The 72,089-nt window shown below is 40.8% G+C and overlaps 1 pseudogene; it reads left to right on the top strand.

Moving 5' to 3' along the window:
• Positions 1 to 49,411: 49,411 nt before the first annotated feature.
• On the top strand, positions 49,412 to 50,761 carry LOC101606788 (annotated as a pseudogene).
• Positions 50,762 to 72,089: the final 21,328 nt, after the last annotated feature.

The raw sequence follows: 72,089 nt of genomic DNA, 5'->3' as shown, positions 1-72,089 counted from the left end.
CATCTGAAAAGAGAAATTTCTTTAACAAAGAAAAAGAGCAGCAAAAAACAACAAACAACAACAAAACAACAGTAGTAGCTTCTCCACTAGGGCTTATTACGTTCCAGCGATAGGCTTTTGACTGGGTTTTCAGTCCCAGGCATTTACCTCCCATGGTCAATGCCTCAAATCCAAAAGGAGAACAGTTGGTTATACCCATAGCAGACATGCCACCTTAGTCCCAGAGTGCATATTTTGGCTGGCTAGCCAGACATTTAGCTTGCAGGATCCACTGCTGATTAAGCCCATGGATGACTCTTCTCCCCCGGCAGACTGCATAGACCTTTCCAGCACTATGACAGTTTGAGTCTACTTTGAAAGGTCTTCTTTCTGCTTGGGGATGTGCCCATCATATTGTATACATTTCATTTATAAAACAGAAAAGGTTCCAATCTAGTCCAGAATTGTGCTGATACTCAAAGATATTTTGATTTTCATTGTATTGTAAAAGTAGGAGATACAATGGGGCAAAAGCATTGAGTTTATGATCAGACCTGGGTGAATAAGAGTGACACATAGATGCGAGGTGTTAAGAACTTCAGTGTTAAGTGATCAGACAAATGTTGGCCTTTGAACATTGTTGGAAAGAAAGAAGATTAATGAAATATTAGGTACAAGAGTGCTTTTCAAATTAAAGCACTAACCAAATGAAAAGGCCCAGATCAATGCCCCAGCTCCCTGTGTGGATATAACAAATATGATAGCAGGGAAGAAATAATTTTATATTTTTATGCCCAGACTTTGTAAAAATATCAACCATGGACCAGTGTACCAGAATCATGTGAAATATTTCTTAAGGATTTAAATTCCCAGCTGGGTGTGGTAGCATATACCTTTAATCCCAGCACTCGGGAGGTAGAGGTAGGAGGATCACCATGAATTCAAGGCCACCATGAGACTACATAGTGAATTCCAGGTCAGGCTGAGCTAGAGTAAGACCCTACCTCAAAAAAAAAAATCTAAAAAAATGTAAATTTCCTAGCTGAATTTCAGCTGTAACTGAACACTCAACCACTAGTACCTCATGAAAGTAAACTGCTATGGTACAGACAAGCAAACCATAAACAAAATCAATAGACATCCCACAGAATGGGAGAAAATATTCACCAGGTATATCTCCAACAAAGGTCTAATATGTAGAATCTACAAAGAACTCAAAATATGAAACAATAAAAAACTCTAACATCCCAGTAAAAAATGAGGTAGAAAATTCTGAAAGGAATAAATACAAATGTACAATACATACTGAAAGAGGTATTCAACATTTTTAATCATCAGAGAAATGTCAAATCAAAACAACTCTTTAGATTTCCTCACACTCCCTTCAGAATGACAGTCATCAAAAATCCTAATGACAACAAATGCTGGTGAGGCTGTGGAGAAAGAAGAACCCTTACACTGCTGGTGAAAGTGCAAAGTGGTGCAACCACTATGGAAATCACTATGGAGACTCCTAGAAAAGATGAAAATAAATCTACCATTTAATCCAGCTATAGCTCTTGTGGGCATATGCTCTAAAAACTCCATTCTTGACTACAGACATGCTTGTTCAGCCATGTTTGTTGCTGTTCTATTCACAAAAGCTAGGTACTATAATTAGTCCAGGTACCCATCAATTGATGAATAGATAATGAAGATGTAGTACATACACACAATAGAATTCTGTTCAGTGGTAAGGAAAATGAAACAATTAAATTTGTAGGAAAAATGGACAGAGTTGGAAAAAAAAATCATTCTAAATGAGGTCACCCAGGCACAGAAAGACAAATGCCACATGTACTCTCTCATTCATGGTTCCCAACTGGGATCAATTGGAGATTAGTGAAAATAGTAGTAAGCACCAGGAATATGGGCATAAAATCAGTAAATCCCAGGCCCAGAATTGGGGTGCCACCCACAGCACGCTGTTGGCCATGGAGACAAATGTGGTCCCCGAAACAATGTAGGCCATTGCCAAAATACTTAATTACCTGCCAGAACTAAAAGATAAGACCCTATTGCTGAAGACACCACAGGCTGTGGTCACAGGGCATTGGAATACCATGCTGGAACCTAAAGGGAATAAAGCTCCCTTCTGGCTCATCCTCATGGTGCTGGAGAGCCCTGTGGGAGCTGCTGGAGGACAATGGTCACTAAAGCACACATAAGAAGAGGAGCCTGAAGACTATGAAATCAACTAGCAGAACAAGAAGTACACACTTGTGTAATAATAGCATGCACCCTGTGTGGGTAACCAAGTGTTCTCTGATTGGACATGAGGCCCACTTATTGGGAGAGAACTCATATCTGGTACTGGAAATCAAGTCAGAATCCCATGACCAGGTAACTCAAACTTCAGAAAGAAACCCCCACTGCTCCCTGGAGAAGAAGAGTGGGATCTCAAATAACTTTGCACACTCCCTTTAGCCCAAGTTACTCTCATTCTTGGTTGGAGAATCTGCTTTATTTTACAGATAACAGAGAAAATGGAAAAGAACTAAAGTCCATTGATAAGACAAGAAGAGAGCAGACTGCTCACCATGAGATATGCCACCTCTACTACATCTGTTAGGACCCAGGATAAATTGCAGAGGAAGTGGTAACATGAACCATGTTTTTACTGCTAGCCTGGCAACCATTTCCAGGGCTATGGTGCCAGATATGGTGATCAATCAAAACCTCTCAACGCAGAAACTCAGAGGTTTTAGGGAGCTTAGCACTAAATCAGACTGACAACAGGCCTGCCATGGCTCACAAAACATTGCACACCTTGGAGTAGTATGCTTATAAGAGCCACAGAGTGGGTAGAAATATGTTAAGGTATGGTCACCACACTACTCCATAGGGACTGGCTGAGGCCTCCATGACCCAATTCTGAATAGCATAACCCCACTGAGGAGGGATCCCAGGGTAATGCAATCTGGGGATAAAAGAGTATATAATCTGTTCTTACACACACACACACACACACACACACACACACACAGAGAGAGAGAGAGAGAGAGAGAGAGCTTAGGAGGTTTTAAGTCCTAGGGAGAGCTACCACTGTTCTACTGTTGTATGAATAAATGGATATATTATGCACACCAAATGTTCCTCTAAATATTTTTGTTTATGACCATATATTAATACTGACTGGTCTCACTTTTTTGAATTTTTTTAATATTTCATTTATTTTTATTTGAAAACAACAGGCAGAGGGAGGAAGAGGCAGAAAGAGAGACAGAGAGAGAATGGGCACGCCAGGGCCTACAGTCACTGCAAATGAACTCCAGACACGTGCGCCCCCTTGTGCATCTGGCTAACGTTAGTCCTGGGAAATCAAGCCTCAAACCGGGTCCTTAGGCTTCACAGGCAAGTGCTTAACCACTAAGCTATCTCTCCAGCCCAATTTTTTGGGGTTTTTGAGGTAGGGTCTCACTCTAGCCCAGGCCAACCTGGAATTCACTATGTAGTCTCAGGGTAGCCTCAAACTCATGGCAATCCTCCTACCTCTGCCTCCTAACTGCTGGGATCAAAGGCGTGAGCCACCATGCCCACCTTGCTCTCACTTCTGGTTAGAAAGGTTTCACTTTTCAGGTAGTGGTGAACACTGGGGTGACTCAAAACTCACCAAAGTGCTGAGAAGTGACAGTGGACTGTTCAACACTGAGACATCTCTATCACACCCTTCAAGGCTCAGTAACCATTACTGAAGAGGTGGTGGAAAGAGTACAAAAGAAAGGAGAGAAGTGCATAAAACACTGTCTTCCAGACACAATGTAGCCTTGATATTCATGATCTCACAGTGGCTGATACTACCTACACAAGACCTGCATAATCAGAGGGAAAAATGATGACATCATAACAGAAGAGAGATTAGTGGGAAAGAAGATGGGCTTCGGAGGGGGGAGTGAAGGAGGTAAAGAGGGTGGAGGGAGGGGATTTTGATCATGGTGTATTGTTTATCTTTATGAAAGTTGCCAATAAAAGTTTCAAAAAGAAAAATGATTTTCCTGGTTCTGAGCACCAGTCCTAGCTTGATTTCCCAGCCCCACCCATTTGTAAGTAAGTTCCATTCTAGTTTCACTGTGATTGTCTCTTATTTTTTACCTTTTTCCAGGTACCCTTCTTAAAAACCACAGCTTTTAGTCTTCCTCCAGCCTTCATTCGTACTGTGTGCCCTCAGGCTCCCCAGACTAAATTCCCAGGCAATGTTCTGATGCCCCTAGGGAGTGATTACCAACAACTTTTTCTTTTTGAGCTGCCTCTTAGGGTATCATGGGTACAACACATCTCATGAGTCAGCCCTATCATGGGAAAAGAAGGCTTACCAGCAAGTCAAGTCTTGTAAGGATCATCACTTCTTTGAAAGAAGGTGCAGTGTCAACTTGCTCCTGCCCCAGTGCTTGTTGGGAAGCCAACAGGACTTTAGCATTGAGTGCAAATATATTTCATAGAATTTTCCTGATTTGTGTCAGAGGAAAATCTGAACCTAGGAGGTTGACAATTGATCCAGTGCAGAACAGTTCACTGTCCCCTTCATCAACCTGGAACTTAGAACAGTGAAGCATGACCAGAGGGGTTCCATCTACATCCAGCCTCAGTGGTGGTCTCCCTTTACAGAAGAAATCCATGCAATCCAAGTGAAGCTTTGTCTCTCAGATAAATATCAACACAGATTCTACTGGATTTTATAGCAGATGTATATATGCCAAGTTCTAACTCCTCATAGTTATGAATGGTAGCCTTAAGGCAATCCAATTGGCTTATTGTCCTGGAATCATTTTCTCACACATGTATGTGTTCCTAAAGGTATAAGAATACCTGAAGGTGTGGACTTTTCTTCCAAAATGGCACTCATTTCTCTTCTCCTTTCATGGTGGTTCTGTAGAATGCTACTATAGTCCTCTTCTCTCCTTACCAGTCACTTAATGGAGGAACTATATTTCCTTTGTTGGCATTAAAATGCTGGCTCTGGGGTTGTGTTTACATTCGGATTTAGCCACTCGATCTGTATGCCTTGTTTGATAAACGTTTTATTGCAGTGCCTGCTTACCACTGAGTATAAATACCTCAGTCATTGTGATCACATGATAGGAGCCACATAGCCTAAACAATATTTAGCACCTGACTTCTCACAGAAACAGTTTGTCAATTGTAAGCATCTAGACGTCATAGGTCAGGTACAATTTTTTTTTAAGATTTTATTTTTATTTATTTATTAGAGACAGAGAAGGAGAGAGGAGGAAAGAGAGAGACACCGAGAGAGTGAGAATGGGCATGCAGGGTCTTTAGCCACTGCAAACACACTCCAGACACATGCGCCACCATGCGCATCTGGGTTACATGGGACCTAGAGAATTGAGCCTGGGTGCTTAGGCTTCACAAACATGCACCTTAACTGCTAAGTCATCTCTCAAGCCCTGTTTCTTTTAAAGTTTTGTGTGTGTGTGAATTTGTGTATAGCGTGTGTGTGCTCTGGTGTTATGCATGGGTGCATGCAGAGGCCAGAGGAGAACTTCAGATGACCTTCTCTATTGTTCATCACCATATTTCCTACAGACAGGATCTCTCCCTGGGTCCAGAGCTGCCAAGTCCCTTTGTTCACTAGGAATCAGTAATCCTCCTGTGGACAGTACTGGGGTTACAGGTGTGCATGATGAAGCCCCGCTTTTTACGTGAGTTCTCTATGTCAGTACTATTCAGGGTAATCATGGTGAATATTTCTTGTTTCTTTAATTTTGTTCTTTAATAAAACTGGGACAGTCTCAGGCCCTCATAGGTCATTATGAATAAGCCACAAGTGCTCTTGACTGCTGAGTCATCATCCCAGCACTTGTTTGCTTCTATTCTGGACAGGGTCTATGTTGTTGAGGATCACCTTAAATTTCTGATTCTCCTGCCTCCAGTTTCCAAGCAGGATTACAGGCATGCACCACTACACATGTGCCTAATACATACACCGTGTGTTTGATGATTTCTAGAATGTAAATAGTTTATAACCATTATATAGAAAAGAAGGAAAAACAAAAAATGTTAATCTGATTACCCTGAATATTAAGACTATAGACCAGTTTCAGCTTCATCGTTTTTTTCCATCCTGAATTTTCCAAATGTCTTTTCAGTGAATACCATATACAAGAATATTACAGCAGCTCTCCAGACTCCTAGTTTATTTAGTGGCATCTAGTTGGCTAAACAAAAAGCTACCATGCTTGGCATGTGCTCATTATATAGTCCAGATAGATTAAAGAAGTGTGGTGGCTAATATTAACTGCTAAATTGACAGGATTTAGAATCACACAGGAGACAAGCCTCTGGGCATGTCTACGAGGGAGTTTTGTGAGTGGGTTAAGTGAAGTGGGAAAATCCTTCTTAACTGTAGGCAATATCATCCTATGGGCTGGGGCCCTGAACTGAATAAAAGGGAGAAAAGGAGACGGTAAGCTGAGCATTTGTCATCGTCTGCTGCCTAACTGTGGATGCAATGTGACAACTGCCTCATGCTCTAACTTTCCTCACCACAATGATCTTTATACTCTCAAACTGTGAGCCAAAATATACCCTTCCTCCCTTAAGTTGCTTTTGCTAGGCATTTTGTCGCAGCAATGAGAAAAGTAACTAATACAGAAAGCATGGATACACAGGTAGGGAATCAATAGAGTTCATTCCATGAAACCCACATTATTTAAAATCTTTAAAGGCCATTTATCTTACTCCAACAGTTTGCTCTCCACCTTGCCAGTTAGATTACTGATCACTCTCATTTATCCTCAACTCCACTCAAGAGGGAAGGAAAGCTTCAATCTCAGAATCAACCCCAGTGCTCTGTAGACTTCAGTGAGCACCAGAGTCACTGGAGGGCTTGCTCACACACTGCTCCCTGGGCCTTACCTCCCAAAATATGAGTCAGTTGGTGCATTTCTAACAAGCTTCAAGTGTCACTGATGCAGTCCATGCCTTAAAGTCTGTGTTTGCAAAAGAAACTTCAAAACATCAATTGTTTTCACACATGGTATGATCTGGACTCTTACAGAAAACATGCCAATGTCTATAGACACTTTTGATTGCCACTCTTTCAAAGGTGGAGATAGGTGCTGATAGTATCTAGTGGGAAGAAGCCAAGAAAAGGCTTATAATGCCTATGGCAACCCACCCTCCCATCCTGAATAAAAAGTATCTGAAACAAAATGTCATAGAAAAAAGGTGAAAAAACTAACTTTGGTTCTGTTGTGTTTTGAATGTGAAATGTCTCCCATAGGCTAATGTGTTTGAATACTTAGTCCCCAACTGGTGGTGCTATTTTGGAAGGTTCAGAATTATTACAAGATGGAGACCTTCTGTAGGAGGTATAGGTTACTGGATTTTCTAGTTTGGCCTTACTTTCTGTCCAGCATCTGTTTCCTGTTTGGTTAAAATGTGAGGAGTTGAAGGATCTCAGCCACGCTCTCCCACCACCATGCAGCCACTTGCTGCCGTATTTCCCCTCCATGATCATCTGTATCCCCTCAAACTCTGAACCAAGTAAATGTTTCCTCTCTTTAGTTGCTTTTGTATGGTATCTTGCCCCAGTAACAAGTAAAATAACTAATGCAAGGTCTGAGTGTCACAGGTTGGTAATCTAATAGGCCCAAGCTAAACTTTGCAACTATGACTATCCTTTACCTTGCTCTAAAAGGCAAAATAACAAAGCAGATTAAAGTTTAGCCTCCTTTATCACCCTGGTCCCTGGAGACATCTAAGTGTGCAAGCCTGTGATCTCATCTGTTCCTTTATATTATAGATGAGAAAGGAGCTTCCATGTAGGCTAAAAGTATAGGAGACCTAGTGTCTGAAAGTCTGAAACTATGACAGTGATCATAAAGTCAGGGTGAATCAATGCACACATGCCAGTACCCTCTAGTACATTCAGTTATATCTATAAATTTATTCACTAACGTATTACTTTAGCATTTCTTTTCCATATGCAGTGTTCTTACTTGCACACACAAAACTGAAGGTCTTCATATATTACTTACTATTAGCTTTGGACACGTGACATATTTGGCCCATGACTTTGATGTAACATCCCCTCCAAATGGTTAGAGACAGAGCTGTTCCAGCAACAAGTTCTATTTTTAAAATACCAAATTGAAGCTTGGAAATTGTGAAGGAGACCGGATGGTTCTTCCATCTAGCGTTGCAGAGTGAAAACAGCTGGCCCTTTACATTCTGTGTGCTGGGGCCAAAGCATTTCTCTGCCCATCTGAGAAATGTTGCACCATCTAGGACTTTTTAAAACTTCCTTATCACTTTCACATTTAAACAGTCATAAAAAAGAAAAGGGAAAGAAAAAAAAAAAAAAAAACATCGCGACCAAATCCCACAAAGCAAGCAAAAGAACAAACAAAATGTTCAAGAGAACCACACTTGAGTGATGCCTCGATATCAGGGTTGGGAGCCATATCCAACTCTCCACCATCTATGTAAAGGGAGTTTCATTGGAATCCAAGCACACCCATTCATGACATATTTCTATGGCTGGCTAAGTGTAAAGTATTGACTATCTGACCTTTCCAAACTCTGCTTGTTTTTGTAGTGTGTGTGTGTACCTGTGGTGTCCATGCAGGGTCTCCATGAGTTCCCATGTGTGAAGACACAGATGTAGGTGAGGATGCATGTGCATGTATATGTAGATGGTATAGTTGATGTTCGCTGCCATCCTCAGTCACTCTCCACACTATTAATTTACTTATTTAATACAGGGTTTCTCACTGAACCCAGAGCTCATCAATTTGGCTAGACTAGCTAGCCAGTGACCTCAAGGGTTCTCCTGTCTTTGCCATCTCAGCACTGGGATTACAAGCACATCATCATGCCTAGCTTCGTGCCTGGACCATGTGAAATTGCCCTGAGTTTTACCTACATTTAGACTGAAAAAAAATGACAATTTTTTTTTTCTTGCAAACAAAAACTTGCTGTGGCTCTTGGGGCTCAAACAAGAATTCCTTATAGCTCTGCTCATCAATAAAATCACCTTCTCATATGCATAGATGTAAAAATAGGAATCACTCCTCCCTTTAACAGAAAATAAACAAAGACCAGAGTGCTGTGAGAACTTAAAAACAGGGATTTCTATATAAATTTTTATAGCTCTTTGACACAGATCCACCCTGATTCAACCATAGAACCTCACTCAACTGCACCTAGTTGTTCCTGAGGGCATTTAACTAGCTCCATCTACCCAGTCTGTCTTCTGCAAACATTTCAATGTCTATGCTTCATGTAAAAGGTGGCATGAATATGTTTGCAGAACATGGGTCATTACAGGTCAGTGCTAATATAATAAACCTCTGCTCAGGTGGCCTCAAATCGCACCACACCCATACCTGTCCATTTCTATTTTCGTGTAGAAATATAAAATGTAGTAAGAGAGGAAAAACATAGATATGGGATTTAAGCCAACCTACTTTGGATTCCTGCCTCTATTTGCTTTTTTGTGTTTTGTTTTAAGACAGGATCTCATATAGCTCAGGTTTACTTGTAACCAGCAATGTAGCTGAGACTGGCCTTGCATTTCAGATCTCCCTGCCTCCACCTTCAGAGTGCTGAGGTTATAGGTGAGCACCCCCATGCCTGGCTCAGATTACTGTTTCTTACCTACTCTGCGAACTTGGGTGAGTTTTGTAGTTTTTAATGAGCTTCCCTGTTTCAGTCAATTTCTCATTGCTGAAACAAAATGTCTGACCAAAAAAAATCTGTTTTAAAAGAAGCAAGGTTGATTTCAGCTTACATTTCTATATTACAGTCCATCACAGAGGAGAAAGCATGGTAGCAGAAGCTTGAGGTAGCCAGTCCCTTTCTGCCCACAGTGAGGAAGTGAGGAACGCTGCTGCTCAGCAAGCTCTCCTCTTTATAGAGTCCAGGACCCCAGCCTTGGAATGGTGCCATCCACAGTTAAGGTAGGTCATTCCACCTTAATTAACATAACCAGGACAGTCCCTCACAGGGAGGTCTATGCCCTGTCAAGTCAACAATGTAAACCATTACCCTTGTCTTCCTTAGCTGTAAAATGGGGATGATGCTTGTTTTGCAAAGTTTGTTATGAGGAGGATTAGTAGTTACGTGAGCAAAGACTGGAAATTTGGCTCAGTGGGAGAGCACTTGCCTAGCATGTGCAAGGATCCCAAGGTTATATGGGCAAACCACCTGACAATTAGCACATGAGTGAATTATATGAAAGTTAAGCACATGGAATGGCCAAAAAAATGGCAACAGCCTATCACTTAACCCTGTCATTATCCTTGGCATTGTTATCATGACCATATGAACATAGGCCAGGCCTAGGTACAAGGGAAACAGATAGCACTTTGTGCCACCTGGACCATCCAGGAAGGGACAGGATGAGGGTGAGGCAAGTGAGGTATGGAAGGCTCAAAATTTAAGGAGTCACTCTCTCTAAGGTGCCTACCTTGGATGTACATGACTCTGAGGACAAGTGCTTCCTTAAATTTTGCTTCTGAGGTACTTCTCCTGCCTCTCCCCTTTCCCAGCCCTGTTGACAATTCCCCTTATCTGGCTGAGAAATTCCTCATCTCCTTATCAGGTCAGGTACCAGGTGCCAGGTGCCTCTCCCTAACCTGAAAGTCATCTCTTGCATGACCCTTTAATAACTAAAGGGTAAATGACTCATAGCAAATCATACCATTATATGCTCCCAAAGATATTTGCTTCAAGAGAGGATTAAAATCTTAACTTAAAAGGCACTAAAGCAGGATGTCAAGCATGATTTAGTTGAATAGAATACGGCAGGAGACCAGCAACCTCTGGGGATTCTGAAAAATCGCATCAATTGGCAGACAGTGTGTCTTGTCACCGTGCAACTCTAAGCACATAAACATGAAACCACAGAGAGATTAATGCATAAAGACTTGACTTGAGCCTGAAAGAATGGCTAAGTAGTCTGAGAAAGGCACGTCAGCGTGATTGAAGATGATCCTCTTAGCCTTTCCTTTTTGGCCTTCTTCATAAATAACTTGATTGGGCTAGGGAGATGGCTTAGCAATTAAGGCACTTGCCTGCAAATCTTAAGGACCCAAGTTCAATTCCCCAGTACCCACGTAGGCCATATGCATGTGGTGGCACTCTGCAGTGGCTGGAGGCCCTAGTACACCTCTTTCCACCTTCCTCTCTCTCTCTCTCTCAATTAAATAAATGAATAAATAAACTTTATATATCAAAGAATATGTGTGGTAGTGGGCCTCCAATGTGGCTTCCAGATTCTCTGCTAATGGCTGGTATTCATGCTCATGTGTAGTCAATCCTGTTCCACATTGAATAGGAGTTGGTTCTTGTGCAGTGGAGTTTGGTGGAAGTAAGTGCATGTGACTTCCTAGGCTAGTATAAAAAAAGATCACTGGCCTGCTACCTTGCTCTCTTAGATGGCTCACTCTTGGAGAAGCATAACCAGAGCCCAAACAAGCCCAATCATCTGGTCCCAAATCCCCAACTTACAGAAAATATAAGAGAGAAGGAATGCATATTATTGCTCCAAAGTATGAAGTTGTTTGTTCAGTGTTTTGAGACAGTCCCACAATGTAGCTCAGAGTGCCTTTGAGCTATTTCCTTGCTTCAGCCTCCTGAAGGTACTAAGCTTTTAGTGACTTCTTATACCAGTCCAAGTAGAATTCAGGGTGGTGGGGGTAGATCACCTCAAATTCAGCAAGGAAAAAGGAAACACAACACAATAGGAAAATGGAGGAAAGAGCTGAGAATACACTTGACAAAATTAATATCCAAATGGGCAATAAGCACACTGCGAGTTGCCTAGTAGCATTAGCTTCCAGGGCAATGAAAATCCAAATCATAATGAGATATCTGGAGACAAATATAAGTATAAAAAAGGAAAATAATATCTGGATGTGGTGGCTCATGCCTATTATCCTAGCACTCTGGAGTCTCAGGTAGGAGGACTGCAGTGAGTTTGAGGTTAGTCTGGGTTACAGAGTGAGTCATCCTGTGTCAACCTGGGTTAGAGTGCAGCCCTTCCTCAAAAATAAAAATAAGAAAAATGAAAGGAAGGAAGGAAGGGTAGAAGGAAGGAAAATAAAGAGAAGGAAAAGAAAAAAGTCATTTGGCATAGGGATGGAGAAACTAGAACCTTGATGTCCTCAAGTTGGAATGTTGTCATGATGATTGGTTTGTACACAGATAGGCTGGTGCCAAGTGAGATGAAAATATAAAGCATTGTGTCCCACTGAAGCTACCAGCTAGTGTCACGATGATGCCACACTACTTTGGAAAACAGGTTTGGTTCGTTTTGCTTTGTGAAACAGTGGCAGGTATCCCAGGCTAGCTTCAAGCTCACTACATAGTTGAGGATGACATTGAGCTCCCAATTCCCCTGCTTCAACTTTCTGAGTGCTTGGATTATAAGCATGTGCCACCATGAACAATGGGATGGCCAACAGTTTGCATGTGTATCTTTTTTTAAAATATAATTTATTAGTTTTCTTTTCAGTAAATACAGGCAGTTTGGTACCATTATTTAGGTTCATCTGTGATCTACCCCCTCCCATTAGACCCTCCTTGTTAATGAAAATGGGTCGTGCATTGTGAAGTTAGCCCCCAGTTATTGGTATGATAAATGTCTCTGCAAATCATGCCCCACATGTGACTCTGACATTCTTTCCGCCCCCTCTTCCGCAAAATTTCCCTGAGCCATGTTGGGTTCATTTTTGGTCTGCTTCAGTGCTGAGGTGTTGGGGGCCTCTGAGGCTCTGGCTCTCTGATTTGGTAGGGGTTGATTTTTCTCTGCGTTGGTCTCCTTCCCCTTTGTGCTGGTATCCGGTTCACAGGAAAACATCACCCTTGCTTATTTTGCCAGTTGTCCTTAATTTCAGTAGGGCCCTTTTTGAGGTATGTTGGGGCAGCTCTCTTCTTAGGATCTGCATCTATCTGGAAAAGAGAAGCAGATTCTCCAACGGAGAGTAAGTTAGCACCTCGAAAATTGAGATAACACTTACTTTTTTTGATAGACAGTATGATAGGTGTAAGCCCTCTTATAAAGGTAGCCCAGCAAAGCCATTACATTCTTATCTAGAGACCTAACAATATTTGTGTATAGATTCACTAAAATGCATATTAGTTTTATTCACAATAGCAAAACCTACAACCTATCTGATATCCACTACAATAGAATGTATAAACACATTGTGCTAACCTAAACAATGGAGCCCTATCTAGCTATGCAATCAAATGAGCTACAACTACAAAACTACACACAACAATAGGAATGTATCTTACAGATCTATGTTGAGCTTCTGAGAGGCTGCTGATGGTTTTTCAGTACCTTGTCATCAGGTTGTTGGTTTATATAGGTGGGTTCAGTTTGTGCAAATCTGTCCAACTGTAACACAAATATGCAGCAGCAATAAACTTGACTTTAGGGGGCTGGAGAGATCGCACATTGGTCAAGGAGCTTACCTGTAAGGCCCAGGTTCAATTCTCCAGTACCCACACAAGAGCCAGATAAACAAGGTGGTGCATGTGTTTCGAGTTAATTTGTGGTGGCTAGAGTCCCTGGTGTGCCTGTTCTCTCTATCTGCCTCTTTCTCTCTTATAAATAAATAAATGTGTAAATAAAAGTATTTTTTTAAAAAGAAACCTGACCTTTATGTCTTAAGAAGGCAAGAAATCTCAGTTGTTATTCTGATAGCTGCAGTTTTAACGTTCAGGTTCAAGATCAAGTCATGTTGATACGCTTAACTGCTAATTTAGTGCAAGTTGAATTGCACCTTGATACAAAAATCCAACCAACTATCTGTTTTGTAAATAAAGTTGAATTGGAATCCAATTACAATGGTTTATATGTGCATCATTGTCTATAGTTGCTCTTGTGTGACCCCAGTGGCGTCGAACTATAGATAAGCCCACTGAGTCTTTGGATAAAGAAAAAAAGTTGTGTGCTAGAAAGATGACTCAATGTGTAAAGTGCTTGCTGCACAAGCATAAGGACCCCCAGCACCCATGTAAAATCTAGGTGCAGTGATATAAGCCTATAAACCTGGCACTGGGGTGGTGGAGACAGGAGGATCCCTAATGTCTGTTGTCTAGCTAATATAGCCAAATTTGGGAGCTCTGGCTTCAGTGAGAGACCCTGTCTCTATATAAGATAGAGAGTGACTAAGGAAGACACTGATTGTTGAACTCTGGCCTACTCTCATAAGCACACACATGCTCTAGCACATATATGAACATCCATGCAATGCACACACATGTGCACATGCAATAAAAAAGAACAATCTTGGGGCTGGAGAAATAGCAGTTAAGGCACTTGCCTGCAAAGCCTAAGGACCCATGTTTGACTCTCCAAATCCCACGTAAGCCAGACGCATAAAGTGATGCAAGGTTGCACATGCTCACAATATGGCACACTCATCTGGAGTTTGATTGTAGTGGGTATGCCCCTGGAACACCAATTCTCTCTTTCTCTCTCTCTCTCTCTCTCTCTCTCTCATAAAAATTACAAAAATAAACCGGGCTTGGTGGTGCACACCTTTAATTCCAGCACTCGGGAAGCAGAGGTAGCAGGGTTGCCATGAGTTCGAATCCAGCCTGAGATTGCATAGTGAATTCCAAGTCAGAGCAAGACCCTACCTTGAAAAACAAAAAAACAAAAAAACAAACAAACAAAAAAAAAAACAAACTTACAAAAATAATAGAAAAGAACAATTTGGGCTAGCACCATGCTCACCCTTGTCCTGCTTCTGTCATATGTGTAACTCACATGTTGTGACAAAATCCAGGAGATTTTTTGATGTGTGCCATCAGATGATATGAACAGATTGTTCATTTGCTTTCTTCTAAGGAGTTCCTTAGAAGAAAGATGAAGTTGAATCTGACAACATTGGCAATGCCAATCACGCAACACACCTGCATACACTGAAGATACTTGTGTTGAAAGAGACCTGTAAGGGCAGAGGTTGGGGAAAGAACTAGACAAAATCCTTCTGATAATTTATGTCAGTGCCTCTCCAGCACATGATCACAGACCATTTCTGGATTCCCACAGCTTTGCTTTTAGATAAGAGTATGTGACACATGCAAGGTGTTTGACAATTACATCAAACTGAGTATGATCCCTCAAATGGAAAAACAAAGATCATTCATTGACTCAAGAAAATTGTCACTGACAAACATGGCAGAGCTATCTCCCCCCCACCCCCGAGGTGTTTTTTCTCCTTTCCTTAAAATCAGATGCCTTGATGGTATTATTTTTCCTTAAGAAAGGGCATATTACTTATTGAAAAGGAGAAGATAACTTTAGAAGGGATTGTCCTATATTTAAAACTCTTAAGTTTCATGTGAAAGATTTGGCTCCCCTATCTGGATTCTTCCAAGGACTTGCCCTGTGACCTGGTGCTTATCCTTCTGTAAAATCAATACATTTCTGAGTTTATATTTTTTTCTCTTCCTCACCTCATCTGTTGTTTACTGTTGTCCATGCAGTTCTTTTGGATACCATGATGAAATACATGATAAGAATTTTTTTCAATGATGGGGATTTAAAATTAACCCCATGACAAGGGCTAGTACATTTCTACTGCCAGTATTCAGTGATAAAAGGTGAAGATTTATGTTCAGACTTGCTCCTAACTTGCATAGTATTTTGAAGTGTTGCAATCATTGCATAACTTCATGCATCTTTCCTAGTAAGTGGAAAGAGGAGTCTGAGTGAATAAAAGAAGGAACCTCCTACCTAGAAGTAGAAATTACACCAGATCACAAAAAGGAAGATCGATCCATATTACCCAGTTTTGTTTTACCTGTTAGAATTTTAATTACTTCATCATAAATACACATACTCCAGGTAATGTAACATTATTCCCTGTCTGTGAAACACAAAAGTTTTGGAGCATGAAGTCACAACTCAAAGCCTGTCTACACCTTTTACTGGATATGTGACATTGGGAAACATACTTCATCTACCTGAGCCTTAATTTGGAGATAACTATCACATACTCATCCCTTAATATTCCAGTAAGGACGAAATGAGGCAAAGTATGCAAAATAGCCAACAGTAAATACCAGCCATGGGACTGTTTTAAGTATACTTAAAATGATCTCCAAAGGAATATGCTCTTGTTGAGAAAAATTGCTCAACATTTATTTATTTATTTATTTATTTATTTATTTATTTATTTATTTATTTATTTTTCTTGCTCTCCCTGTCTTCCTCCTTTCTCTTTCTCTCTTACTCATTTTATTCTTGTTTGCTTTCTTTGTTTCTATCCATCTCTTCCTTTTCTTTTGAATCTTTTGTGATATTTTTATTTATGTATTTGAAAAGAGAGACAGAAAGAGACAGAGGAAGAGAGAATGGGTGTGCAAGGGCCTCCTGCCTCTGCCAATGAACTACAGACACATGCACCACTTGGTGCATCTGACTTTACATGTGTGCTACAGAATCGAACCCCATTCACTAGGCTTTGCAAGCAGGTGCCTTAACCACTAAATAATCTCTCCAGCCCTTCTTTTTTTTTTTTTTTTTTTTTTTTACACAGGGACTCATTCTGTAGTCTAAGCTGTCTTGAAACCCACTTATATAGCCTAGTTTGGCCTCAACCTCGAGATGTATTTCTGCCTCAGTTTTTCCAGTACCAGGAGTACAGGTGTGTACCACCACTCCTTTTTTTTTTTTTTTGTCTGCTTGTTTGTTTGTTTGTGAGACAGTGTCTCATGTATTCCAGGCTTTCCTGATACTCATTATGAAGCCAAGGATAATCTTGAACTTTGTATCCTTCTGCCTCTGCATACAAAGTGTACCACTGTACCTGGCTTCCATTATGCCCTTTCAATGCCATACTATAACATGAGCCACAAATCTACCTAAGGTGTCAGCTAATGTAGAAAGCTTTGCTTGTGCTTGACACAATAATTACTTGATCTCAACCATGACTTTATAAAATAAAATGATGACATAAAATATTGACAAAGTAAGACACATTCTCCTTGGATCTTGCTATACCATTCTACTATATCTCTCATGTGTGAGTTAAATAAATTTTTTAAAACAGCCCCATTTGCTCTTGGTATAACTACATTTTAATTTTTAGAAAATTAAATTTTGGAGGTTTCCATCATCATCTTCTCTCTTTCCTCTTTGAAGTAATTAGGAGAGGCAGCTTTTGAATCTTCCAGTATGCTCACTGGAGGAGCTGACATTGTCCTGATATTTGTAGCCTAGAATATTTCTTCTCAAAAGAGTTGTAGTAAAAAAAAAGAAACTAAAGATTTTGTGGGTGTAGCTCAGCCGGTAGAGTGTCTTCCTAGCATGCCCAAAGCTCTGAGTTTCATTCCCAGAACCACATAAAACCGGGCATGGTGAAGCTTTCCTGTAATCACAGCACTAAGGAAGAGAACCAGAGCGATTAAAAGTTCAAGGTCATCTTCAGCTACTCAGTGAGGCCATACTGGGCTACAGGATATCCTGCCCCCCCAGCCCTCACCAAAATAAAATAGATTGAAAGCTGTTGTACTTTCAGCACACTGTAGATTAAATGTACTCACCAACATTCAATACATAGCCACATTAATGTTAATCTTTTATCATTTCTTGCTTTCTTCCTTACATTATACCACTTATTTATTTATTTTATGTGTACTGAGGATAGAACCCATGGGCTTGCACAGGCTAGTCAAGCACTGTACTGCTGAGATATATCCCCCAAATCCTCCGTCCTCATACCTTTGTATTTTAATGTTTTTACTACAGGTAGAATGTGTAGTGTTTGTGAGCTATATGACAAGAAGTCTCAACCTCTGATTGAATGATACATTCATGACCCCACAGTGGAAGGGGGTGGGGGAAATGGGACATAAAAGTATAACCCAATGGGAATATGACCATAAGGCAATTTGTTAATATAATAAAGTTCTCAATAAAAGAAGGAGTCCCAATCTCTGTTTTATTTTTTGTGAGATTCTGGAGAGATCACTGTGCCTTCCCTGATCCAGGTCAAGATACTTGTCAATAAACTTAAAACTTCACATCTAAAATAAGCATAGCTGTATGCTAACACAAATATTTCCCTATTACCACTGAATTTCACCCTAAACCTTTTCTCTTATAAAATATTTTTTAATGGAGAAATCAGAGTTCTTTTGTTGGCACTAGATTATTTGGACAAACTTCAAGGGCTTGGATAAGTTGCTGGAAAGTCCTTTTGAGGCAGCAAGCCAAGGGAATGGGTTATGACTCTGCACACTGCTTGACTTGAGCAGTAAACACACCCTTATCCTACGCGATGCACCTAGCAACCCGTTGAGAACTTGGGACCCCTCACCTGTATCCAGCTGCAAGTGCACCCCATTCCAAACAACAAACTACTCTTATCTTTCCTTTAGAGATTATCATTCCTGATCAGTATCTATTCAAAAGGAAGCTTAGCTCTTCTGAACAGCACAGTTCATTCAACCTGAGCTGTTTTGGGGTGTATACACAATAAGGCAAACTGTGTCCTCTGAGTGAGTTTCTAAGAAGAAAGCCCTATCTATTTATCATCGTATGCCTATGTACAATTAGGTGCATCTATAATTAAAATCAGATGTATCATGATAAGCAACATGTGCAGTGGAGAAAACATTATGTAACTCAAGCCGTCAAACCACAGGACCACTCAAATTATGCCCCTAGCAACCAGCCAATTACCCCCTAAAAATCTTATAAAGAGAACCTCCACACCACTTAGTTGGGCCTTTGAGGACTCTCCCCTTGAGTAACCCACTGCCCTTTGGCAGCATATCCAAACCTTTATACCACTTTGCTCTTAATAAAGTGTCTTTCTGCATAACTACTTTTCGGCACCTGTCTTCAGTTCTTTGAGTAAGATACCAAGAATGTGCAAACACTCAGAGACCACCAATAACACCTTGAGTCTTCAACCTTAAATAATTTTCCTAGGAAAAGGAGGAATTGGCTTTTGGAAGCATTCCTTTTGGTCTCTTTTTTTTTCCACTAAGTTTCTGGAAATTTTGATAAGCACTGCTGCTCTATCCATTAGCACACTTTATATTTTATGTTTAACTATTGCTTCTATTTTCACAATACCTAGAAAACACAACCAGCCTAGATGACCATCACCAGATGAATAAATACCAAAAACATGGTACATATACACAGTAGAATTTTATTTAGTCATAAACGAAATTAAAATTTGCAGGAAAATGGATAGAACTTGTAAACACTGTATTAACTGAGACAAGCCAGCTTTAGAAAGAGAACCACCATATGCTCTCACTCATGTGCAGCTCCTGGTTTCTAATCTTTATATGCATGTATTTACATGGGAGTGGGTAGTAGCTGCCTAGAAACTAAGGAGGATCCCATAAAGGGCAAAAGACAATTGAAGGGCGAGGGAGAGAAGGCAACAGAACACATGTGATACAAAATGGGCATACTGGGAGTGGAAGAGCTGTGAGCAGGGAGGCGGGAGAGGGGAAGGTAAGGTTGCAGAGAAGGTCAACCCAAACTAAGTATGAAAATATCATAAGGAAATGTGATGCTTTGAAAGCTAATTTAACATTTTCATTTCTAAGGCGGAAAAGCTGTAGAGATGGCTTAGTGGATGAAGCACTTGCCTATTCCTTGCTCCTGACCATTCAGAGAAGCTTGAGCACTCTGTCCTAATTAATCACATAAAATGTCTCCTTCTAATCGCCCTGCTTCTGTTACCATACCAGCAGCCTCCACAATCCCCTTGGAGCCCTGTTCTTCCCATTATAAAGCTTTCCTTCTTTTTTTTTCTGTCTTGGAGTTTCTGCCAAAAGCAAGTGATGTATCTAAGGCCTTAAATAAAGAGCCTCTGTGTATTCTCTTGTGGGTGGTCTTTGTTTATTTGCACACAATAAAGAAACTAAGAACCAGCCTGTTTTTTTTTTTCTCTTTTTTTATTATCACCATACATCAGCAGTTCTAAGGTAGTTCAGAGATGCAATCCCCTTGCCAAGCCAGGGTTGCTGCATTCCATCACCCTGGACCCTTAACTTCACTGTCTGAGAGACAGTTTTGCAGTGGGTTCTCTTTGCTTTGACTTAAGATGGAGTCTCACATAATGCAAGCTGGCCACAAACTCACTATGTCACTGAAGATAACCTTGAACTCCTGATCCTCCTGGCTTTTCACCTAAATTCTAGGATTTCAGGTATGAGCCACCTCTCCTCTTTTATGTGGTGCTGGAGATGGAATCCAGAACTTTATGTATGCTAGGCAAGCACTCTACCATTTAAGGTATACCCCCAGCCCTTGCAGTTAGTACTTCACACACACCATGGTATCCAAGCTTCCTGGCTCTCTGCAGAGCTCTGGTCCCTCTAAATAACTTGCTCCTCATGGCTCAAATCAAGCCTTCCTCCCCTTCCAGAAGCCTTCCTCCAGAAGTTCTAACTGCTCAAGATCATGGCTCTTCCTTGGAGATTACAACCTCTAACCCACTCCTCTCCCAACCATGCCCCTACCCTAATCCCTGAGACTGGCTCCAAAGCTCAGTTTTTCACTTTCATTTCCTTTGTTCTTTTTCCTCTCAATTGCTTGGTGCCTGTTGAAAATTAACATTTATTACAGAATTGCATAATTCACATGTGATAAACAAAGAGGCTCTTATCTGTGGAAAAAAATGAGTATGTGTATTTCCCTATTATTAGTTTGTTTTTCAAAGTCAAATGCAGTTCATAAACTCTTTTTTCAAACAAAATTATCAGATTCTAAGAGACAGGCATGGTAGTGCATGCATGTAATCCAAGCACAAGAATGCTGAGACAGGAGGATCATACTAAGTTCAAGACCTGCCTGGATTACATAGGGCCAGCCAGAGCTAAAGAGTAAGATTGTCTCAATAAACAAACAAACAAAAAAAAAAAAAAAAACTATGTTTGGCAGCAAGTGTTCATAATTCCAGAATCAGGTATTCAAGGGCTTTCTCAGTTGTATAGCTAGTTCTAAGCCAGCAGAACCACGGCATGACCACACAATTGTCTTTAGAAATATATCTGTGTTTAATTAGCTAGTTACCATTTACTAAAGATTCAAGACTTTGAACTTGTATACTTTTAAAAATATTTTATTTTTTTATTTATTTGAGAGAGAGAGAGAGAGAGAATGGGCATGCTAGGGGTCTCCGGCCACTGCAAATGAACTCCAGACACATGTACCACCTTGTGTATCTGGCTTATGTGGGTCCTGAAGAATCGAACCTGGGTCCTTTGGCTTTGCAGGCAAGTGCCTCAAGCCCTAAGCCATCTCTCTAGCCGTGAACTTGTATATTTTGACTGGCAATAATGCAACTCATTTCTGACAGGTAGGAAAGATAACCCTTTGTTTTTTTTTTAAGTTTTATTTATTTGAGAGAGTCGGGGAGAGAATATGGTCATGCCAGGGCCTCTGGCCACTGCAAACAAACTCCAGACGCATGTGCCAACTTATGCATCTGGCTAATGTGGGTCCTGGGGAATCGAACCAGGGTCCATTGGCTTTGTAGGCAAGTGTCGTAACCACTAAGCAGTCTCTCCAGCCCTGGTTTTGATTTTTGAGACATTGTCTGAGGAAGCCCCAGCTAAACTCAAACTGGTTATGCAGCTGAGAATGACCTTAAATTCTTTATCTTACTGCCTTTACTTCACTAATGCTGAAATTACAGGTGTACACAACCATATCTGGTGTTCTTTATCATTTTGGAAAGGCCAATTTCCTTTTTTAGCTGGTGGTCTGGAAATGGTGGGTCAGTTATGCCTTCTGTCACTTGGATTACTGTCAGAAGCCATAGATGCTATGTACAGTTGCATATTCCTCTTGCCGTCAATGTGGCTGGAGAACTTTTCTGTGGCTTTGTCTCCCAAAGGGAAGTTAACAGTATGGGTTGCAAAGTGAAAACTCTGTGGAAATCTAGGTCAACTTTAAGGTGGCCACACTGGTAAATGCAGACTCATTTGCATGGTCCTTAGTTGCTATGGTTGACTCCCATATGGACTCTCCATGTCTCTTTTCAAAATGCCATTTTTGTGCTGCAGTGATGGCCTAAGGACCCATGTTTGACTCCGTAGGTCCCACATAAGCCAGGTGCACAAGGTGACACATGTGTAGGGCCATGTATGTACACAAAGTGGTGCACACATCTGGAGTTTGATCTTAGCAGCTAGAGTCCTTGGAATGACAATTCTCTCTCTCTCTCTCATAAAAATGCAATTTTCGGGCTGGAGAGATGGCTTAGTGGTTAAGCGCTTGCCTGTGAAGCCTAAGGACCCTGGTTCAAGGCTCGGTTCCCCAGGTCCCACGTTAGCCAGATGCACAAGGGGGCACACGCGTCTGGAGTTTGTTTGCAGAGGCTGGAAGCCCTGGCACGCCCATTCTCTCTCTCTCCCTCTATCTGTCTTTCTCTCTGTGTCTGTCGCTCTCAAATAAATAAATAAAAATAAATTAAAAAATGCAATTTTCAAAAATTTTAAAAATCATAGCTTAGATCCCACATTTTTTTCATGAGTGAAAGAACCAATGAGATGATAAAGAGAGCATTACAGGAACCGTGTGTTAATGAGTATTAAACAAGAAGAATGTTAAGGAATGGGGAGGTGGCTCAGTGGATAAAACTATTGCCACTGAAGCCCAACGACCTGAGTTCAATTCCCAGACCCCATATAAAAGGCCAGGATCCGGGCGTGGTGGAGCACACTTTTAATCCCAGCACTTGGGAGGCAGAGGTAGGAGGATCACCATGAGTTCAAGGCCACCCTGAGACTACATAGTGAATTCCAGGCCAGCCTGGGCTAGAGTGAGAACCTACTTCGAAAAAAAAAAAATCAGGAGCCATGGCAGGCTTCTATATTCCTACAATGCTGACTGTGAGATGGGAAGCATAGACAGGAACATTTTCTAGAAGCCTGTGGCAAGCACAGCAATGGTGGAGGGAGATCCAAAGACAGAAAAACCATGAAGGGTTTCATGCAGTACAGGCTGGCATCAAACTCACTATGTTGCTGAAGCTGGCCTTGAACTCCTGACCTCCTGCCTCTACCACCCAAATGCTGGAATTACAGGCATGAAAATCGATGTTTGGCTTCATCTTACATTTAAATTTCAGAGCCCAGCAGCCTCAAGCAGTGAGTTCCAATGTGAGAACTGGGAGAATATTCCCCTCCATGAAGGATGCAAGGCTGACTTATGAAATCTGTTGGCAATAAAATATTTGAACAGTTGGGGTCCTGAGTAAAATTCTAACATTGGCTAGTGTTGCAGTCAGGTTCACATTGTTGCTGAAATTACCCTACCAAGAGCAGCTTGTGGGAAAAAGAGAAAGTTTATTTTGGCTTACAGACTCAAGGGGGAAGCTCCACGATGGCAGGGGAAAACGATGGCAGTGGATGAACATCACCCCCTGGCCAACATAAAGTGGACAACAGGAACAGGAGAATGTGCCAAACACTGGCAAGGGGACACTGGCTATAATACCCATAAGCCCATCCCAACAGTACACTGCCTCCTGGAGGCATTAATTCCCAAATCTCCATCAGCTGGGAACCTAGCGTTCAGAACACCTAAGTCCATGTGGGACCCCTGAATCAAACAACCACAGCTAGTTTTTACAAATGTGTTTCAATAAAAGGGATATATTTTCATGTTTTTATTTAATAAGTAGACATTAAGTTCTACTTAGTCAGTCACCCTCCATTTGGCTTCTGGCTTGTTGTCTGAGAAAATGCCTTGGTATCAACTGTTTTCAATCACCTAGTGGATTTAAGAAGACTTTTAGAAAATAATTGCAAAGTATTATTTTTTCTTTATGAGACAGGGTTTCATGTATTCCGGGCTAGTGTTGGGCGCTCTGGGTAGCAGTGAATGACCTCAAACGCCACATTCTTTTTTCCCCACATCTTGAGGGCTGAGAGTAAAAGCCACTGCCAACACACCCAATTTAAGTGACACTGGGGATCTAATCCAGTATGTCATGCATGCTAAGCAAGAATTCTATCCACTGAGCCACATCCCCAATCCTGAGTCTCCATTGTAGTATTGACATCCAGCCTGCTGTTTACACTGTCGTCTGCCATTTCACATTTATCTCTCTATTGTTGCTTCATCCTAGGTATGAATAGGTATGGCTGGGACTGGAGGTCAATTACAATGGTAAAGATTGTGCCTAGTATGCACAAGGCCTTGAGTTCAATCCGCAACATGTAGGCGTGAGCATGTGCTCACACACATTTACACAAAATAGTCTGGGGAAAACATAGGTAGAATTGCTCCGAATCACCCAGATCTCAAGCCTTATGAAGGTTTCACGGTATGGTTTGCTTTGGTTTGAAATACCAAGCACAAGCCCAAATAACAACATAAATGAAATTAAATCTTACTTAAAAAATAAGCTTCCTTTGGGGCTGGAGAGATGGCTTAGCAGTTAGGCGCTTGCCTGTGAAGCCTAAGGACCCCGGTTCGAGGCTCAGTTCCCCAGGTCCCACGTTAGCCAGATGCACAAGGGGGCGCACGCGTCTGGAGTTCGTTTGCAGAGGCTGGAGGCCCTGGCGCGCCCATTCTCTCTCTCTCTCTCCCTCTATCTGTCTTTCTCTGTGTGTCTGTCTCTCTCAAATAAATAAAAAAATAAATTAATTAAAAAATTTAAAAAAAAATAAGCTTCCTTCATACAAAATACAGTCATTCCATATGTTGGGAATTCTTTTCTCTGTCTTGTTTTATTTTACTTTTAATTTAATTTTATTTTTTGAGACAAGGTCACACTGCAGTCCAGGGAAGCCTTGAACTCGCTGGACTTTAACACACAATGATCCTCCTGCCTCAGCCTCCCAAGTACTGGGATTAGAAGCATGAGCCACTATGGTCATTTGCATGTTTGGGTAATTCGTTAACAAAGGTATTTTGCAGTTATTAGTTGGAAATGTAAAAGGGTAAATCAGGGCCTAGACCAACAAAGTTCTATTGAGTACATCTTCTCTCTTTTATGTGTGTGCATGCATGTGTATTCATATTGGAGGAGAATAAGAGTGAGATAGTTTTTTGACAGGCAGCCATCTAGGAATAGGAGCCCAAGGAGGTACCACCTTGCCTGCCCTGGCAGGATGAGAACCTACTCTGGCTCAAGATCAACAACACTCCTTGGCAGCAATTTCCTGGCTCTTCAAGCTTAGCATATCTGGGTGGGCTTGTGCATCCTGAATCAGCCTCTTGAGTCTACAAACCCAAGAGGTATCCCCCTTACACACCTGAGTCTCATTCCATATAAAGGAATCTAACCAAGTGTGTAGGTCCCTTGTTCTCCCTTCATTCTCCCAGATCCTGAATCTCCTGGTCCTTGCTTTTTGAAGCTCTTCCATGTCCCAGTGTGGCTTGGAAGTGGGGGAATTTCTTTTTGCCTGAGTGTTTTCCTCCTTGTTTTCCACATGCATTTTGCTTTTGAATGGTTTCCCGTTTTGCAACATGTGCAACCTTTCTTTAAACTCTGAGTCTTTTACTTTCTCTTAATATTCTCACACCCCACATTTGAGGTTTTCTCATGCTTTGACTTCAATGTGTGCTTGCCTTTCCAAGAGACTTCCTCCCAGGAGATGTGAGGGAGATTCTCCTCTGTCTATTGTCCCTCTTCTGGGAAGGGGGAAAATTTCTCTTTGGCTTAGGCCTTTCTGCTAGCTTTACCTCTGGATCCTAACTCCTCCTTATAAGCCTTATAATTCATAATTCACCCTTATCTGAGCCATGTTTTCAATTATATTTTGGGGGGGGGTTCAAGATAGGGTCTCACTCTAGCCCAGGGTGACCTGGAATTCACTTTGTAATCTCAGGCTGGACTTGAACTCACAGCGACCCTCCTACCTCTGCCTCCCAAGTCTCACAAGTTAAAGGCATTGTTTACAATTCTTGTTGACTTAGACAAGGTCCTAAAAGTTGGGGTCCATGGCCTTGGATCTCCTTATGGAATTTAATCCCTTCCTGTATCCCAAATCCAGCATCAATATGTTGAGGGAGCATGTGGGGGGGGTATGCATACATGTGAGTATTTTTGTATATTGAGGCCAGAGGAGACCCTTGGATGACATCCTCAGAAATGCCATCTGCTTTTTCCTGAGATAGGGTTGTTCATTGCCCCAAGGCTCATCAATTCAGCTAGACTGGCTGAACAGAAAGACAGGGAGAGGGCTGGAGAGATGGCTTAGCGGTTAAGCGCTTGCCTGTGAAGCCTAAGGACCCCGGTTTGAGGCTCGGTTCCCCAAGTCCCACGTTAGCCAGATGCACAAGGGGGCGCACGCATCTGGAGATCATTTGCAGAGGCTGGAAGCCCTGGCGTGCCCATTCTCTCTCTCTCTCCCTCTATCTGTCTTTCTCTCTGTGTCTGTCACTCTCAAATAAATTAAAAAAAAAAGAAAAAGAAAAAAAGAAAGACAGGGAGATCTACCTGTCTCCACCTCCCCAGTACTAGGATTATAGGCATGTGCCACCATTTCAGTATTTTTATGTACATACTAGAGAATGAACTCCTCATGCTTGCAAGGCAAGACAAACGTTTTACCAAATGAGGTACCTTCCCAATCCTGTGTTTTCTTTATTCCATTTTATTATTTATTTTATTTATGAGAGAGAGAATAGGCACATCAGGGCCTCTAGCCACTGCAATCTAACTCCAGACACATGTGCCATCTTGTGGGCATGCAAGACATTGTGTGCCTATGCCACCATGTGCATCTGCTTTACTTGAGTCCTGGGGAGATGAACCTAAGTCCTTAAACTTCACAGGCAAGCGCCTTGACCACTAAACCAACTCTCCAGCCCTCCTAAATTTTCTTAAAAAAATAAGTAACCTAAAATGTTCATTTGTCTCCCTTCCTGTGGTGGTTTCATTCAGGTGTCCCCCATAAACTTAGGCATCCTGGGTGATAGGTTCCCAGCTGATGGAGATTTGGGAAATAATGCCTCCTGGAGGCAGAGTATTTTGGGGGGCAGACTTATGAGCATTATAGCCAGTATCCCCTTGCCAGTGTTTGGCACACTTTCCTTTTCCTGTTGTCCATCTTATGTTGGCCAGGAGGTGGTGTCCACCCTCCGCTCATGCCATCATTTTTCCTGCCATCATGGAGCTTCCCCTCATGTCTGTAAACGAAAATAAACCTTTTTGTTCCCCCCACAAGCTGCTTTTGGTTGGGTGACTTCAGCAATGCAAACCTGACTACAACACCTCCTTTCTTTTCTTTCTCTCTCTCCCTCCCTCTTTCTTTCTTTCTTTCTTTCTTTTTTTCCTTCTTTCTTTCTTCCCTCCCTCTTTGTAGTTGTTTAAATAGATGGTTCCCGATATATTCAGGATTGTATTGAAGTTTGTAATTTAGATCTGTAGCCACCTGACTGGAAGAAGTGACAGTGTGAGTGGATCCTAGGGTCCAGTCCTTAAGTGTGGGAGTGGATTTGGAATACCATTCTAAGGATATGTAAGGTGCTAGAGCTTAGTCTGGTGTTCCTGAAGCATGCTTGCTTGCTTGGGGTGGCTTTTGGCTTTTCTTTCTCTGCATGGACCTGTGAAAGCAGTCCAGCTTCTTCTGCCATTATGGACCTTCCCCTTTATTCTCAATAAATTCCTTCCTACATAACTGTGCCTGGTCTGGAAGTTCATCTCAGTGACCTGAAGCTGTCTGTTATATTCCCTTTCCTCTCTGCCTCCCTTCTCCCTTTCTCCCTCCCTCCCTTCTCCCTTCCTTCCTTCCTTTTTTCTCGTCTATTTTTGCCCTAGTCTAAGTATTTATCTATCATTGAATTAATCTGGAAAAAGGAGCTGGGGAATTTATAAGGTAAAAGCTTTTACTGTTAAAGTTCTGTAGAACCAAAGGGTACCTCCTGCTACCCTTTCACCCCACAAAAGATTTCCAGATCAGGGATCTCCTGACCCCTGTTGTCAGGGCCCAGATCAGATATGTTCACCTGACACTCCCTGATGGTTTTCTGAAGGAGTGACACGCTGAATACTCTTTGTTTCCCCTTTGCTTTTCCTGGTCCTCCCTCCTCCCGCACACCTTTCTTCTTTGTTAGGAAAGAACCAAATGGAAGAGTAGGAAAGCCCTAAAAGCATGGTGTTTTCCTTAAATGGCTTTCATGCTGGTTACTGTACAGCAGATTATTTGAGAAAAAAAAAATCTCCCTTAAAAATTGCTGCCTCTTTTAGTTAATATTAGCTCAAAACATTCTTTTGCATTTTCTGGGAATTTCTGTGTTCAAGCACTTCTCTAGCTCCACATAAAATCTGAGGTCTGGATTACTTTCTGCTTTATACACGGCTTGCTCTGGTATGGGAAGCTCTTCCATCGCTACTTCTAATGGAGTTTGCAAGACAACTTGCCTATTTTCCTTTACTCCTTCCATGAGGTGGAGATTAATGGCCCCTGTGAGATGGTTGCTCAGGTCATTCATTTGCAACACCCAAGAATCATTCTTCCATAATAACAGAGATAATAATAAAAGTGAGTGTTCAGCTGGAGGGATGGCTTAGCGGTTAAGGTGTTTGCCTGCAAAGTCAAAGGACCTAGGTTCAATTTCCTAGGACCCACGTGAGCCAGATGCACAAGGGGGCGCAGGCATCTGGAGTTTGTTTGCAGTGGCTGGAGGCCCTGGCACATTCTCTCTCTCAATCTCTTTCTTTGTCAAATAAATAAATAAATAATATTTTAAAAAGTGAGTGCTATAAAATTGACATCCAATGGGGAAGCTCATTAAAGTAGCTGCTTGGCTGAGTTTGTGTGGAATGTGTGCAATCCTTGTTTCCCCTCCCCGCCAAATCAGAGACTGGGCCACATCAGGCCCCTAGTGCATGCTGTTCTATACCTCATGGAGCCACAGATTCCTTACTAAAGGCAGTCCTTTCCTCTGAGAAACCATTTTTATCTGGCTTCCTCTCATCTGCCCTGAGGCCTAGAGGAAAGGGTTGACACTTGGTCCATCACTTCAGCTTTTTAATTATCCTGTCCAATATGGCAGCCATGGGTCACATGTTGGTATTGAGCACTAGAAATCTGGCTAGTCTGAATGGAGATGTGTCGTGAGGATAAAACCAGAATCTCAAGACTTCAGACAACTAGAAAAGGAGTATTTAATATTAGGATGATGACATTTTGATTATATTTTGAGACAAAATGTGCATAGAGTGGATTAAATATATTATTAAAGTGAATGTCATAGTATTCATTTTTGGGTGTGTATGTGTGTATGCATGCATGTAGTCAGAGGACAGCCATGTAGTCATCCTCAAGGACACTGTCCACCTCCTTTGAGACAGAATCTGTTGTTGGCCTAGAGTTGAACAAGTAGGCTAGGCTAGCTGCCTGCTGAGCCCCAAGGATCCTCCTGTCTCTGCATCCCCAGTCTGAGGATTACAGTTGAGCATCATCACATGCAGCATTTCACATGGTTCCTAGGGGTTGAACACGGGTCCTCACACCTGCAAGGCAAACAATTTACCAATTAAATGGCTTCCCCAGCCCTTCGCCAATTTCTTTTTAATTTATTTTTATTTATTTATCTGAGATCAACAGAGAGAAAAAGAGGCAGATAGAGAGAGAGAGTGGAGAGAGAGAATGGCGCACCAGGGCCTCCAGCCTCTGCAAACAAACTCCAGACAAGTGTGCCCCCTTGTGCATCTGGCTAACATGGGTTCTGGGGAATCGAGCCTCAGACCGGGGTTCTTAGGCATCGCAGGGAAGCGCCTAACTGCTAAGCCATCTCTCCAGCCCCTCTTTTTGCTTTTTTGAAATGGGGTCAGTAGAAATTTAAAATCCATTGTAATTTATATTGTATTGATATCAGTGTATATCAGGGGTCAGTGGGCCCCTCTGGAGAAGTGTCAGGCTATTTTGTTCCTGACCAAAGAATTGAGCAGACTCACAGTTGTAGCAGAAGCAGAGTCAGCTTAGCAAGAGATAATATATTTCCAAGGGCAAGGGAATGGGCCAGAACAATGAGAAAGTTCCAGAGCTCAACAGCTCCCTACAAAGAATGGAAGTTTTAATGCCAAAAAGTGTGGGCTTTTTGGCTCATTTGCATAGTGCAAGCATTTGAGTCATTTGCATAGCACAGGATTTCCCAAGCATGCTATGTAACATGAAGTTCTACATTCAACTTCATGTCTTGCGTGCTTCATTAGCATCTTAAATCTCTACCCAAAGGTGTGCAGTTTAGTAACATAATGAACTATGGGGCACCTTTGGGCACTCTGGAGGGCTCTGTTCCTCTGCCAGTGCTAGGTTTTAGTCAGCCTGGTAGGGAGGGTTTCCAGCCTTCTTCTTTGGTAACTGGTTTTCTCATATGCTACTGTTGTATAGCTTGGCACAAGGCCTCCAGACCTAATTCTCTGTGCTCCTTTTCTTTCTCACTATTCTCATAGAGTAGTGTAGCTCTATATAATTATCCATCATGTTTACTCCCACAGCCTTCAGCCACTCATTTTTTTATTATTTATTTATTTATTTATTTATTTATTTATTTATTTGAGAGAGAGAAAGAGGGAGACACAGAGAGAGAATGGGTATGCCAGGGCCTCCAGCCACTGCAAACAAACTAAAGATGCAGGTGCCTCCTTGTGCATCTGGCGTATGTGGGACCTGGGGAATCGAACTGGGATCCTTTGGCTTTGCAAGCAAATGCTTTAGCTGCTAAGCCATCTTCTCCACCCCAGCCACTCAATTTTGATTCATGGTTTGGTCTCACCTCACACTCTTTAGTGGTCCTCTGTATTAGTTTTCATGGCTGGGACAAAATGCCCTTTCAGAAGAAACTTAGGGCAAGTTTGGGAAGGAAAGAGTTTATCAAGTGTTTTTGTGGGTAGAGTCCATCATGGCAGGGAAAGCATGAAAGAATATGGAAGGCAGGGTGCACATTGTCACTTCAGCAGGGGAGAAGGGAGATGGGGGACAGCAAAGCTATAACACTTCGTGTTCCACCTTCTAAATGCTCCACAACCTTCTAAACAGGGCCATCAGCTGTGATTAAGAATTCAAACATATGAGTTTACCAGGTTCATTTCATTTAAACCCCTTCATCCTCTGAGTCAGCCTTTCTGGCTTTCCAGTATATCATTCCAGATTATTTTAGTGTGCATTTATGTCAAGTCACAAACACTATTGTTAGGTACTTTGAGGTTCTGAATCTATCTATCTATGTATATGCACATGTGTGTGTATGTATTCATGTATGTGTGTGTATAGATAACTTTTTTTTGAGACTGAGTCTTGCTATGTTGTCCAGGTTGGCCTTGAAATCCTAGACTCAGGTTCCTGAGTCAGCCTCCTGAATTGCTAGGATATCAGGCAAGCACCACTGTGCCTGACTGGCTTGCTTTCTTAAAAATAGATAAATAACTTGCAAAGAACCTAGTCTGTTGAATGAGAAGGGATTATAAACAGCAGATTATGATAAAATTAAAGAACTTCTAGAGTAGATATATGCATAAAGCATTGTTGGAGCCAGTATGAGCATGATGAATTTGGGTTGTCACAGGGAGACCAAAGACAAGACTTGATGAGGTTTCCTGAGGAAGGAGGTAGAAACTGCCTATTAGAACCTGATTATAGCTGCCCAAGACCATGAAAAGTAATTATTCCCCCCAAAAGTAATTATTGCAGAGGTTGTGTGGTACCAGATGCTGATCCTGGTGGGGATGCTGGGGGTAAGCTGTGCAGGACTAGGTCATGGCAGTCAGTGAGCATACATGGTGGGTACATGGGGTACTACATGGGGTGATAGAAGATAAGGTTTCAGTCTTGCCAACTGCCCAGACAAGAGAGGAGAGTTTAGCTGGTGATTCTGGGGCAGGGGAGGTCAGTCAGTTCCTAAGGAAGGTGGAGTGCTTCCTGGTTTACATCCTGAGGCTATGTTGGTTCTGATTACTGACACTCAGGTTTGTTTTGTTTTTTTTTTTTTTTTTTTTTCACGTGCACCCACTGTGCACAGTCAGGGGAAGAGGCTAGAGAAATTGCTAATGTGTAAGTCAACTTTTTAAAATATATTTTACTTTTATTTATTTAATTGACATAGAAAGAGTGGAGAGAGAGAGAGAGAGAAAATGGGCATGCCAGGGCATCCAGCCACTGCAAATGAACTCCAGACACATGTGCCCCCTTGTGCATCTGGATAATGTGGGACCTGGGGAATCAAACCTGTGTCCTTTGGCTTTACAGGTAAATGCTTTAACCGCTAAGCCATCCCTCCAGCCCAATATGTCAACTTCTGAAATGGTTTGCCAACCAGCACTTTAATGGAGAGCCACATTGGCACTGAAAAGTTTAGCAGGAACAAATGACCTAGTTTACCTGCCTCAAAGCTGATTGGCCTCCCAAGGCAAATTCTTTCAGTAAGTGCCTTCTTTGAGAGAGTTTTCTCTCTACCTCTCTGGGACCAAGGTTCCCCAGGAATGAGCAGTTAAGAATGCATGCATTTCTTTGCTCTTGAGACTCAAATAACAAAATGTGGGCATATTTTCTCTACCTTGGTGTGTTCCAGACTATAGCCAGCAGTTCTCAGGACCTTACCTCAGACAGTACCATGGCTGTGTGCCCAGTACAGACACTTACACCCAGCTCTGCCTTCAGGAACACATGTGGAAAGGGCCCACATGGTCCAGAGTAGAGCTGACAAGACACTGATGTTGGGGTTGTTTCTTATTCAAAGAAAATATAAGGCACAGTCTGTCCACCAACCCATGTCTGGAGCGTTTGTTCTCTACCAGACTGTAGGCCCCAGAGATTATGGGAGGAGCTAAAAATAGCAGCAAACAACTGCACCCCCAGAGACTCAGGTTTAATTGTCCTGAAGTTTTATTTGCTTTTTTTTTTTTTTTTTTTTTTTTAAGAGCTCCTCAAGGATTCCAATCTGCAGCCAAGGTTAAAACTACTAGATTGGAAGAGGTTTTGTTTTCTTTTGTTTTAGTATTTTAATATAGTGTTTCACTATGTAGCCCAAACTGACCTCAAACTCATGGGGATGCTCATACCTCAGCCTTCCAACTATTACGATTACAGAAATATGACACCACGTGGGGCTTTGGATTTTTAACTGGGGTTTTAGGCGTGTGTGTGTGGAAGGGTCCCCTTCCTTCCTTGCTTCTCTTCTTAACTCTCCTCAAGTGTTTTGTTTTCTTAAAGTAGACAGAAGTTATAATGAAGTTACTGAGTCCATGTTTATGAAAGCAAGCCTGAAAACCCATGTGACCCTAGCACTTGGGAGGTAGGGCAGGAGAATCAGGAGTCTAAGGTCATCCTCTAGTTCTCAAATCTCTGTCTCAGAAAAAAAAGAGAGAGAGAGAAGGAGGAAGAAGAGGAGGAGGAGATGGAAAAGGTACTGAATGGGGAAGTGGGAAAGTGCAATGTAGCTGAGAAGTTTAATCTGTGTTCAAGAATGGTTAATCAGACTGGGGTTGCAGCATTTGTCCTAACATGGCAGGGGGAAGTGGCTCCAGGTTTCCTCTTTCTCTGCCAGTGGTTCTGAAGTCAAAGTATCTGAAGTGTTTCTCAAAGTTTCCCTTTGGGGAGATCCCCAATCCAAGAATTTCAGATTCAGCAGATGGGATGAGACCAGAACATTTGCATTTAAGGATTTTTTTTTTCTTTCTTTGACATAGAGTTTCATGTAACCCATGCTAGCCTTGAATTTGCTATGTAGCCAAGAATGACCTTAAGGGCTGGAGAGATGGCTTAGCAGTTAAGTGCTTGTCTGTGAAGCCTAAGGACCCCGGTTCAAGGCTCGGTTCCCCAGGTCCCACGTTAGCCAGATGCACAAGGGGGCGCACACGTCTGGAGTTCGTTTGCAGTGGCTGGAGGCCCTGGCGCCCCATTCTCTCTCTCTCCCTCTATCTGTCTTTCTCTCTCTCTCTCTCCCTCTATCTGTCTTTCTCTCTGTGTCTGTAGCTCTCAAATAAATTAATTAATTAATTAAAAAAAAAAGAATGACCTTAAATGTGTCATCTTGCCTCCGCCTGCTAAGTGCCCAGTTTTGTGAGGTGCTGAGGATGGAACACACAGCTTTGATTAGCTGGAAAGCACTCTGCCAACTGAGCTATATCCCCAGCTTTTTTTTTTTTTTTCAGACAGGGTTCCATGTAGCAGGCAAGTTTTGAACTCCTGAGGGCCCTACCTTTATATCCCAAGCACTGGGATTATTAGCATGTGCCACCATGTCTGACAATCTTTTTAAGTTTTACTTTGTTTTAAATTGACACATACAAGTGGACATACTTACAGGGTGCTGTGTGATGTTTCAATTCATGTACACATTGTATAATTATCAAAGAAGAGCATTTAGCATATCCACTGACTTGAATATTTATCATTCTTTTGTAGTTTATTGTTCAGTGAAGTGATTCTAGTTAACATTACATTATATATTTCAAAATGTGCATTTCTAACAAAGTTCTAGATACTGCTGCTAGCCTCAGAAATGCAAAGGCAAATAGGATTACTAAGAAAAAAAAATATAACAAAAATTTTGGGCCTTTTTCTTTTTATTCAAGGTATGGTCTTGCACTAGCCCAGGCCGACCTGGAATTCACTATGTAGTCTCAGGTTGGCCTCAAACTCACAGTGATCCTCCTACCTCTGCCACCTGAGGGCTGGGATTAAATACGTGCACCACCATGTCAGACCCTAGCATTTTTTAATTGATCACCTGCTATGTGTTTGACATCATGACAGATTGGGTTGGTTCATGCTGTCAACTTGATCAGACCTAGAATCACTTGCGAGGTATTACCATGACAGGTTAATTGAGGTGGGAAGACACACCTTATCTGAGGGTGGCACCATTCCATGGGCTGGGTCCTGTATTACATAAAAAAGGAGAGAGCTGAGCACTAGCATTCATCACTCACTTCTTCCTCCTTGTTGATATGATGATGTGACACTGGCTTCCTACACCTTCCATGCTTTCCCCATCATGGACATAACCTGGAACTGCGAGCTGAAGTAAACTCTTCCTTCCCTAAGCATATTTTTGTTGGTTATTTTGTCCCAGCAACAAGAAGTTGAACAACACAAAGTTCTAGGGATAAAGAGGAGGAGCCACGTTGTAAATTGGCATTCTAGAGGCAGGAATCCAGCGTCAACTTTACTTTGTTTGACTTGGTGGGGAAGACACTCACCCACTAGTTTTATCTCAGATATTTTGGGAGCTATAAAATGCATTCTACCTATGATAAGTAGGTAAGTAGATAGATAGATAGATGACAGATAGATGGTACATAGATAAATAAATAAGCAAGGGACTCAGTGGGTAAAGTACTTGCCATATAAAGTGTGAAGACCAGAATTTGAATCCCCAGAACCCACATAAATGTCAGGTGTGATGGCATGTACCTATGATCTCAGCACTTGTGAGGAGGAGACAGATGGATCTCTGGGGCAAGCTGGCTAGCTACACTAGACAAATCAGTGAGTTCTGGGCTCAGTAGAAGACCCTGTCTCAATAAATAAGATGGAAAGAGATAAAGAGTGACCTTAACCTCTGGCCTCCACATACATATGCCTATATACCTGCTCATACATGAGCATTCACACACATATGAACATGTAGATATACAAATGCAAACCATACACACAAAGGCCAAACAAACACCAAATTTAAACTTTCTTTGATTCCACTGGATAGCTAACATCACACGACAAACATCTAACCTAATAAAGAAAGACAGACACTTGCAAGGACAGATGGAACATAAAGCCCTTGCTTACCCAGGTCAGATGGAGAAAGACATAGGTTTGAAGAATTTACTAGAATTTTGTTGTTGTTTTGAGATGGGGTCTAATGTAGACCAGACTGCCCTCAAATTCACTGAGTATCCCATGGATGACCTTGAACTCCCAATCCTTGTGCTTTCACCTTCTGAGTGCTGGGATTATAGGTATGTGCCACCAATCCTGGTTTATATGTTAGAGAGAATTGAACCCAAAGCTTCACACATGCTGCATAGGCACTATAACAACTGAAATACATCTCCAGCCCCAAGATTTTTATTTTTATTTTTTTTGCTTTTTTGAAGTAGGTTCTTACTCTAGCCCAGGTTGACCTGGAATTCACTCTGTATTCTCAGAGTGGCCTCGAACTCACAGCAATCCTCCTACCTCTGCCTCCCGAGTCCTGGGATGAAAAGTGTGCACCACCATGCCCAGCTAGAATTTTCTATAAATCGTTTTTAAATTATTTATCGAAGTCACATATAAATTTTGGAGGCACAACTTCCTAACTCTTTCACTTCTAGTTCCTCAAAAATGATAGCTAGCCCTTGCTCTTAAAGTAAGGTGGGAATATGAAAAGAATGCAGGCCTTTTATTGTGTCAGGATCATTCAAGCCAGGATTGGGACCAGATACATTTGTAATAATGGGGAAAGATGCTGGGCAGCTCTAAGTTGACAAATGGACCAGTGGGATGAATCCCAGAGAACAGTGCCCACACTAATTAATTTTTATTATTATTTTATTTTATTATTTTAAAAAGTTTTCATCATATTCTCACCCCCATTCCACTGAAGACCCTCCTCAGTGTGATTATTCCACTGTAGGATCAAGAAGGCCTCAGTCAGTCTGTGTGTGTATGTGCAGGTGAGGGGAGTGTCTTGAAATATTCCTACCCACGCAGTGGATCTTCCAATCTTTCCACCCCCTCTCCCACAATGTTCCTTGAGCCTTGCCAGGCATGTTAGCAGTCTTATTTAGTGTTGAGCTCTCTGTGCTGCCTCTGGATTTCTGCTTTGATGAGCTTTGAGTTACCACAGCATCTGTGACCATCTCCCTGGACCTGGTCATCAGGCTAGCAGTGAGAACAGTATTTGTGTTGCCATTTTCTCTGCAATATCTCCTTGGCCAAGGAAGATATGATAGAGATGACACATCTCATTGTAGGTGGCTGAATATCTTTTCTTATTGTATTAATGGATCTTGGATGTCCTCAGTATTCTCTGCCATCTGTAAAATAAAGCAGATTCTCCTATCACAAGTGAGAGCAGCTTAGATTAAAGGGGATAAACAGTCATTAGAGAGACTTTTTGTCCTGTGCACCCACTCCTCTTAGACAAAGTTCAGCGGAGGTTCTCTCTAGACTCTATGAGTTCCCTATCCATGGGATTCTGACATGGTTCCCAGTACCTGGTATGACCTCTCCCACTGAACAGGCCTTACACCCAGACTGAGAACAGTTGGTTACCTTCAGAAACTATGTGCCACTATTGCACAGGTGTGTACTTGCCCAGATGGTTGATTTTATACCTTTCAGGATTCTTTGCTTATTCATGTTGCTGGTGTCTGTTATTTCCCAGCAGCTCCCATAGCACTTTTCAGCATGATGAATGTTAGCCAGGAGGGAACTGGCCTCCTTCTCAGTTCCAGAGTGGTCTCTAGATGTCCTGTGACCACAGCCTGTGGTGTCTCAGCAATAGAGCCTAACCTTTGAGCTCTGACAGATAACTAAGTGCATTGGCAATGTCTTGTATTATTTTGAGAACCTCGTAGGTCTCTCTGATGAAGATCTCACTAATTCTGTCCCAGAGATTTATCATTCAGAGCCCATGGTTTTAGGATTAAGCTAAATCTATTTTCTACAGGACATTTCTGACTGAACCATTCTCCCTTCCCACCTCATTGACGGTTATATCGTGTAGAATGCTATCCAGGAAGAAGTTTTCTATGGTACTGATGCACGTTATCTTTGGTTTTGTGTAATTTTTCTCCACATTCCCTTCCTCTTACCCTCTGCAGCATGCTTGAACCCACAATGCTCTGTCCCTCGCCTAGACTGTCAAGTGTCTCCAACTCTCATCCCTCCCTAGTTCCATTTTCTCTTAGACTCATTCTACTTCCATGCCCATATTCCTAATGCTTATTATTGTTTACACTCAAATCCAGATGATCTAAGTTTGGAATTGCATATGAGAGAGAATAGGTGATATCTGTCTTTCTGATCCCATGTGATCTATCTTAAAATGATTTTTTTCCAAGTCTATCCATTTTTCTGCAAATGTCATTATTTCATTTTTCCTTACACGTAGCATTTGTGCCAACAAGATGTTTGAAGTTAATGACATGGGTCAATAAGAATTCTCTATGCTAGCAATGTCTGCCACTTATGTGCATGACATTTTATTCTTCTGACAGTGTTTCTGTTCTAGGGCCACCCCATGTACAGCGTCACAACAAACCGTACCTCGAAAAGCCACAAAAAAATCCATGCAATAAAAGAGACTGAGCATATGCAGCATCTTACAAAATTCTATACATTGGGCAACTTGTATAACCTTTTCTACACATAAAAACTCGAGCCCTTTATGTCTGATATAAAACTGGAATGACATTGGAAGATCTAAGACCTCAAAATTTGTTGCTAGACTTTTTGAATCCCAAAACTGTATATCATTTTTCTTCTCTGGGGACTTTGGATGGCATAAAAATATAATGAAAAAAATGTTCATCTTCCAAGAAATTGTTAATAATAAGGTGTGCTTCATTTTACATGGGAAATAAAAGGCTAAGACCAACTATAGAAGAGAAAGGTGATACACACACACACACACACGTGTGTGTGTGTGTGTGTGTGTGTGTGTGTGTGTTATGGTTATTTGTATCTTTTTCTTCACAGCTTTTGTGATCCATGTCTGGCCTCAAACTTGCGATCATCCTGCCTCATCCTCTTCAGAGTTTCCCTTCCTGTATGTATCACCATGACCTGTCCAAAGGGTTAGGATATATTCAGTCCTTCTTTACAGAAACTGTGAACAATTTTTTACTGCCAGTGATCCCTTTACTATTCAAACCATCTCTACTCTGCTTTGCCTACATACTGGAACCCAGGGAGGGATGGAGGCCCTGAATTAAGGAATGTTCTTTTCTTCATTGTCAAGATAAAGTAAGACTTCTAGAATTTCCAGTGATTTATCAGATGTCTCTCATTTCCCAAAGTCCCTTTTGTTGATGAATTCTTGGTAATTGAGTCATTCACTTTTAATCGTCTTCCCTTCAAACTAATTTTACCATTCAGAGTGGAATCAAATTTATTTTCTACTTCCATTCCAAAACTGCACTACTAGTTAGTTGCCCCTAGATTGTCTGTGCTAAAATAAGGTCTCTCACATTTGCTATCTCTCTTTTTTAAAAAATGTATGTGGATGCATGTGCACAAACAAGTGTGTATGTGTCGGGGGAGGCAGAGAACAACCTCAGACGTTGTTCCTCAGGAACGCCATCCACCTATTGGAGACAGTGTTTGTCTTGGGACTGGCCTAGAGCTCACCAATAAGGCCAAAGTGGTTAGCCAGCAAGCTCCAGGGATCTTTCTGTCTTTACCCTTTAGCACTTGCCACTATAGCTGGCATTTGTACTTGCATACTAGTGATCAAAGTCAGACTCTCAGGTTTGCAAAGCAAACCTTTTACCCACTGAGCTATCGCTCCAGCCCCTCTACCATCTTCAAACTGAAGAATTGTGATTCAGATCCCCAGTTCTTTACTCTTCTCTCAACATATATTTACAAATATACAGATTCTCACTGAACTCCAAGACTCTCTGAAAACAGGCCAACAGTAATAGACCCGGGTCTAAACTGGATGTCTTTTGCTGGCACTGAACTCCAATTGACTCTTTGTGTCTACTTTCATCTTATATCTAGAACCCAGGATTGGCTATTACTGAGTTGGTATGTATGAATGAAGTATTGGGGTGTAAAGGACTGGGTAACATCTCCTGACCCCCATGTTTTCCTGTCAGTTGTGTTACCATATTGGTTGAAGGAAGTAATCTTTGCAATGGAAATCCTCCCACACATTTTTGCTTCTACCAAACACAAGCATGACATATGTCTCTTTTCAACTTGAACATGCAAATGGATTTTTAAAAGTGAATGCCAGCAGAATTAAAAACCTCATGTCCCAAGAGAAAAAAAAATACATGCACATGCAGATGAACTCAAAAACCATTCACAGAGCAGTTTAGCTGCATGGGAAAGATATTTCACTAGTGAAATATGAAGCTGAGGATCAGTGTCTGCTTGCTCATTCTCGTTGGGATTAAATGGAACACTGTTTATCTGCTGCTAGTCTCCTAGGGACTCATCTTGGCTTTACTTTTGAAACAGATTCTTGGCACAGGTTCACTGTTAGGGATACATGATCCAAGAGTCTGTCCTTAAGGGTTATACAAGAATTATGATCCTCAGATTTTTATCTATCTTGGTGTTTTGAAAATGTGTTTCAAGAGAAATGACATGGGCCTGAAGTAGAAAGAACAGGAAGAGGAAGTTGAGAGAATAGCCAGGAAGCCAGGGCTAACAACTGTTCTATTTTACTGAGCAGGGGAAATAATATTAGACGAGAGTTACAAATGCATTCGTGTAAAATAATAGTAGTTCTAAGGGGGACAGGGCAGGTGGGAATGAGTCCCTAGTGCTTGTGCGTAAAGGACAATTAAAATTAGCTCATGGTGGGCTGGAGATATGGCTTAATGGTTAAGGCATATGTCTATGAAGCCTAAAGGCTCACGTTCTATTCCCCAGTTCCCACATAAACCACATGCACAAGGTGGTGCATGCATGTAGAGTTCGTTTGTAATGGCTGGAGGTCCTGGCACCCTCATTCATTCTCTCTCTCTCATAAATAAAATATAAAAAAATTAAAACGTAGCTCATGAAGGGGCTGAGTTTGTGAATTAGTGGTTAAGAGTGCTTACCATGCAAGCATAAGGACTTCAGTTAAATCCCCTACACCCACATAAAAAGCTAAGCATGGTCAGACATGCTTGTGATCCCAAATGCTGAAGGAAGTAGAAACAACATAGCTGGGGCTCTAAACCAAGGAGCTTCAGAGTCAATGAGGAAGTAAGGCCTCTACATGCATGCACAAAGGGCACGTGCATCTGCACACATATATGCATACTATCACATATGCACAATTAACACATGAAATGTTCATAAATATCCCTTCCCTATAATCCCAGCCTTTGGGAGTGTAAGACAGAAGTAATGATACAAGTTTATGGCTAGCCTGGGTTACAGAGTAAGACCCTGTCTCTCCCTCAAAAAAAATGAAAGAAAAAAATTAAAAGTAAAAAGAAACTACCTCTTTAGTTTCTAAAAACTAACTCACAGACATTCTGAGAGGTCTTTCTCCTAGGTGATTCTAGATCCTCTCAAGTTGACAATTAACATTGACCATCACGAAATGAATGAAGAGAAGGAGATAGAGGATGTCTAGGACAAGGAGGAATAGTGCAGATTTGCTGAGGTTTATTCAGTGAAGTCATATTGGCAAAGTCTGAGCAAAGACCTCAAGCACAAGCAGGAAACCAAGTCGATGTCTGAGAGAGAACATCCTATGAGAGTGAAGTAGTAACTGTGAAGGCCACGGAATGGAAAAACCATGCTAGCAATGGCAGAGCTATGTGGCCAGGATGGCTACAGGGAGGAAGAGGAACAAAAACAAGGTTTTCAATACTACTCTTAGTCTGTTTTCTGCTGCTGTAACCAATGGAAGGACAAGTGAGCATGCACAAAACAGAGAAACAAAACAGAGTCAAACTAGCTTGCAGGGATCCTCCTGCCTTGGTATCCAGAGTGCTAGGTTTATAGGCCTGCACTCGCAAGACCAACTCAAACTATCAACTCTCCACTGCTGCCATAAAGAACCCATTGCTATGATAATAGCATTTATTCATTCAATAGGATAGATCCTCCCATGCTCTAGTCACCTATTAAAGGTCTCACCTTCAAATACTGGTATAGTGACAGTTGAGGGTCAATATGGGTTTTGGAAGGGCATTGAAGCCTGAGCAGAAATGTTAAAATCTCAAAAAGAATTCTCATCCTGATTCTGACCAACTAACTTTTCTGAGTTTTCTTTCTTCATGTTGGCAACACCCAAGATTCGAGGTATCTGGTGTGCTATTACTGGAAATTATTAGAAATAATAATAATAATAAGGCCATGCTATCTGTTTTACTTGTGACTTTTACACTGACTATTATCATAACTGCTAATAAATAAAACAATGGCTTCACAGTTTATCTCATCTCCCCTGACCTTGTGGTACTACTGAATAAGTGTTATTTTCATGTTTTGCAAGGGAAATTTTCAGGTGTTTTATATGATTTGGCACCCTAGTATGACAGAGTATGGTAGCCTAGTGTGGTGGTGCACACCTCTAACTCTAGAACATATGACATGGAGACAGAAAGATCAGAAATTCAGGCTAAGATACATGAGACCCTGTCTCAAACAACAAACTTCCACAATGACAAAAAAAGAAGAATCTCTCTATTAAATTTGCTAAGTCCCATTAATTCAGTGCCAACAGCAGCTGAGACACTTGCTCAAAACATAATTACACTATAACTTCTACCTTCAATTATTTATTTATTTATTTATTTATTTTTGGCCTTTTGAGGTAGGGTTTCACTAAGCTCAGGCTGACCTGAAAATTACTATGTAGTCTCAGGGTTGCCTCGAACTCACAGCAATCCTGCTACCTCTGCCTCCCAAGTGCTGGGATTAAAGGTGTCTACCACCATACCAGGCTGATTTCTCCCTTTAGACTTCTAGCTAAAAGAGATTGGTTCACCTAGGAAGACAAAAGTATAATGAACAATCCTAGCTAGTGAGTTGCAATGAATGCCTTATATGCAATATATGCATATGTTTATATTAATATATGTATATATACACCTATGTAATTATGTAATCTCACACTGGATACCACCAATCATTCCATCTTTCCATCTTTGATAGAATGGCATTATTCCTGCCCACATTTTCTTGGTAGTCAGTGGCAAGAAAGTGATTCTTTTAGCAGGTGGTTCCAGCATTCCTGTAAAAGGTGAGGCCTGTCTTAGTTGAGAAAAAGCTTTGTCACATTCACTGGAGAGAAGAAAGTTCTCTTGGCTGGATTGTCAAGAGAATGCTCAGATTTCATGTTAATAGAAGAGGAGGAGGAAGCTCTAGGGCTTTGGAGCTACTCTGGCTGGAGACAGAAGAAGCTAGAGAGAGAGAGAACCTGGCCCTGGGAGCAAACATTTGGAGGGAAACATACACCAACAGGGTGTTTTCAAGGAATGCCATTTTGTCTCAGAGATGATGCTTTCCTGTCAATGTGGTCTTCAAGAAATACACATATGTGATTGGTACAGGGTAACGGACAAAAGAGATGAGGACTACATTAGGATGACTCAGGGTTGAAGTCTGGCTAGGTTTCTCCATTCATGTGCCTGGGGACAGAGAACTGAGATCAGAGTTACATCTTCTAACGAAGTATGGATCCAACACCCACTGGTGACTCACCTAACAACAGCCTTCAGTGCTTTCAACTTTGCAGGGTATCTAAGGCCCTGTTCAGTTCCTAGGGAATTCCTAGCCCAGTGTGTTGCAGGCCCATTAAATACTAGCAAAGTGTCTGCTGAGCTAAAGCACTAACTAGAGTGCATTTCATATGCAAGAACCCAGCCCTTGGTTTAACCTGTGCTTGTATGGTTTTGAAGTTCCTCTCTAAGCTGGGGTTGTGCCAGCTTGCTGCAAAGCAACCACTCACCTTCTCCCCTGAGACCCTGTGAAAAGTCCCCTCAACACTATTACCAGTTCTCCTGTGGGAGGTAAACATCGAGGCAGGCACCTGCAGTTATTCAAAGGAATCATGGTATTCAAAATGTTCTCATACAGCTAGAAGTGGCTGTGAGATGGTGTTTGTTAGAAGACTCCTGGGATTCTGAACCCTCCAGGGTGCCCTTGAAATCCCAAGAAACTGAACCCTGTCAGCCACTCTAGAAGCAACCCAGAGTACCCATGACTGAAAACAAGGAATCCTCCCTAGAGATTCTCAAGGCCAAGTCCAACTGTATTCACCGTGGGATAGTTAGAGCAGAGATAGCTTCATGCTTTATGGATTTTCTCCTGTTTTGTCTCTAGGGTTCAATATACTAGTAATCCATGGGGGGAGGTGCACAAGATATCTCAGAAGCCTAATATCTTATGTAATGAGAAAATTCACAAGCAAAGAGTTAAGGGAAGAGGCTGGGTCTATAGCTGAGTTGGTGGAATGCTTGCCTAGTATGCATGAAGTCCTAGATCCCATCTCCAGTATTACTCAAACCTGTAGTTCCAGAATGCACAAAGTATAGGCAGGAGGATCAGAAGTTCAAGTCACCTCTGGCTACATAATAAGTTCAAGATTAGCTTGAGATATAGGAGACCATCTCTCACAGCCCATAAAAAGAGATAGGAGAGGGCTGGGGGGATAGCTTAGAGATTAAGGTGTTTGAATGCAAGGCCAAAGGACCCAGGTTTGATTTCCCAGGACCTACGTTAGCCAGATACACAAGGGGGCACACGTGTCTGGAGTTCATCTGCAGTGGCTGGGGGCTCTGGTGTACCCATTCTCTCTCTCTCTGTCTCTCTCCCCCTTTCACTGTCAAATAAATAAAAATAAAATACTTTAAAAGTCTTTAAAAAGAGACAAGAGGATAGCAGTGATAGTGTAAACCTGTGTGTGCCTGTTTGGGATGTCCATGCACCCCTATGCTTCCATGGTAGGGGAGAGGGCAAGAAGGATCTTCATTTTGTGGGTCTGAAGCATGTACAGTTTGAAAGTTCCTCTTTAAGTAAAGAGAATACATTACAGATTCAAACTCAAAATCAGATATACAAATATCATGTAGGGCATAGTGGAACATGCCTATAATCGAGAGGCCAAACCAGGAGGATCTAGAGTTTGAGGCCAGCTTAGAGTACATACCTAAAACCTGTCTCAAAAATTAAAATACTTTTAGGCAGACAGCAGCAGACGTTACACCCCCAGGGCTCATGACTACCCCTGTTGTAGGTTTTCAGTATCAGGGATGTATTCCCTCCCATGGAGTCCAGTTAGAGGGCAGTTGGTTTCCTCCCTAACAGACATGCCACTATTGCACCTGGTGGCTCATTTGGCCTGGCTGGCCAAATATAAGGCTTGCAGTGTCCACTGTTGAGTATCTTCACTGGTCATTTCTCTTTCTCCCATTGAACTGCATGCAGAATGGCATCTTCCAGATTTCTGTCAGCTGCTCTACATGGAGGAGGTTATCAACTCAGTTCCAGCAGGATTTCTCAGTGATCGTGCAGCCCAAGTATGCGGAGTCTTCAGCAATAGGGTCTTACCATCTATTCCAGGTAGGAAACCAAGGGCCTCGGCAATGGCCTGTAATGTTTTGGGCCTTTCAGGGAACTCCCTGGCCAAAAACTCACTAGACGGTATCCCATCCCTGGCACTGAAAATTGTCTAGTAACAATCTATGGCTCATGTGTGTTCTATTGTCCAAAATAATGGGTTTCCATATGACTTACTTATATCACCAAACTGCTTCTTAATGTTCATACTCATATATTAATGCTACTCTAACTTTTGGTTAGAGAAGCTTCTATTTTCAGATGGCAGTGACCTTGGGATGACTCAGAAGGCACCACGGTGCTGAGAAGATATGACAGAGGATTGCTCAGCACTGAAATATCTCTATAACAACTTCCAAGGCTCAAGGTCCATGGCAGAAGAGATGGCTGAAAGAATCTAAGAGCCAAAGGAAGGACAGGACTCCTTACAATGTTCTCCTTCAGTTACAAAATGGCCTGGATATCCATGACCTCACAGTGCCTGACACTACCTACACAAGACCATTGTAATAGGAGGAAAAAATCATGACATCAAAATAAAAGAGACTGATTGAGATGGGAGGGGGTATGATGGAGAATGGAGTTTCAAAGGGGAAAGTGGGGGGAGGGAGAGAATTACCATGGGATATTGTTTACAATCATGGAACACAGCTTGGAATATAGCTCAGTTGGTAGAATACTTGCCTCACATGCAGGAGGCTCTGGCTTTGGTCCTCAAAGTCAACAAATATATATATATATTGGATGGGGAAAAAGTCAGTCACAACAAATGGCAGCTTTACTGGAAGTTCCTAAGTTAGTTTGGAATTCTTGGCTTTAACTTGAATTGCTCAATTTATGTCCATTTTTCTAAATGAAATGAAAGTAAATCATGGAAGAGATATTACTTAATATGAATCAACATTTTAATTTTTGTAGTTCTCCTGTGACTTAATTCATTTACTGATGTGAAATGTAAGTAGGAAGGAATTCTTTAAACTGACTATTTTGAAAACAAAATAAAACCGATACTTTTATGACCAAGTCACTGGGATTGTATGCCCTAAAACACACATGTGCATGCACACACACATACACACACACACACACACTCATACTCACTCACATACACACAGATAAAAATACCAAAAATATAAGAAAATTCAAAACAAATCACATGTTGAAACCATCTAAGATACCTCTAAACTACTTTCCCTATTTCCCCTATACATTTACTTGAATTTTCTTTGGTCTTCAAATGCCTTTTGGTAATTATTTTTGTAATAGAAATGTAGAGATTCATTTCCACCCATCTGGTATGATTGATTAAAATAGAAAACATAGGGGGCTGGAGAGATGGCTTAGAGGTTAAGCGCTTGTCTGTGAAGACTAAGGACCCAAGTTCAAGGCTTGATTCCCCAGGACCCATGTTAGCCAGATGCACAAGGGGGCGCATGCATCTGGAATTCGTTTGCAGTGGCTGGAGGCCCTGGCACACCCATTCTCTCTGTTTCTCTGCTTTTTTCTCTCTCTGTCTGTCACTCTCAAATAAATAAATAAATATTTTTTTAAAAATAGAAAACATAGTTTATAAATTGATTTTCCATTTCCCAATTCATTGTTGCCATGTCATGTAAATTGTTAGACTGTTGTCAAGTTGAGAAAATACAAAAAAATTGTCTTATGTATAACCTTCCAGTTTTTAGGGTGTCTCAAATTTCCTTTCACAGTGACTGATTTTAAAAACTCTGAACTGATGATATTTCAGTTTGTCAATGATGACCTGTTTCACAGTATATTGTGATTTTCATGTTAATCATTGTCAGTATTGTTATTCTTGTTAAATTAATGAGAAATCTATTTTTAACTGTTTATAGGATTTGTTTCCTTTTGTTAATTGGATTAGTAAATAATATAAACATATACGTGATTTCTACTCGAAATGTATTGCTTCCTCTTCTGAATGAAACTTTTAATTATAATTTATCTTTCTGTGTCATAATAATTTCTTGTGCTTTCATATATATATATGACTATACACAATCAATATAAAACTGCATACACTGAGCTATCACAATTCATATTTTATTCCTGAAGGGTGAGAACTTCCATTTTGACTTGAGGCCTCAAGTTACTTCCTTGTTGCTTTGAACAAATATCTTGCAAGAAACAGCTTTAGGAAGGAAAGAGTTTATTTTGGCTTTTAGTTTTATAGATAAGTTTCATAGTGGGGAAGGCACACCAGTAGTAGCATGAAGCATCTGGTCATACTGCAGCAGAGCCAGGAAGCAGAGCATCAATAGGAAGTGGGGCTGGACTATAAAGCCTTAAAGTTGCCCCCAGTGACCTGACCCACTTCCTCCAGCAAGGAACCACTTCCTAAAAGTTCTACAATCTTCCCAAACAGTGCCACCAGCTGGGGACCAAGTGTTCAAACACATGAACCTATGACAAAGATTTTATGTTCAAACCACAGCAATGCAATTGAGGGCCAAACCCTCTGCATATAGTTTTATAAATCTCAGAATTAATAATTAAGAGATAGGTGATATATATTGTGTGTGTGTGTGTATTTTTTGTAAATTTTTATTAGAGAGAGCAAGACAGAGAGAGAGAGAGAGAGAGAGAATTGGTATGCCAGCGTCTCCAGCCACTGAAATCAAACTCCAGAAACATGTACCACCTTTTGTTCATGTGTGACCTTGCGTGCTTGCGTAACCTTTGTGTGTCTGCCTAATGTGGGATCTGGAGAGTCAAACATGGGCCCTTAGGTTTCACAGGCAAGTGCCTCAACTGCTAAGCCATCTCTCTAGCCCGTGTGTGTGTGTTTGAAACAATAGGGTTTTATGTAGCTCAGGCTGGCTTCAAATTCACTTTGTAGCTAAGCATGGCCTTGAACTTCTAATTCTCAAAGTGCTAGAATTACAGATACAATTCAATATGCCCAGTTTTATGTAGTGCTGACATCCAGACCCAGGGTTTTGTACATGTTAGGTAAGCACTCTACCCACTGAGTTATATCCCCATTTCCTGGTTCTGTATATGTTAAACCTTCCTTCTCCTCCATTACCTGATACTTCTAGGTACCATGACCTCTGGGCCTCCATTTATATTATGATTCCAGGTAAGACAGTGAATAGTAGATGTATTTCTGAAATATGTTTGTACAACAGGATGGCTGGTAATAACTTCTTACTCTGACTATGACTATGACTTCTATTCCATGTACAAGATGGCAGAGTCATAATGGAAAGAGGTAGAAGGCTTATGTAACTCTGGATGACTTATAGTACCTTTGTAAATTTTTTAAAAATGCATGACTATGTGAACATACTACACAGGTATACTGTGAGGCCCTTATGCTTCAATAGCCTCCTGGCCAACCTACTTCAGGGGGCAAGAGTAAATCTGCATGTTGCATTCTACTTGCACCTCTGTTCTTACTTGCTAAATCCACCTGCGTTTAAAAATATTAATGTATTTGCTTTCATGTGTGTGAGTCTCTTGCCATTACAAAGGAACACAAGATACTTGCTCCACATTTTGCATCTGGCTTAAGTGGGTGACTTAGGAACTAAACTGTGGCAGGCAGGCTTTCATGACTGTTGCACCATCTTCACAGGCCTCACCTATGTTCTTATGTACACATACTTTTAAATGTTTCATTCCCACATGCTTTGTTTCTTTCACTTACTACTCCAACATTTCCAGGTGGACGAGTGGTGTGAGAACCATGGTTTGAAGCTTTTATCAACAGAAACAATTCTTTACAGATGTTTTTTTTTTTTTTTTTTCCCCAAGTGAAGCAAGAATTTTACTTTTCAATTTGACAAAGAATGCATTTGATGACTTCACAAGAGTTAATTTTTTGCAAGGACCAAAGGATGTTGAGGATATAAAAGAAATAAGGGCTGGAGGGATGGCTTACTGGTTAAGCGCTTGCCTGTGAAGCCTAAGGACCCCAGTTTGAGGCTCGGTTCCCCAGGTCCCACGTTAGCCAGATGCACAAGGGGGCGCATGCATCTGGAGTTCGTTTGCAGAGGGTGGAAGCCCTGGCGCGCCCATTCTCTCTCTCTCCCTCTATCTGTCTTTCTCTCTGTGTCTGTCGCTCTCAAATAAATAAATAAATAAAATTAAAGAAATTAAAAAATAAAAAGAAATAAAATTGTTTCTATATGACCACAATGATGAAAAAGTTGCAGCTTGGAGCCAAATTGTATAGCACGCTGACAATTAATTACAAGGAATTAATATTTTTGGATAGATGGGTAGTCATGATGCTTGCAGAAGAATTCCTATAAAACTCATCTCAAAACAAGCAAACAGAGCTAAAGCTGCATCTCTAACTCAAGAAACTGTCACCAGGATGCATGGTGATAAAGAAAAATGGTATGTCTGTAAAAGGAGTGAACTATCTGAAAATAAGCAATGACTACCTGAACACCTTTTTATGGAGGGGGGGGTTAAGATAAACATCTTGGTTTTAAGGATGACACACCAGTACACTGCTGTGATAACTGTGGGTTGCCTATTAAAATCTACTTGAGAATGATACCATGCATGCATGCTTTTTTGCTATGATTGTGCTATTTTCCACGAAACAAATGGAGATAAGATGTTGTAGTGATCCAGTTCAACAAATTGAGAAGTGTACATGAGGTCCTCTCTTCAATTTTAGCATTGGTCAAGGGTGCAAGAGAATGGATCTGTCTCAGAGAGACTTACAGGCTCATATCAACCATTTCCATATGAGGGCTGGAAAACCTGTTACCTATACTTCACTTGAAAATGTTCACCGTCCTATTGCCTCACCACCAACTGAAATCCCTGTTCGTTTTCTCATGACTCCAGACAAGCATCATATGAGCCATATTCCGCCAAAGCAGCACATCATGATGCTGCCACCTCCTTTGCAGCACGTGCCGCACGAGCACTATAATCAGCCGCATGAAGATATCCGTGCTCCTCTGGCAGAAATCTCCATGGCTCCACCTCCACCCCACTCGGTCAGTCAGGAAACCTTTCGTATCTCAACAAGAAAACACAGCAATTTAATAAACCATCCTATTCAGGATGACTGAAATTCAGATGGTTGAGAACCACCACCTCCTGACCCAACACCTGCTCACCATCATCCCAAATACCAGGGTAGACCACTAATGTCACACTTCTATCATATTATGCCTCCAAGCAACATTATTGACCACCCCTACCACCTCAGCCACAAATCAGCCACATCCTCCCCAGGCCTCAGGTACTCTTCACCAATGACCTCTCCTCCATCACCAGTAACCCTTCCTCCTGGACATATTATTGTCCAGATGCCACCTTATCTATATCATCTTCTCCCAAGACCTCCCCCATTTCTGCATAGTGGTTCACCTGTAACTGCATCTTCTCCTCACTATTACAATCCCGACTCCTTACCTCAGTTTACTGAAGATCAAGGAACTCTGAGCCTCCGTTTACACAACCAAGACGTATGAGTCATGGTACATGGCCTGCTCCAAGAGGGCCTCCTCCTCCTCCTTGAATACAGGATCCACCTTCTCAAATCTCACTTCCTGGGCAACATTATCCAGATCAGACAAGATACAGACCATATTACCAATGATAATAGTGTTAATAGTGAACTTAAAATATGACAAAGGAAAAAACTTAAATATAGTCAATCTTTTAATTAGTTTTGACTATTTAGGGAAGGAAACATTATTACCTCTTCTGAAGTGGCTAAAAAGCACATAGTCTTGTTTCTTTTTTTAATTTTTATTTATTTATTTTCGGGGAGAGACAGAGATGGAATGTGTTAGGGCCTTCTGCCACTGCAAATGAACTCCAGACACATGTTACTTTGTGCATCTGGATTTACGTGGGTACTGGGAATTGAAACCAGGCTGTCAGACTTTTGCAAGCAAGCACCTTTAACCTCTGAGCCATCTTTCCAGCTCATCTTATTTCTTAAAATGGTTTTAAATCTTGACCTTAGGATTGATTTCAAGCACTATTTTGTAAGATGAGTATCTTACTTAAGCATAGCTATATTTAAAAACTATTGCCCTGTGGTAAATTGACTCAGAATTGATCATTTGTTAAACAGAAATTGAAAATAAATTCATCATTCCACTTTCAAAAGTATTATTTTTGTTAAGTTCAATGTTTAATTTTTCTTGTGATACACCTTGTTAACCTATAGAAAGTGATTAATTTTCTGTAAGGTTGTAAACGTCCTATGTTTATGTGAATTTAACCAATGCTTACTGCTCTTTGTTAAGCCATATGTTTTACCACTAATTCCACAAAGTTACAATAAAATACTAAAAGTAAAAATCTACTGAGATTTCTGTAAGGCAGGCTATTAAATGATAGAGAATTATTTTACATTTTAGACATGGAAATTTGGATGTATAGTGATTATATAATGCACTTCAGTTGAATGCGTTTTCATGTTTAGACAGCCTCAGAATAACCAAAATACATTTGATTTCCAACACAAATATATTTATGCTTGTCATTTTAAGCAATAGTCTAGCAATTTGGAAACATAGCCAATGCTACGGGCTCTGAGGTGGTGGTGGGATGCTATTACTCATTAATGCTGTTTTTTTCATGAATGGTTGGAATCACATGCACCACACTTATTCATCTAAAGAAACATTACTCTACGTGGTTGTTTAAATGGTATTATTTAGATGAAATATCTTCTATGTTCATGGTCTTTAAATATTTAGGGCTGAGCTAGAGAAGCTTCTGGCTCAGGGTTTTCAGGTCTGTGCCACTAGCTGCTGAGCATCTTCCCATCTGTGAGCAGACATTAGCCTGGAAAATAAAATATCTTCAGAAATGAACCCGTGCATCACTGGAAACAACACTGCCCAGTCTTATGTGGGCTCCAGAAGAACAGAGATGAAGTCCCAAATACCTTCCCTCTAGGGGCAGTTTTCAGTGATAGAAGTCTGTCTCATCCATGGCTTTGGGCGCTTGGCAGACATCCCACCTTTCCAGTGGGGCAGTCTCCATTGCCTGCCCCTGCTCACCTGTCACCTGGATTTCCAGTTTATCATCAAACACCACAGTTCCATTCTTCTAATGGCTATGAAACAAAGGAAACAAACAAGACTTGTCCTGCACAGGTTGAAAACATAAGCACACAACAAGACATCCGCTCACAAGCTTCTGCTGTCAACGCTGCAGACAGTCCCTGGCCAGGTGATGGGGTTTCATGTGTATTTCAGAAGAGCCAGTTCTGTGGAAGGAGACCTCCCACTAAACCTCTGTTTAGAAGCCCGCCTCCCAGAAGCTCTGTTGTTAACTGATGAAGTGAGAGGAGAAAAGGACCATGCATCTCCTGGAGGATTCTGGAAGCCTTCTGAGGAAAACACCCATTTGTTTGGGAAAGTTATGCCTGAGCACATGGCTCAGCCTTGTGTGATTTACCAGAAATTCCATGAGGTTCCGGGTGAGCTATATGGACCCCCTAACTAGAAAAGTGGGGGATGCAGTATGGACCTTCTTACTGTGAGGACATTATACATGAGCAGAGAGTCAAAGTTCTATGGGCCCAGATTGGTGGGGTTGTAGGAAACAGATGTGAGGTCAAGCACTGGTCTAGAGTTGACCATGGGCAAAGGAAGGAATGGATATAGCACTGCTCCCGATGTCAAGTCACCTTTCTCTGTAGGGGAAGCCAGAGGTCAGGTTCATTTGGGTAGAGCCAGAAAAACATGCAGTCAGACATGTGGAAATCCTCCCATGGAAGGCAGCTTCAGCAGGAAAGTCAGGAGTCATCCAGCATGGCAGAGTGAGACCTGAGGTGGAAGGTAAAGGTCAGCGATGGCGAGGGAAAGCCAGGCTCCCCAGAGAGCCACTGGCCTTCACACACACAGGGCAGTAACGTGGATGAACCAGTCCACTTCTGCTCCAGGGTGACTGATGAGCAAAGCCCAGTGCTTCGTGGTTTCGGTCGGAGGCCTGATGTAGACAGGGAGACCCAGGGGGAAGCAGAGCCCTTCAAGCAGGAGGCTGATGCTGAGATGGGCAGTACCTCGGGAGTGGCCAGTCCAGAAGGAACAGCTGTAAGTCTTGAGAATATTCTTGACAACTATGTACAGATGTGAGATGGTGTTTGCTGACACAGTTGATGAAGCCATTCAGTGTGACGTGAGCTGTTCTGAGAGGCCCCATCTAATGGGCTGTGACTTTTTGTTGTGATTGGCAGTCTCAGGAGGAGGAGGATATTGAAGCTTGCAGCAAATCTGAACAATCATGTGAAGTCTGTGAAGTGGTCCCGTGTGATCTGAGCTGCACTGAGAAGTCACACCTGACAGGTCATGTGCCTCCTGGATGTGACTCTCAGTCTGAGAGAGCCTTGAAGCCCAGAGAAAAAGTCAGTCAAGAAGTCCAGTGTGATCTCCCCCAGAAAGGGCTTCCAGGAGCAGGTCAGGGGTCTCCCTTTCATAAGAGCCAATGTCAGACAGGTCAGCCACTGTGTAGACAGCAACAAGGAAAAGGGGCTCAGATAAGGTCAGGAGTAGGGTGCACAGCACAGGTGAAGAACTGGAGGTGGGAGATGAATGTGTGGAGGCCAGGGAGGAAAATTTGAATAGGAATTTCAGATTGTAGCTGGAGCTGGGAAACAAGTCAGAACCATATCCAAACATAAGCCCACACCCCATTATCAAGCTACCATCAACCATGGGCTACAACAGGGCCTACACCTATTAAATTCTCTATTAAAAAAGTTAGTGTCATCTCAATTTTCCTGGTGCTAACTTACTCTCCGTTGGAGAATCTGCTTCTCTTTTTCAGATAGTTGCAGATCCTAAGGAGAGAGCCACCCCATCATACCTCCAAAGGGCCCCGGCTGAAACTAAGAAAAATTGGCGAAACAAGCAAGGGTGCTGTTTTTCTAATGAACTGGATACCAGCACAAGGGGGAAGGAGATCAACACAGAAAAATCAACTCCTACCAAATCAGAGAGTCACAGCCTCAGAGGCCCCCAACACCTCAGCACTGAAGCAGACCAAAAATGAACCCAACATGGCTCAGGGAAATTTTGCAGAAGAGGGGGCCGAAAGAATGTCAGAGCCACATGTTGGGTCATGATATGCACAGACATTTATCGTGCCAATAACTGTGGGCTAACTCCACAATGCACGACCCATTTACATCAACAAGGAGGGGCCAGGGGGAGGGGTAGGACATGGATGAGCCTAACGTTGATACCAAATTGACTGTATTAGCTGAGTACAAAAATAATTAATAAAAAGTATTTAAAATTGGAATTTTAGATTGAATGTTGTGCTTCCTGGTGATGTAGAAGGTCACAGGGATGGTGGCGCTGAAGGCGTTGTGCATGAGATAGGGCATTTTCAAGAAGTTAGAGGACAGCATCCGCTGGTTGTCCACAAGGGCAGGCTTTATCAGAGGTGGGCAGGGTGATAAGCTGGGAATAGGAGCACTCTCTCCCTCCCCAGTTGTCAGGTGGTCATGCTGTGAGGAGGAGCAAGCTGGAGTGTGGCCCATATGCGAGCACCCCTGAGGCCTCCAGAAAAAAGAAGGGCTTGTGCCGGCATGTGTGGTAGGTTCCAGAAGACATCGACCATGGACAAGCAGGATACCTTAAGTCCAGAATTGACAAAGCAACTCTGTGTGACATGAGCTCTTCTGAGCTTCCACCTCTGACAGGATGTGAGCCTCGTGGTACTGATTTGGAGCCTGATGTGGACCCTGAGTTGTACCCAGGGGAGGATGATTCTGACGTACAGAGCAAATCAAAACTGCCACGTGCTGAAGGCCCTGGTGGATCACTTGAATGGTGCCCCTTGCAAATGGAAGAGTTGACTAAGGCATTTTCCTTTTGAAGTGATAACTACCGTATGCAACAAGCAAATGAAGAAATGTACAACAGGAGGGCACAATGGTGCATGCCTGCAAGCCGGGATACCAGGAAGACTGAGATGGGAGAGTCGCTTGAGTCCAGGAGTTTGAGATCAGGCCCATCGTGAAGAACAAACCCCATTTTATATAAAAAAAGAACAATAAAATCTTAAAATTAAAATATATATATATATATATTTAAGGATGAGGCAGTATTTAAATATTCATTCCATGGTAGTTTGATTTGGTGATAACGTGAGCTCTTATTTATTGTGTTTTAAACTGAAATGTGAATGTTATGAACAAATTTTAATAATGTTTTGATGGAAGGTGTTTCTTGTAATCACAAACTAACATTTGCTCAGGTTTTATTGTCATGTAATTAAAAATATTTTTCTAACTTGAAATTTTAAACTTATCACTTCTTATTTCTTTTCTTGGTTAAATAGTCTAAACTTGGAAAACTTTAGTATAAAATCACTAGTGAATATCACCAGAAAATTTTGTATTGGACAAGCAAAAAGTAATTACTAAAGTTTTGGTGCTTTATAAGGTGTCTTTAGAGTGAGCTTTTGCATTATAGGGGTTTGTAACAGTCCTGATAAGATGATCACTTAAAGTTTATACAGCTTTCACATGGATGAATCTTATTCTTAGGATATTATTTATGTCCTTTGACTTGACTAAACCTTGTAAAGTTTTCCTTCCCTATGAAAATGGTACATAATGAGAACATGGTATGTAGTGTGCAGATAACATTTATTAGCTACTTTGTAGTATATATAGTTAGAATGACTCATTTTATGAGCTATGGACATATTTAGTATGTATGCAACACATGTGTTACCATCCTTTCCCCCTTCCCTGCCCCTTTTTCTGAAGAGGCCTTCCTCATTGGGGATGCAGCTCAACCCCATGGGGATTGTGGACCATGTATTATGGGGGTAGAGGCAATGTCTCTGTGCAAAATGTCCTAACCTGTGGCTCTAACAATCTTTCTGCCCCCTCTTCTGCAAAATTCTCTGGGCCATGCTGGGATCATTTTAATTTTACTTCAGCGATGGGCACTTAGGAGCCTCTGGATCTCTGGTTTGGTAGGTGCTGAGTGTCCTCAGTGTCTATCTCCTTCACCCTTGTGCTGATATCAGATTCACTGAGAAAGCAGCACTCTTGCTCATTTCCCCAATTCCTCTGTGGTTTTAGCTGGATAATTTATCTCATCAAGTCCAGTTTCTGTCTAAAAAAGAGAAGCAGATTATCCAACAGAGAATGAAGTCAGCACTGGTTAAGTGGGATAACCATTCTTATTTAGAGAAAATTTAAAGGGTTTATATCCTCTTATAGTATAAGGATAGTGGGAGCTTGACAATGGAAAGAGGAACCATTATCTGGATATGACTCTGACTTGTTTCCCAGTTTCAGATATGATTTCCTTTCCACTGAGTGGATCTGTTAGCCAATCAAAGAGCAGTTGGATACCCACGATGCCTGTGTGCCACTATTGCACTTGTGTGAGCATCATGTCAGGTTGTTTGCTTCTGAGTCACTTAGACTTTGAGTTGCTTGGACAGATGTTGCCCACTTTCCCCCACTAGCTCATGTAGCACCTTTAAGCACTAGATGGCCTATTTGTATGAGGACTGGCTCTTCTCCAGAATCCAACCAGCTCTCTCCATGGTTCATGCTTACAGCATATGGTGTCTTCAGCAGTAAGGTCCTACCATTAGCCTCTGGTGGGTAATCAAGTGCTCTGACAGAAGTCTGTCTTGTTTGTTTTGGGAGCTCTAGTAGGTCCAGGACTGGATGGCTTTTCAGCTAAATTCTATCAAGCCTTCATAGAAGAACTGAAACCAATTTTTCTCAACCTATTCTGCATAATTGGAGACCAGGGAATCCTTCCTGACTCATTTTATGAAGCTAGCATCACACTACTACCAAAACCAGACAGAGATGCAACAAGAAAAGAAAACAGTAGGTCTATATCCCTGATGAACTTAGATGCAAAGATCCTAAACAAAATACTTGAAAAATGAATTCAACAACACATCAAAAGCATTATCCACTTTGATCAAGTAGGCTTCATCCCAGGGATGCAGGGATGATTTAACATACGGAAATAGGTCAACATAATGCACCACATAAATAAATTGAACCATAAGAACCACATGATCATCTCAACTGATGCAGAAAAGGCCTTTGAGAAAATACAACACCACTTCATGATTAAAACATTAGAATAACTCTTTTTGACAAAAGGTGAACTGATTGCTAATTTATCACTTTATTCTGTCAGGTAGAAGCTAAACAAATTCTCAATTTGGATGATTAAATGCAAAATAGTTTCTGAACTTAGAACAGAATAAGAAATAATACAAATGGGCCATTTGAGTTTTTACTGGCCAAAAATGATTAATATGGATTTTTTTCTTAAACAAGCAATTTTTTCACACTTAGCAGTTGAGAGCCTACTTTGTTAATTAATGCACTATTTCCAGTGAGAAGAATAGGAGTGAACTAGTGTGAAATGGTGGTATTTCTATCATGTTACTGTAGGTACCTGGGCTGCTGCAAACCTGATTCTTTTTCATGCCCCTGTTTAGAAGCTATTAAGTTATTATTGTCAAAAATACAAAACATTATTTGCTACATGTAATTTAAAAAAATACCCAATTCTCAGTAGGGCATCTCAACTAATTATGAAAAGCTCTTCTTTTATTAAAAAAATGCTTAAGTTTGATGTAGACAAAAACATCAGTATCATGATAAAATCCACATTTCAAGAATTATTATAGGCTTTAAAATTATTTTAGCTAGATTTAATAAACATGTTATACAGGGAGGCAGATCAGATGAATGTTTTGTAGCAGACAAATTTTAAGCGGTGTTAGACTTGAATTCATCAGTTAATTGTTTTGAGAGTGGGAGAGCAAAATGGTAACAAAATTACTGCTAGTGTTTCTTAAGGAAAATTACGAATCTAAGACTTATTTCAGAGAAGGCTTTGAAGCTATGATGGGCAAAAATCTGAATCTATATATGTTTCATTGTATTACTCTTAAGACTAGTGATGTGGCAGTTTAATATTTTATGCATTTTTTCATTTATTTATTTATGAGAGAGAGAGAGAGAGAGAGAGAGAGAGAATGGACATACCAGGGCCTCTCTAGCTACTGCAAACAAACTCCAAATGTATGTACCACCTTGTGCATCTGATTTACATGGGTCCTGGGGAATGGAACTTGGGTACTTAGGCTCCACAAGCAAGCACCTTAACGACAAGCCATCTCTCCAGCCAGCCTAGTTTAATTCTTAAAAACAATAAAATTGAAGCATGAATACTAAGATAGTTTCAGTTTATTATTAAAACAAGGGCTTAAAAGGAATGGCAGGACTCCATACACCATGCTCCCTCCAGACACAAAATGGCCTGGATATCCATGGCCTCACAGGGCCTGATACTACCTGCATAAGACCATCATAAGAGGAGGAAAAGATCAAAGCATCAAAAGTAAAAGAGAGACTGATTGAGATGGGGAGGGAGTATGATGGAGAGTGGAGTTTCAGAGGGTTAAGGGGGGGAGGGTATTACCATGGGGTATTCTTTTTATAATCATGGAAGTTGTTAATAAAAAAAATAATATAAACAAGAGCTTAAATACAGTATTAAGAAGGAACCAAGCCAGGCATGGTGACATAAGGCCTGTAATCTCAGGACTAAGAAAGCAGAGACAGAAAAGACTCCTGTAAATTTGAAGCCAGCCTGGGCTACATAGTGAAAGTCTGTCACTCAAAGAAAAAAAGAAAAGAAGGAAAAAATGTCCACCAGAAGATGGCTTGCCTAAACATCCTTCTTCTTTGGAATAACAATTTCTGTCAGCTTGGATGCTAACTTTTATTTTGAAATCTCATCTTCAATGATTTTGTAATTGAATCTTGACTTATTAATTAGTTCTGTGCCACTGGTTCAAAACATCTTAACAAATACTCTATTGAGTCAGAGGTAATAGTGCTCACCTATAGTCTGGATGCTCAATTGTTCAAAACTAGCCTGGGCTATATTGCAATACCCTGTCTCAAAAAAAAAAAAAAAATCAGAAACAAAACAAAAGGCTACTCTAGACCCCACTCTTTCTATAAATAAATAGGAAAATAAGGAGAAATAAGCCTAAACTACCAGTTATTTTTTTTAAACAAGGTCTTATGTAGCCCAGGTTTACCTTGAAGTTGTTATGTAGCTGAGTCTGGCCTCAAACTCACAGAAATCCTCATGCCTCCGCTTCCTAAGTGTTGGGCTTACAGGAGTGAACTGCCACACTCAGATATTCTGGTTTATGATGACTTTTTTTCCTCTCTCTGTCTCTCTCTCTCTCTGTGTTTGTGGGGGGGAGGGGAGGTGTGTATGTTTCTCTTAGCCATAACACAACCAAACATTTCCTTTTAAAAATATGACCATCACTATCTTTGTTATGCCAGGTAATTGTCAGTATTCTAAAAGCAATTTCAATTGTATGGAGTTAGAATGTTTTTAGTTACTGCTGCACAAATGGCAGTTTGTTTTTTGTTTTTTTTGATGGTGGTACTGAGAATATTGCTTAGGACCTCATGTATGCCAAGCATTTTAGCATTGAGCTATCCCCAGCTAATTCAAATTTTGCCTTATTTTTCAATGCTGCTGCTTCTACTCTAGTAAATTTCTAGACTATTTTTCTATCCTGTTAACTGATAACATGAGATCTATTTTGAAATACCATAAAAAAAGATTTAGAAAATGATGGCACATGAAAAATGCTTAGGGCCAGACGTGATGGCACATGCCTTTAATCCCAGCGCTCAGGAGGCAGAGGTAGGAGGATCATCATAAGTTCAAGGCCACCCTGAGACTATACAGTGAATTCCAGGCTAGCCTGGGCTAGAGTGAGACCCTGCCTCAAAAAAAAAAAAAAAACCAGGAAAGAAAAGAAAAAGAAAAATGCTTAGGAAGTTAGGAAAAGGTAACCAGATTAAAGTCCTCTCTATAAAGAGATAAAATCTTAGTGTTGGGCTGGAGAGATTGCTTTATGGTTAAGGCTGTTGTCTGTGAAGCCTAAGGACCCAGGATTGACTCCCCAGTACCCATGTAAGCTCATAGTGGCACATTCATCTGGACTTCATTTACAGTGGCTAGAAACCCTGTCTCTCCCTTTCTCTTCCTTTCTTCCTTCCTTCCTTCTTTTTTTTTCCTCTCTCATAAATAAATAAATAAAAATAAAGTACTTAAAAAGATATTCTAGTATTAATGCTTGATCTGAGAGGCTTGATGGACACGTTTCCCTTTTCTTTTCCTTGTCTTCTATCTGCTGCACGGTCTGATGCCTTTGTATAAGTGACTTGGATCTCAGCCAAAGGTGAGTTCAGCCCTACTCAATGCCTTTTCTAACATTCTTCAACCAACACCCTAAATCTAGGATGAAGAATAACAAACTCTAGGCAAAGGATATCACAACTCTCTCTTCTCCCAGCTCCCTTGTTTGCCTTCTGTCTTTGTTTCTTGCCCCACAAGTCAGCTAGTTTTGTGAGTGGCTGGTGTGCCTGCATGTGTGTATGCATGTTCGTTCACATGTGTGTAGATCCCTGTGCAGGCACAGGCATGCCCTCATGTATACAGAGACTAGATAATTGATGTAGTGTGTCTGCCTTGTTTGTTCTCCACTCCATATACTGAGGCAGGGTCTCTCATTTGAACACAGAGTTTGCTGATTCACCTAGTCTGGCTTACCAGTCTACTCAAGAGAGTCCACATCTCCACCTCACCCAAGGGCTGGCATTCCTGGGAGACCACCAAGCCTTCCCAGTACTTATGTGGGTTCTGTCAATCCAAACTCTGGTCCTCTTGCTTGCACAGCAAATGCTTTATTCACTGAGCCATCTCTCAGCCCTAAAAGTTTTACATAGCTGGAATAAAATAGTCCTTCTTACTTAAAGTAGTAGACATCAACAATTTATGTTATTACTGTCTTTACCCATGATAATTAAGTATTAAGTCTGACTTTTGTTGCTCAAGAAAAGCTACAGTGAAGATTACTTAGTGAATTCTAATTATGGCAGATTTCTTGTGAAAAGCTTTGCGGTAAAAATTAATATTCAAGTAGTCTACCTAAGAAATGTCTTATAGTTTAAATCTGAAATGTCCAGCACTGACTGATTTCTGTTTCATTCCTTAGATGTGGTTGCTATTTGGGGTGGCTATGGAACCTTTAAGAAGTGTGGTCTATGTTTTAGAGGAGGTCACTAGAAGTTGGCCTTTGAAAGTTATATCTGGTCCCCAGTCCCTGTCACACTCTGTTTCCTGGTCCACAGAAACTTGAATAGCTTCTGCCACATGCTTCCAACCCCATGAACTGAGTTTCTCTGCTGTGCATACTCCCCCTGCCATAATGGGCTGAAAGCCATTACTACTGCTTAATAGACAAGCCCCAATTCTAGGAGTTTACAGCCATATTGTTACATGGAAGCCTATTGGTCAGCTGTAGCTTGGCTGGGATCGTTAAGGACTAAAAGCACTCAGCTCTCAGCCTTGGTTGGTTTTAAGTCTGTGCCATGTGTTTCCTTGTTGCCTAGAGACTAGTAGCTACTCAGTGTAAACCTTTCCTTCTCAGGGTAAATCTTACTTTTGAAAGTATCATACATGTAATGATATATTTGCATCATATTCACCCATTGCTCTCTCTCATCCTTCTTCCACTCCCAACAAATATCTTCTTCCAAACTAGAACCCTTCCTCCATCCATGTCCGTTCTCCCCCACCCCGGGGGATATTTTTTCTTGTATTGTGTGTGAGACTCTGAGTTAAATTAGGATTGCTTGCATGGATATTAATGGGGAGTTATTTACTGGAGTTTGGATAACTTCCCAGTGGCTACACCACTGAAGAACAACCATTAACTGACCATGGCTCCTCTGTGAGGGATGGAGCCTCATGTCTGTCTCCCCCATCCATGAAGGAATATTGATGGACTCAATCTAGTACAGAAAACCACAGCTGCTGTATGTTCACGAATAAAATGACCATGTATTTTCCAGAACATAGCATTCCTCTCCATCCTTCTGCTTTAAACATTCTTTCTGATCCTTCTTCCAAGACCTTCCCTGAATCTTTGATGGTGTGATATAGGTTCTCCATTTAGGACTGAGCCCATAATAGTCACCTATTATTAGCACCTTGGCCACATATGCATCTGTGTAGTAACCTCTGCCACTGCAAAAAAAAAAGTTCTGTGATTGAGGCTGACAACAGCGGGAGTAACTTTTTGCATTATGTCTTTATTCATAGCAAATAAGCCCTAGCACAAAATAATCAATAAACAAACATGTACTGACTTGCCATAGACTAAGCTGAGTGAATTCAAAACAGTACTTAAGTTCTCCATCTGGGGAAGTTAGTTCTGTTTTGCAGTCATCAGAAATAGTCATTTCACCATTTAAATGAAAAGTTAGTACAGATATATTTAGCTGTTATTGGCCTAAAGCAGAATAGAAAAATGTCTTTGCAAACATTTTGGCCTGTGGTTGTAATTTGGCACCAAGTTTGATTTCAACAAGTCTAATGACATCAGAGTATGAAAATCACACCGTCATCTGCCATAGGGACAATTGGGGCTAAGGTGGCAGCAGTTATACAAATGAGACGTTGTTCTGTTCTTTTTTCTTCCTCATCTTTCTTTTGAACTTCCCTTGTCATACAAATTTTTTTTTGTTCCTACCAGATTAAAAGAGAAATGCTAATTTTTTGAGAGGATTGTATTAATATAGTTCTGGGAAAGAAAATGCTGTCACAAAAAGCATTGGAAATGATCTCACCAACCTGTTATTCATGTGACCTGCATTCTGGGCTCTGTTCCAGTAATGGAAATAAGTTTGCTTTGTTTTGGGGGCGCTCCCTCCGTGTGGACCCTTTGTTAGCTCTCCTTCCTCGTGTATCTCACAGGGCTTAGTGCAGGGAGACTGTACTATGGATGGTACTGTCCTGCCAGAGTCACCCAGTGGCCGTGAGATTCACTTCATGGTTTACACTCAGCTGCTTCACTTTCTAGTTGTTGACAAATGATGGATCCTCTCTGGATCCATGCTTTCATATTTATAAAAGTGTACCATCAAAGCTAGGAGTATATGGAACCAGCATGGAAATTTCTTTATCCAGCCAATGTTTTATACATAATATTTCTATACTATTTCTGTCATATATATAATGTATATATGTGACATTTGTTTGCATAAATGCCTGTAACATGAATGAATCTATGTGTGTACATATGACCAGCCACACACGAGTTCCTTATCATCACGACCACCAAAAATATCCCCTATGGTCTTAAGTGGCTCCTAAACCAGTGCTTTTAATACCTGATAATAAGAGTACTCTCTCAGCATGAATCTAGAGCTACACTATCCAAAGCAATGGTCTAGAAATTGAAGGTTATGGAGTTGAAAATATGTGTATCTCAATGAATGGTGAGGCAGGATAGAAAAGCAGAACCCCTTACTCCTGAGTGTAGTTGATGTCTCTGGCCAGATTAGAAACAAGAATCCCAGCAAAACTAATGACATTTCTGTAATGCTCATCTCCCTTCTCTACTATAAACCTGAAATTTTCTAGAATTCTCACCAGAAACTTCATGAACAGGAAAAGTGCATGTCACAACCCCTTGTGCAAACCTAGAGGCTCCTGATTTTATATTATCAGATCATAATTCCATGAAAGTTACTCCCAGTGCCACTGTATAATCCCACTTATCAAAAAAATATATAAAAGGAGAAAAATAGGGCTGGAGAGATGGCTTAACAGTTAAGGCATATGCCTGCAAAGCCTAAGAACCCAGGTTCGATTCTCCAGTTCCTATGTTAAGCCAGATGCACATGGTGGCACATGTGTCTGGAGTTCGGTTGCAGTGGATAGAGACACTGGCATGCCCATTCTCACTCTCTCTCTCTCTCTCTCTCTCTCTCTTTATCCTTCTCTGTCTCAAATAAATAAATAAAATAGATAATTAAAAAAGAAGAAAAGCAATAATGTTACTTAGAAACCTTTTGAGATATAACTTGTGAGCCTCCTAAATGATACCCACACTTGGGTATGTCTTATTCTTTGTCTCAGTGTCTCTATTTCTCTATTAAATCATCCTTAATAAACCCTAACTCTGTTGCATTCTGCTGTGTCCCAGAGTTCTTTTTTGTGTCAAAACCAAGAGTCCAGTTTTTCCTGAGTGGAAGGGCCCTAAAGATTAAAGGAATGCCTCAGGCTGATGCTACACATGACATCATGAAGCTGGGTCTCCATCTCAGTCATTACAGACAAGGTGGCAACTGCAGTCACAAACACATGACAGTGCAAACACATTGCAAATTATTTGTCCCAGGCAGGTATGCTTATGAAAGCAAAGGGGAGGCTCCCCATTACTTGAGCACTGAAGAGTTGAGCCAGGTATCTTTGAATGCTTGGCACATACACCCTCACAGGCGGTGAGAAAACATCAAGAGCACTAATTACTAATTCCACACAGTTCCCATTGCTTTTGTTTCTAGCCACTTCAGATCTCATTGTTGTAATAACTGACATGAACTGGTTTACTTACTTAGCAGGAGTAGCATTAGAATCAAAGAAAAAGGGAGAGATCCTAGTATATGTATGCTTCTGTGACTTTGGATAGCATGAGTCATCTCTAAGAAGCAGCACTACATATTGAAATCATTATAATTACCCAAAAAGGAGACAGAGACATAAAATTTTCCTAAGCATTTCAAAAGCCTTCCTAAATGGAGGAATTTTTCTCAGGGGGTTGGTCACCAAAAGACTTGACTAAATTTCTGGCTCACTTTGATTCTTTTTTTTTTTTTTTTTTTCTTTCAGACAGGACCTCATGTAGCCCAGTCTAACCTCAAACTCACTATGTAGCCCAGGGTGTGTTTGAATTTATAACCTTCCTGCCTTTGCCTGGGCTTACAGGTATGCACCACCACACCTGCTTCGCTGTCATTTTCACCTGGCTGCTTCTCCCTCCTCACCTTCCTCTGTTCTGTTTCAACCCTGTTTGCTAATCAGTTTTTTTTTCTTTTATTCAGCAAAAGTTTATCCCTTTTTCTGTCTTTTGATTTCGATGCCTCATTGTTTTTCCCAATGAACTAAATTGAACCATATGAAAAGTCTGATGTGTGATCACACTTAACCAAAAAAAAAAGTAATTTTATTTAGACTAATCCATTTTTTTCCTAAACAGTGCCATCTGCTAAAGTAATGTCTGTAGAGATTTGTATAAACATCTATACCTTAGTGCCCGAGCATGCATAGAAGACAGCAATAAGAAAACATGATTATCTCTAGAGAAATAGAAAAAGTATTTGAAAATCCTGATACTATTTGTTTGGTTTTCTGAAGTAGGTTCTTACTCTGTACCCTAGGCTGACCCAGAACCAGCTATCTAGCTCAGGCTGGCCTCAAACTCATGGTAATCCTTTTGTGTCAACCTTCAGAGTGCTGAGATTGCAGACATGAGCTACCATACTCAGCTAAAAATGTTTATTTTCTTCTACAGATGTTTTTATATATTTCTTTCTGTGTAATAAATATATCGGTTTTATATAATCAGAAAAGTACAGATTCTCTGCAACCTGTGATGAGGTTATATCTGATTTAACCTATAGTAAATTGAAAATGTTGCAAGTTAAGAATGCATTGCATATATATAAAACCTCAAACACTATAGCCTAGAAACTGTATCTCCCCCTGGCCCCCGTGTGTGTGTGTGTGTGTGTGTGTGTGTGTGTGTGTGCACCATGATCACATGGGTGACTGGGACTTGGTGCCATGGCTTGCTCCCTGCTGCCCAGCATTAAGAGATGGTTATGGAATACAAATTCAAAATTCAAAGTTTGGGTTCTATTGAGTGAGTATTGTTTTGGCACCTTTGTGAAGTCATACCATGTAAATTGAACATTTAAAAAAGGGTCTTGCAAGGATGACACTAATAAAATTGTAATGTTTGCAAAATCAGCTTGTCATGTAGCTTGATGAACAAGGCACAGCTTGAACAAATTCAGCATGGCAGAAATTTCCACACCCTGCATCGATCTGGGTTCAATGGCCAGAACCAAAGAAGGAGAAGATTAAATAAAAGGAAGAGAAGAGAAACAAAAATCCCCCACCTGTAAAAAATTTTAACGTTATAATGGCCAATGTTTATTAACATATGCTGTAATTTTTAGTGTTGATGTCTTATTTAAACTTTTTATTATATTCCTAATTATAAAATAGTGCATGTAGTTTATTAAACTGAATAAAATTGCAGATATACGAAAAGTAGAAATTGGATGCTCCTCCCACCACAATTCCATCCCAATTACTTAGTATAGAATCTTTCCTATCATGTGAAAAACCTACATCACAATTTGGTTTGATCACTTGAAATATATGCCTTTGAATATCTTTCCCTGAAAGTATTTAGGAATATATATATTTTTTCCTTTACCAAAGCTCTTATTATGATGTGAGAAAATGTTTTACCAGATGATGTCTCAGCCCACATAATAGCATCAGTTGAACCCAACCAAGATGGTCACAGGACATTGGAAAGGGGGTAGGTGGGAAGAGAAGCATCCTAGGTCTCTCTGGCCCTCTGCTATTTAATATGAACATGAATGGAAGAGGAAGATGAAGGCCTGAGGCATATGCCTTAACTGCTAAACCATTTCTCCAGCCCTGAATCTCTATTTTGGTTACATTAAGAAATAAAGGAACTAGCTCAGTTATTCATTTTTTAATAATACCAGGCCCTTTCATCTTCTATCTGTCTTTGTTTTATTGCAAAAGTTGAATGAGGTGCTTTCCATGACTGGAAAACTTTATAAAGCAGGGGCCAAAGTTGCTGTAAATTTAAAAATGTAAACAGATTTTGTAATCCCAGTACTCAAGAGGCTGAGTCAGGGAGATCATATGTTTGATACCAGTCTGTAGTACAGAGGAAGCTCTAGGACAGTCTGGGTTATATAGCAAATACAAGTTCAAAATAAGTCAACAAATAGCCAAGAGTCTTGTCTCATACTTGCAATCTAAGCACCCAGAACTCTGAAGTAGGAGGATTGCCATGATGTTGATGCCAACCTGGGCTGCAGAATTAGCCAGACTGTAGCCTGGACTACAGTGAGACCCTGCCTCAAAATTAGCCCAAAACATATATAGACAAATAAATAAAACCAAGCAAACCAACCAAAACCAAAGGGATGATACTGCAGGCAAGGACATAATTAGTTCATAAACATGGTAAGAGCAAGAGAAACAGGAATGGATATTCCTATTTGCATTATTTTTCTCTTTTAATAATCTCTGGTCCTTCAGTTCTCATGAATAATGGTGTCTACAGTGAGCCCGACCTTTAAAAAGAACAGTGCATTGATATTATTCTATTTTGCAGGACCATTATCATTTGAATAGGTCCTTCTATATTATTCAGGTACATTGGAAAATTACCAGGACTCAGTCTTTGAATGATGCAAACTTTTGTTAACATTACTCATCACATTCAGTGTAGGCAGGCTGATTGTGGCCCTACTGCTAACTCCTTTAGGTACAATAAATTGGATTGTTTTTCTGGGTTCTTGGTTTCCATGGATGCAGTATTTTCTGACATCCAAAGTGAGCGTGTGTGATGGCTTGAAACTATGCTTACAGATTCTTTGATAGTGTTTGCTTTACAATGTGAAGTGTGGGGCTGGTGAAATGGTTAAGATGTTTGCTTGTGAAGCTTAAGGACCTCTGTTCAATTCCCCAGGACCCATGTAAGCCAGATGCACAAGGGAGTACATGCATCTGAGTTTGTTTGCAGTGGCTAAAAGCCCTAGTGCACCCATTCTCTTTTTCTCTCCACCTGCCTCTCTCTCTCACTCAAATAAATAAATACAAATAAAACATTTAAAACATGAAGTGTCACGTTAACAGTGTGCAACAATTAGTTATTTGCTTCTAATAAATGTACCATGGAGGAAGTGACTAAAATGTGTAATATCCTATACCAGGTCTTAAAGTCTAGAACAGAGAACTGTGGCCTGACCTCAGTCTCTTCTGTTAGTCCCGGAAGCCAGCTGGGATATTGTGAGAAGAGGGCCAAGCATCTCTATGGAGAAATTCACATGGCAGGGATGGGGGTCCCTCGAGAGCAGCTATATACAAGAATTATCTTAGAAACTGACCTTCAAGCGTTATGCAACCTTCAAACATTTCAGTCCTACTAATGTCCTAATTCCAACCTCATAAGAGACACTGAGACTCAATTATTAAATTGTTTAAAAATCCCTAACTCTCTAAAACTGTGGCTGGTTCCCTGGGATCAAGCCTCAGTACTACAAAAAGCAATGTTTGGGGAATGGGGAGATGGCTCGGTGATTAAAGGTGCTTGCTTACAAAGCCTGCTAGCCCAGGTTTAATTCCTCAGCCACCAATGTAAAGCCAGTCATTCGTTTGCAGCAATAGGAGACCCTGGGACACATTTGAGAAACTCACACACACATACACATTCAAATAAATAAATATTTTTAAATAATCTTAAAGGAAATAACTAGCATCAAGAATTTACATTCCATAAACATTTGCAATTATTTCCGTGAGATAGATTTTAATCATTGAGTTTTTTTCTTATTTAAAGTTAAAATCTATGCATAATGCCAAAAATTGAAACTCATTGTGAGACAGCATTTTCACTGATTTTTAAGTTTTTAAAAATTTTGTATTTATTGGACTGGAGAGATGGCTTAGCGGTTAAGCGCTTGCCTGTGAAGCCTAAGGACCACGGTTCAAGGCTCGGTTCCCCTGGTCCCACGTTAGCCAGATGCACAAGGGGGCACACGTGTCTGGAGTTGGTTTGCAGAGGCTGGAAGCTCTGGCGTGCCCATTCTCTCTCTCTCTCCCTCTATCTGTCTTTCTCTGTGTGTCTGTCACTCTCAAATAAATAAAACAATAAAAAAAAATTTAAAAATTGTATTTATTTATAGAGAGTGACAGACAGAGAAAAGGCCACATAGGGAGAGAGAATGGGCATGCCAGGTCCTCTAGCCACTGCAAACCAACTCTAGACATTTGTCACCTTGTACATTTGCATTACTGAGTACTGGGGAATCAAACCTGGGTCCTTAGGCTTCACAGGTAAATGCCTTAACTGCTGAGTCATCTCTCCAGCTCTTCAATGAGAATTTTAAAAAGTTGGAAACTATAGTAGAAATAGCATTCCATTGTTTTTCTTTTCTCAAAACAATTTATAAGAAAAACTTTTAGAAAAAATTATGATGTCATGGTTTACATTTTAGTGCCTATCATAAGCTGGCAATGAATATATATATATTTATTTTTTATTAAATTTCAAGGAAAGTGGGCTAAGGAGATGGAGAGAGAGAGAAAAAAAAAAGTGAATGGGTGTGCCAAAATGCATGCAACACATGCACTTGGGGTATATGGCTCTATTTTGGGTACTGGGAAATCAAACCTGGGCCATCAGGCTTTCAAGAAAGCACCTTTAACCACTGAAGCACCTCTCCACTTGTGAATATATATTTTGATTTCTAATATTTTAGGATACAAAATAAGCTAAAATCCCACACTGGTATGCCAACATACTTTAAATACTATCAGCTATTTTATTGAAAAGTACAATAATAGATTTAATGCTAGACCATGTGTGTAATATTTTCATTCCAAAGCAATCTCATATCATTTAGGTAAATAGCTATCAGTTATCAAATTACTTAATCTAAAACTACATTGGTTCTCCCTTTCCTTAATTGTAGTGTTTGATTCAATTGTATCTCATATTTCTGTTGATTTCATTATTTTCATCTTCATTTATTTATTTGAGGAGAGAGACAAAGAGAGAGAATAGGCATGCTAAGGACTCTTGCTGCTACAAGTGAACTCGAGACACATGAGTCACTTTGTGCATTTGGGTTTATGTGGGTACCACAGAATTGAACCCAAGCCAGTAGACATTGCAAAAAAAAAAAAAAAGCCTTTAACCACTGAACCATTTTCCCAACCCCAGTTGTGTTGATTTCTTTTTTTTTTCTTTGTTTTGCTTTGTGTGTGTGCGTGCAAATGTTCTTCCTATGCACACATGTGTGAAGGCCAGAGGGTTTCCTCCTTTATAACTGTTCTGCTTTCCTTCCTTGAGATGGAATTTCTTACTAAACGTAGGTCTATGAGAGCAATGTCTACCAGGATTCTGCAACAATTCTCCTGTTTCCACTCCCTGGGCACTAGGCACTAAGGTAACAAGCATGCAAATTATGTTGATTTCTTAAGCCCTTGTCAGACAAGTGGATGTAATTATAACCATACCACTTATCTTGTTCTGCTCCAGAGCTCTGAATGTTATCAAGAGAATAAACCCTGAACCCATAATTTAGAGATGACCAGCAATTTTCATAGCCCAAATCTAGATAATTGATATAAAGGTGAAATACCTAGATTACTAGGAACAAAAGAGGTATTTCTATCCAAAGGCTGTTCCACCTTGCTGCCAGTTTTCTTATATGCATAATCAAAGCCTTGAATTGCTGGTGGTATGACAACCATCACTGTACATCACACTGAAATCTGGTTTTCAAATGCACTAGAAGCATGAAGCATAGATTGTTTTCATATTTTTCCAAGTACATTTTTTATGGATTCATGTAGCAGTCTAACAAAATTTGAGTTTAAAAAAATATATACTATGCCCTTTGAGACTTAGAACTAGCTTATGTGACTGAAATAGCAATTGCCACCAAATGTATTCAATACATTTTAAGCAATTAGACTTCTTTTAAAGTAGGAAGGTGAGGGTTGGATTCGGTGATCCTCTGTGGAGCTTATCTGCATCTCTCGCTCCTTGATATAGTCAGAATTAGCCTTCAAATTCCAAATTACTGTGGGAACAATACATGTGGATTGCAAATGAGGTATGACATTTTTACTTTCGACTCAATAAGGAAGAGATAAATGTTGAAATTCATGTGCTCCGCTCTGTTTAATTCATATGACAAATTCAGGGGCTTCTTGATTGAGGATTGATTGCTCCTCCTCTGCTCTTTTTATAGCCATTACTATGTGATGGGTTTGGCACTTGGGTGAGACACACTGTTCTCATTATCAGACATTTTGGCATTAAACTAATGTGGAGAAGGCTGTAGATTATAGCTAAATACAGAACAGGAGCACTGATTAAAAAGAAAAACTTTCAATAACTGAACCTAGCAAATACCATTGATGCATTAAATGTTCATATCAAGAGAAAGACGCACATCCATTTATCTGACACATTTAGTTCACAGCATTATTCCTTTCTCTAGGGAGAGATTACATAACTGGAAATACCATAACAAATGGAAATAGAACACAGAAAAACCCTACTGCTGCTGGCCTGGTGTGAATTATGACAAACATTTCTTAGATGCAAGATTAACAGGTATTTTTTAAAATATTAATCTTGGAAGACTCATTACCAAAACCAGAATACAATTTTAAGATTTGGAGGAATTTTTGATGCTATTGTTGTTATTTTCCATTTTTAAATAGGGTCTTTATAGTTTAGGCTGTCCTGGAACTCATCATATAACTCAGGTTGGCTTTGATCTCACGGTAATTCTCCAGCTTCCACCTTCTACATGCTGGGATTATAGGCATGAGCCACCATATTCATCTAGATTGGGAGTTTTAAACCTACTTTTTCAATACTGAAGATGCTTTGATGCTTGAAACAACCTTTTCTTTTATAGTTTTTAATGGAAATCCCACTGCAATCAACTACTTGTTGTTGCTCAGATCTTGGATTATTTGGAGCTAGAAATGAATGTAAAGATCAAATTAATTAAAATGTTTTTTTTTTTTTTGCCAGAAAGTTAGAATGGACCAGTAAATGTTAGTTAACTTGTTTTACTTTAACTCAGATACCACAAGCACCAGTTACTCAATAGTCTCATTAAGTAAACATCACATGCTACTGCTGTTTGCACTTGTGGTTAGAGAAACTTCTCTTTTCAGATGGTGGTGACTACAGAAGAGACTCAAAAACTC

The sequence above is a fragment of the Jaculus jaculus genome, chromosome X, assembly GCF_020740685.1.
Source record: "Jaculus jaculus isolate mJacJac1 chromosome X, mJacJac1.mat.Y.cur, whole genome shotgun sequence".
Taxonomy (NCBI): domain Eukaryota; kingdom Metazoa; phylum Chordata; class Mammalia; order Rodentia; family Dipodidae; genus Jaculus; species Jaculus jaculus.
Note: the sequence above shows the minus strand (reverse complement) of the source record. Positions and strands in the feature narration are given on the sequence as shown.